Genomic DNA, 60,948 nt, shown 5'->3' on the forward strand with positions numbered 1-60,948 from the left:
CAGAGTAAAGTTATACAGGTCAGCAACTTCAATCTTGGAAGCTGAAAGGGTTAATAAACACCTAGAAAGTTGATAAATATTTAAAAAACAAAACCGCAGACTTCTTCCAAGTTCAGAGCTCAAAAAAGGATATTTGACTCAAAGCATGAAGAAACTAACCACAACCAAGAACTTTCTGAAAGGTAGTTTTTCCTTTTCATTTTTTTCAAGTACATTAAAAAAAAAACGAAACCAATTTAAATAAGAAAGAATTTTAGCTAACAAATTCACTTAGACAAGAATTATATTCAAACTTCCTTACCAGCTCCTCGGGCAGGAGAGAAAGTATCCCGCAGTGCACGGACTGTAAAAGCATTAATCAAAACTCTCTTCCTTGTCTGCATTGAACATTCAAACACATCAGTTGATGCTTCAATGAAAGAACAAATATAATCAATCTGTTAATTAATAAAAATAAATAAACCATGGTACTAAATACTAACCGCCTCCAATAAAAAATAGAAGTTCAAGATGCTTGAAAAGAAAAAAATGAAAGAGAAAAAGAAGCCACTTGCAGCACTTACCCCTTCATTCAGGTGGCTTGCAATATTCCCCAGTAATATGGTAGTATTAGTTCTGATTGCAGGCTCCTCATCAACCTGTAAAACTTAAAAATGTTTAAAATTATAAATATGAAAAAAGAAGTAAATAATTAATTTCAGTTGATAAAGAAAACTAATTTCTAAGTCTAAGAATGTCGGATGATTTCAGGACATCCCCAAAAAAATAAAAAATAAAAGGAATATCTGATTTTCATTAGAAACCAAATCCAATAGATTTCAATTCTATCAACAAAGTACCTGCAGCTTTGAAAGATATTTCAACAAAGACCCCGATATGGTACGTTGAGAAAGCTGCAAAATGTCACAGGAAGACAACATTAGAAAGGACACAGAAACCACAGTTCGTTATCCACCATTACAATTAACTACAGAAAGAAACCTTAAGCCTAAAGATGAAATAACCACAAGATAGACTAGATGAATGACCCACAATGTAACACGAGATGGAGAAGCATCAAGCATGTCTGACCCATTATAAAAGTAGCGCTACATTACAATGTTAATTTCAGGAAGACATCAACTTAACAGAACCAAGATTAACATTTGCTCCTTATGAGGCCAATTATTAAGTTTATGTTTTGCCATTTATCAATTTAGGGCCATGTCCTCCGAATATCAGCGGCATCGCAAAATTACAGTACCACCTCATCCTTATTTTCTTTATATATACTTGATCTATTGCCGCAAAGGCCTCTACTTACTGCTTTGCAAGACCAACCATCTTAGACAGCATTCTATTATCCACACTTCACAATGAGCACCACACCTGGAATTGCTTAAGTATCTCTTCATATTGTCAATTCTTATATAAGCACTCATCGACTATCCTCATTTTAGCAATAGTCATTGTCACGTCCCCACAAAGCATGACAAGTATTGTTTTCATCTCCACGCCTTTTCGAATAAATAGATAAGTTATTAAGGATTAGTAAATTAACAATCAAAATAAGCTTACATCGAAAGGCGATACTGGATTACAATACAAGCAAAAACTAGGAGAAGATGATTAAGAAATATAATTACCAATGTCTAACTTTAAATGTCAGTGTAAGTTCTCAACATTGACCAGGAAGTCATAATATTTTTGCAACATAAATTTCAACATAACCATTATGCACTTTTTTACATAAAAATGTTTGGTTTTCCTCGTCAAGTAATAAAGACACTGCTGCCAATAAACTAAGAGACACATACCTTTGGAGCCAGAACAAGCATGGATTTAAGAGTCATTTCACGAAGAAAAGCAGATGTATCAGCGAACCCAGTAGCAACATGAGGGTACACCTAGTGGAAAATATTCCAAAGTGGAGTTAAGAATTTGTCATCTAGGCATTCATACAAACACTAGTACCATCTAGCATTTGCAAGAATCAAGCAGACATAAAAATCATTCTACTATTAGCAACATACTTGCTCATCAACAACTTGCGCAGAAAATGACTCTCCATATTGATCAATATGTTGCAAGAGAGCAACTCGAATCGCTCGGTCATTGGAGGCAAATAGTTTGATAATAGTTGGCAGTACCTGCAAAATACAAAAAGAAAATAACCCTAGTCAAACAGGAACTGTAAAATAAATGAATTGAGAATGAAAAAAAAAAGGGGGGATCAAAGACCACAAAAAAGCTGAAGGAGTTTAACCTTGACACTAAATTCTTCAGTCGAAAGCCAAGAACCCATTTTCAACAGTGCAGTCAGTGCAGGGGCAGCAGCTGAACCAAATTCAAGGGCAGAAGCTAATAAAGGAAGCAACTGTAAACCAGAAGACAAAATCATGACTAGCATGGAAAAGAACCTGTTAAAAATGAAGAAGCAAATAACATTGGAATTTTAAAACCAAACCTTCTTCAGCACAATCTGGCGAGGGAGTTGCTCTGCTAAATTTGGAAGTTTCCGAAAGAAGGTATCCTTCTCAACGCTGTCTTTCAAATTCAGAATTTCCATAAAATGTATTGTGTCCACCAACTTATTTTGAAAATATTCTGTCATCCAGAAGTCCCCAACTTTATTAGCACGTAATGAGAAGAATGGCAGAGCAAAATAAGTTTTAGAAACAAATGCAACAATAGTAGAAATCCAAAAGACCAAAAGGAGTCATAACAACCTAGAATTTGCTCAATGATAACATTGAGCAATCCGAATATGTCCAAACAATGTAGATAATCTAATGGGATAAGTCTCTCATAAAGCAATCTGCATACAGTACTCCTAGAAATGCAACACTTTTCAAAGCAACAAGCCAAATATAACCCAGAGTTAAAAGGAAAAACTCACCACTATTTTCAATAAGCTTGGATGAATTCAACCTGCGAGAAGGCATAGAACTCAAGAGCCGCTGATAATCTGGAAGCAGAGACTGTGAGACAAGAAATGGGCAGATCACAAATGAAAATGTATATTCAAATTAATCAATATCTAAACAACCAAGAAATTGTGTGCACAGAAGCACATTCATGAGGAAAAGACACACACAAGAGAAATCAATCATTTTAAATATACTTTAAGTAGAAAAAGAGAAAGAACTCCGAGATCATACAATCAGTCATAATGGAGTCACCCCAAACAATAAAAGCCAAACCTTTGGAATGGAAGCGGTATTTCGCAGCTCCTCCGTTTTGCTCAACCTCATACCAGAGAAGAGTTCATAGATAAGGCAGCCTATCAACTAAAACAAGTTAGTCATACAAATGATAATATGAAACAAGAGAGCGATCTGAATAGAAAGCTAGCATATTTAAGCACAAGCATGTGAAAATCGTCTACACATAAACAGAAGCAGTTTAAAGTGGAATTGCATCATGCACATAACCTCCAAACAATGAATTTTCAGTAAACATCAATCTCTTGCATAAAGAAAACCATTTCTTAGGAGAGCATATTTTCCCTTTAAAATGTAATATCCTTCTCACAAAACCTTAAGTGAGGAAATATGTTCAAATTGAACGTAACATCATCAAATGTGAACCATCCCAGTTAGAAAGGTGATAAGGAAAAAAGGAGAAACAGAAAATGCAGTGGAGCATAAAGATACATTGTTATGTTCAAATTGCAAAAGTAGTGATAGAGACTCACCCAAGCCCCAAGAATCAATGGACCAAGGGGGGGATTTTCTAACTGCAGTCCAATCTGACTTTGCCAACTCCACAGGTTTATATTGAGCTCCAACAAGCCATGCATATTGCTGAATGGAAGGGAAAAAGACATTAACTTATGTGAGACACCAAACCCAGCTTTAACTATGGGAAGAACCAGTATGGAATAGAAATCCAGTCAAAATATAAAAGACCTATAAGAGAAAGCTATAATCGATTTTTTTAAAAGAAAACATGATTAGACAAAGAGCTATTGTTGAGAAGAATAAGTTAAACATTTGATTTCAAAAGGCTCCATAGAGTAATATAATTTAGTTCCTTTATTAGTTATTTGACCTTCTTAGCAAATTCTGGCAATTACATATAAACCTCTTTCTTTCCTTTAGAACTTATAAACTCAATCAGCATATGAAATGCACGAAAAACCAATTTTTCAATCAAATACAAAAGCTACCAGCATTGGTCCATTGGCAGCTTCATTGTTCCCATCAAATTCTGACAAAACATCAAAAGCATGCAGCTTCCAGTCCAAAGTTTGTGTGACAACAACACTGGACAGGCAAACATTACCATGAACCTGTAGAACCAACATAGTCAAAAAGTGAAATGGCAAACTAAGGAAAGAGAAAAGAAGGGAGGGGTAGGCAGGGAGAAGCTCATAATTAATGTCACATGAGAACTTCCCACAAGTTTTAGCCAGATCCATTATGCAAGAGTGAAAAAAAAAAAATCACTACTACAATGATTCATTGATAATGCAAATTCACAAGAACAAAGTGAATAATTTCTGTAATAGAATTATCCCACTGTGTACTTGCATAGCATATTCCAATAAACAGCACATATAATGAAAATGAATCTCAGCCCTTTCCTTTCTGAAGTTAAATAATAATTCAAAAAAATACATAAATTAAAACTCTAATAAATATTAATGGACGATACTTACAAGTTTACAATCATTATTCAGGAAGCTCACAGCTTTAGCTATCTGGTTCAGCCCCCATGCATAATACTCATCTCTGCCACATGTCACAAGTCAAAACAAACCAAATATCACAAACTCATTGACACACGGACATTTTGAATGGCCAACACTATCCCACACCCCATGTAAATTGTCACATACATCCATAACAGCAGACACAGTGTGTCCAAGACCAAACCAAAAATCCATTAAAAGAAAGAGATGAAGAAAATGAAATCAACAAGAAGAAAAAGTGAGTGTTTACAAAGTACTCAAACTGTTGTGCTTTCGAAATTAAGCAAAGTTACAAACATGTCCAGAGTAAATTTAAGTTGCAAATGAAGTGAGATGTAAAATAGTGTCAAAACAAATAATATTGAGCGACAGAGCCCCTAAAATGAGTTTGAACCCTAATAACCTTATATGCATGAGTACGTGCCAACACAAGTGCTTAACACGCTGATTCTACACTAAAGGATGCAATGTAGCATTATTGGAGAATCAAAACTGAGCAAAAAGATCACAAGACTAGGGCTTTGTACCTTTGCGAACCTTCAAGACCTAATTCCTTGATCTTTTCGGACAAAGGCATAACAGGCTCAGTAACAATATAGATAGTGATCTTCGTACTCGTAGCGTCAATATTTTCAACCTCAGTACTGTGAAGAAACGCCAGAATATTCGGATGCCTAACCTGAAAATAAATTCAATCCAATTCGAATAACTGCTTAATTCTCACAAACTAAATACACACACTAATGAACAAAGTTTCCATACAGTGCGTAGACGCTTGACGCCATTCCGTGCAGCTGCCAAGTGTCCATCCTGAGCGTTGGTTCCAGAGATGGAAAATATAGAGACTGGAGATCCATCATCCTAATTGATCGATTGATTGAGAGTGAATTAGATAGAATTTTGATGAATCGTGACTGATTGATTTGACTGATGAAGTCGAAGTGAAATATAATTAAAATTAAATGAAAATGAAAATTGAATTACCTTGGAGGTGCCTTGGAAGTGGGACCAGGAGCCCCAAGCGGAGGGGTAAGGGTCGCCGATGTTGTAAGGCAGATCCTTGACGCCCGCACCAGATCCGCCCACCACTCCTTTCAAGAATTTGAACATTTTCCTTTTATTTTTATTTTTGGTTTGATCGTTTTGTAATCAAATTACAAAACAAAAACAGAAAAAAGAGACGATCTGGATAGAGAGATGGAGGGAAAAAGAGATATGAGATCTGTGTAAGACAGTAGGAGACCGAAATTGAAAACGAAGAGTAAATTGCCAATGGGGTGGGTTTCATCCTGTGCTACGCAGACGGCGAAAGTTTGTTGTTCTTCGAATCATCAAAGCCTTTAGCTGAGAGTTCGTTAAGCTGGATTTTGGCCCGTACGCTTTGTCTGAATGTACTTAGTGCACCGCGTCTGATTAAGAGCCCATATATCTTTAATTGATAATCTAACTGTATACACCCCTGCAAATCAAAGTACACCGACATCAAGAATTCGAGAGATGCTAAGAGTATCCAAAAGGGGTAATTTTTAAAAACCTCCCCTGAGGCTTGGGTTTGTTGCAAATAGATGGCGAGAATTGGTTTATTTGTAAAAAATCTCCTACCATCAGTTAATTTTAACATTGACCGTTAGTTGACCATGCAAAGATAATATTACCCTTAACAATAGTTTGTAAACGAAAATAATTAAAAAAAACCAAAATTATTGGTGCGAAAAGCACAAATCCTATTTTTTGACAATTTTATCCTTGTCAATTCCAAAAATTTACAATATCATAGGTAAAGATTATGACTATTTCATTTTTAAATTTTTAATTTTATCTTTCTTGTAGGAATTTTAAGGAAATATCAATAATTTAAAGATGATTTTTTAATTTTTTAATTTTAATTTTTTTATAGGAACTTTAAGAAAATATCAATAATTTAAAAAGGGTAAAATAGCTAATAATTTTGGTTTTTTTTAGTTATTTTCGTTTATAAACTATTGTTAAGGGTAATATTGTCTTTGCACGGTCAACTAACGGTCAATGTTAAAATTAACTGACGGTAGAGGGTTTTTTACAAATAAATCAATTATCGCCATCTACTTGCAACAAGCCCAAATCTCAGGGGAGGTTTTTAAAAATTACCCTATCCAAAAGACTCTTCAAATAAAATTTTACTTTTTATTTGAAGAATCATATTAATATTAAATATTCTAAAAGATACATAATTTAGATTCTTTAAATAAGATTTATTTCTAATTCTTTAATATTATCAAGTGAGTTTTTTCCTCTTTTATTAATATTTTATTATTATTTATTGAAAAAATAAGACTGCAATAATTATTATTTATATTTTCTTTCAAAAATATGACAACAATTCAAATTGATAGTAGAAAAGATTTTATTAAAATAATATTAATTTATTCTAATTTGATAAATTTCTTTAAAAAAATTATATTCTTTTATTTATTTATTTGCCACCTTAAGAAGTAAATTAATTTTTAAAGAATAAAATTTTAAAAGACTTTTAAAGATGCTCTAAGCGACACTTTTTATTTTATTTATTTAATTGTTTTGGTCACGACTCATGTGGGAAATCATTTTTTTCGACTTTTGACTCTTTTCGATGGCCCCCATCAAAACTTTGTTCGAGATGGTGGTCTTTTACATGTGACACACTACTAGTACGATGTTGACAAAATTCACATATTTTTAATTTTTTTAATCATATTTTAAATTTTGAGTGATATGAAATAATAAAGGCTCAATAACTATTTACTGTATGACTATAAAAAAAAATAATTATTATCATATCGTCCTATGAGATAATATAACATCATCTACCATATTGGTTAAAATATAAATTTTATATCTCAACTTTTCATGCCTAACATTCTTTTTAAAGTTTTGTTCTCAATATGGTAATTGTTTTATTTTTAAGTAAAATGCAGTCGTCTAAGTATAGTTACTACCATAATTAGTACAATTTCAATCAAAATGTATCTGATGAGATTTTAGTTAATTGGTATGATTGTGATGTTTCCCTCAAATTGAACAGGCCTATTCTAGTTCTATTAAGGGAAAAAAATGCAATAGAAAAAATCTAAATGAAGGGTAAAAAGATGGGTAAATTTCAACTCAATTTTTTTACCCTTGTCTCCCTAAAATTTAAACTGAAAGAGCTAACTACTCAATAAATATAAAGCAGAAATGAAATTGCATTAAAACCTTAAAACCAATAATTTAAAAATTAAAAAAAAAAAAAAAGAGAGAGAGAGACCATAATATGGTGCGTTATAGTCTCAAGCGTACATACAATTTGGGGCGAATGGAATCTCGACCAAGATGTGACACAGTCATGACCCATGACGTAGGGTTGAAGGGCTAAAAGTCCCTGCTACCAAGTGATGGATCATATTTTGGTAATTAAACAAAAATAATAATATTGATTAAGTTTAAAAATTTTTCAAAGGGAAGTCTAGAAGAAGAAATTTTCATACTGTTGTTAGCGGGTCATAGCTTCAAAGCATGGAAAATTCTTCAAGGTTCAAATCAAGAATTGGCAAGTCTTCCTCTAGACTAAGAAAAATAGTTGACTTTTAAAGGAGACCGCGACCTGGTCGTGTTTTCATGTTTCATGGGTTCTTTCTCTTTGTATACCGTGTAGAAGAGACACATGTTACTTTGAATATACAAGTATTTTTTTTTTTTATAACTACCATTTACTTGGAAGCATACTGATCAGGCAAAGATTTGGAAACCCGGCCGCCGTTTAAATTAATTTTCTCCATTACAAGCCAAATTAGCAAAGTGAGCAAAAAAAAAAAAAAAAATTAACTAGAAAGCCAGGCCATGGAGGAGATCTTTTCTTTGATCCTTAATGGATGCAAGTTAGCTAAAGACCTTGAAGCTAACCTACCAAACATTGCAAATCAACCTGAAACGATTTCAAGATCATGTGATGAAATCATTAAGAGCTTCTGTGCAGCTAAGGAAAGGTTGAATGCTGCTCATCATCATCAAGCTCCTGCAGCTTTGTTTTATCCGCCCGCCGCGGCCGCTGAGACATTATTTCATGAGCAGCAGCAGCAGCAGATCATTGATGCAAGTTTGCAGGAATGGCTAAGGTCTAGTGTGACGCAAACAATGAGCTTAATGCAAACGCAGCACTTCGTTGGGAGAACCCCATTTCATATCGGTGAAATGGGTGCAAAAGAAATGGAAGGAACTTCAACGACAAGATTGAGAAGCTTTGGAGGAGATCATCATCATCATAACGTTCAGCCAATGGATGTTTCAGATTCTGGCAGAGCTTCATCATCTTCGCAGCCGAGGCATCGAAGAAGGTACATATATATTGACATTAACACGTATTTATGCTTCTTCATCTGAGATTAATTAATGTATCCATTAGCCCACGAGCGCGCAGTATAGGGTTCGAGCTCCCATATCATAGGCACCTGTCCCATGAATGGGGATAGATATACTTATATTTATGCCCAGTCATGGCCTCAAAATGAGCCTAAAACATGCTCAGATTACCGTTTCATTAAGCCTTTGATTGATGTCAATTAGTGTGATATGTGATGAAACTTATTGGATCATTGCATCGATCAAATTCTGATGTAACCTAAATTTTTAGGTGACTTGTGCTTTACTCACAATGACTTGGATCCATCGGCAAACCCTACAGCAATTTCATGGGAATTGCTATTGCCGAAAGGGAAATGCTTGTAAAAGATACAAAAAGCATTTCCATGCTATTTCTTAGAAAATACTATTACATAGTGCTATGTCTCATGATGTTACCATATTTATTATTATTATAATTGTTATTGTTATTTTGGCAGCATATGAGCAACAAATATATTCTCCAGGTTGTATGATATGTAATGTCCAATTTGGTTGTTTATGTATAGTGGGAACGCGAGAACGACGACAGTACCGGCGCCGCAGATCGGAAATACAGAAATTCCGCCGGAGGATGGCTACACTTGGAGAAAATATGGCCAGAAAGAGATTCTGAATTCAAAGTATCCGAGGTACGAAATTAGTCAGAGCTAGAAAGCTAGTCCATGCACTATGAATTTTGAACAATGATTAATGAAATATTATTTGACACATTCAATGTTCAAAGCACATGAAGAAAGATTGCGCAGCAGTTTAAAAAAGATCCAACGACTTTGATTGAAACCGCTCTATTTATTATCAACTTCTCCTTTTTGTTTTTCAAAATGTTTGATCATAATAATCATGCTCAAATTTGACTGAGTATGCATGCGGGTAATCGAGATTGACCAGTTAATTAATTATTTACTTTTGATCCTGCGGTAAACTATGAAGACTCCTTGATTATTAATTAACTAGTCGTTTACCCCACCAAAAATTAACATCTAAGAATGTTTGAAAAATCAAATACCTAAATTAATTAAAATTAATTTAGTCATAACAAGGAGACTAACCATTATTGTTAATCATTACTTTAATTTTCAGGAGTTATTACAGGTGCACGCACCAGAAGTTGTACAAATGCCCAGCAAAGAAGCAAGTGCAGCGGCTGGATGATGACCCCTCCACATTTGAAGTAGCGTACTATGGAGACCACACGTGTCACATGTCGGCAACGGCGCCGTCGATGGTGCCCGCGTCATCATCAGCAGAAATCACACAAGGGATGACGACACAGCAGAGTGTCACCGTGCAACAACCTTCATCAACAAGCAACATTGGCCGATGGCTCACAATGGACGTAGCTGCCGGAGGTTCAAGCACCGGTGCCGGTCCCTCGACCGTTCGATACGAAAGAGAGGTTCCCGGAGATTACTTGGTGGCAAATATGGCTGATGCGATGTTTAATTCCGGTAGCAGCAGCAGCAACAGCATGGAATTTCTCTTCTCTTCTTCCAACGTAGAAGAGAAAGGGCACCCTGAAGACAAGAAAGAGTAACAACCTAATTTACACAATTGATTTCCTTAACCTTTCGTCTTTTTGATTGCTAGCTAATAGCTATAGGGCTAACTAGTTAATTTAATTTGCACCATTTATGATATCTTGAAAAATGGCACCCTCGAGTTGCCACGCATGTTGCTTTTATTCATTCCCGTTAACACGAATTTTGATTTTAAGTCTTGAGTTAGCTTAAATGAGAATCACACTTGTCTTTTAAAACTATTCAGCTGCCTGCTATAACTTCAACACTCTTTTAAGATATGTATCTTATTGTCTTCAGGGAGCTTTCTGTTGCTAATAGAAAAACTAGATAAAACTTTAATGGTGCGCACAAGTTTCATCAATGATAAGATGATTATGATTCATGATTATGGGATCCAGAACACAATTGTGACTAGATGCTTTAAAGACACTAAACCCCACAGCACGAGTGTACCATCAATTAAATTTTTGTCAATTTCTGGACAATGTCCAAGTTGTGGGACGTAATCCGATCCAACAGAAGATATATTAAATTTGGAATCAATCTCTAATAATTTTCTCCCACTTTACCTTTCGAACACGCTGCTGGTTCCCCGGGAAAACGTTAATTCGCTTACCCTTTTAAACACGGTTGCTGCATGCGACAGACAGCATAGGAATCGCCCATCAGCACTTTCTGTCAATTCATGTCTCGGTATTGACACAGAAAGTTAATCGTGCGAGCAAGTTGATAAATCCGGGGAGAACGATATTAGCGGCGCTGAAAAACATGGGAGAAAATTCGACTAACGATTCCTTAATCTTGAAAGCGCAATTAATTTGTTCTAATGGTTCCAACATGATACGAACATTTTGGTTTCATTAATGCCTGAACGATGAGCACATATGTAAAATATTATTTACTCAATCAGATCCGCTAATTAAGGCTTGCTATATTCGACACTTAAACTTTTTCCACTCCTTTTCTTGTATCCCTCTCAAAAGCGAAACCACCACCACCACCACTACCACCACGTTGTCATTATCATAATAATAATACTTAATAAATTAATTTCAAACTAAATATATATAATATGTCCCTGATTTTTTTTATTGTACATTCATATTCATCCATCATTATTGTTTTCTTTACGCTTTTTAATTTCATATGAGAAGCTATTATTATATTCTATTTGCTATTATGATGAGTTGCCATATAAACATAATACAGCCATACAATCCAGTTAAAGGATTATCAAGTGACTAATTCACTCAACAGTATTAAATTAACAAAATTATTAAATGCACATTTTGTCTGTATGTTGGCAACCAAACTTATTTGGTTCCTCATTGGAAACCCAAAACAGTAACAGATCCAGTAACCAACCAATTTCTGACAAACAATCTGATACCATTCACAGGACATTTGTGGATCATTGTGATTGGTCTAGAAAGGAAATCCGCTACAGTATTGGATTCTCCTTTGAGGTGTGGCGCCCCCTTGAGAAGGCCAAGAAGTGCCGTGTTTTAGGGCTTATCACCCGTCCCCAAATATCTGTGAGTTTCACGATCACTATTGTAGAGTGGGTGATGTGATAACCGTTGATGAGTTTTAGTGTGAGGACATCTTTACACATCAAACAGGGATTCATCATTCCTCAGCCACATATTGCTGTCTCTGTACTTCATAAAAATTCATATCATGAACATGGTATTATCTTTATAAATTAATAATTATTAATTTATCGATAAATTAATAAATTAAATCAATATTCACTAAATTAATATATTTTTAACTTATTAATATTCAGTAAACTATTTTTTTAAAAAAAATCGAACCTAATTCTGCTTAGTCAGTGTAAAATCGTGGCTTCATATTGAATGCCGTTTACTTTGACATATGATGCATCAAGCAAGTTCCAACTTGCAAACTGATTGAAAATAATCAAATTAATTTAAAGTTAATCGCGTCCACTAATATCATACGTTCCATCAATTAAATATCAACAAAGCAATTAACAAAACAACTTGCATGTTTAATCCCTGTCAAAATCACAACATATTTTGTACAGATTTTTCCACAATAAATTCCAGAAGAGATTATTATAATCCACAGAAGCCACCTACGACGCTTTTGCTACTATTTTAGTCCCCAGTTATAATTTTTCAAAATAATGATTGTTATTTGTGCTTGATGATCACTTATTTGATAAATCTAGTATTTCAGAATAAAATAATTACTCAAAATCAGAAAAACTAGCTAGTACTTTCCCTGCTTTGAGTACATATATATATATATATACTTCCCCTGAGGTTTGAGCATATTTAACTTAACACAATTCAGAAGCTAACCACAAGATGCCTAACAAAATCTCATCTCACAGAGTTTGCTTTGTGGGCAGATTATAATTTTCATGCTGCAGTGTGATGGATCACATATTAAGAGAAGTATGTGAAAAATACTCTATTTTAACGTTAAAAAAAAAAGTGTCTTATTGTTATTATTATTATTTTGAGATCAGAGTAAAAGAAATGATTGATCATTTTCGAATACACTCACTTTCATGTTCTCCATAGAGTTATTAAATAATCCCAAAGCTTATTTAATTAATTAACCTCCAAAATTACATTCAAAGTGGAGTAGCATTCATGACATTGGAGATAAAATAAAATTATTTTTTTAATTTTAAAAAATTGTCCAGTCGCCTTAAGTTACTTCGCAGTTTTTCTTTTCTTTTTCGTTTTTTTTTTTTCTGTAGTAAAATTTGGAGGCTAATCATAATTAATGTATGGAAATTCAAGAAAAGCAAAAAGGATGGAGTTTTGTTATTCCACAAAAGTAATTATACTAGTGTACAAGGAATGGCCAGTGGGTTAACTGTGCTTAATTGAACTTTACAAGAATCCTAAAAGATTCCGCTGTCATCAAAATGAAACCCATGCTCAAAATCATTGTACATGTCCAAGCTATGAGAAGAGATCATCTTGTTATTGTTACATGAAAACACCATGGCTGCTGCTTCTGGCTCATCAGATGATTGAAAAGAAACAAAATCTTCCCACGCAATTGAATCCAGAGAGGACAAATCTTGATGATCTGTGCTTGTTGTCTCTTCCTTGCATTCTTGTTTGATTTCTTCTGTCGGGATGCTAGACGAGGAACTCACTACAAAAGAACCACCAGTGCTAATAGTACTACCCCAATTAGGCTCAGAACTTTCAGCCACAATTTGTGGGAAGCTGATGATATCTCTGCAGGTATGATGGCCTATGTATGTTGTATCATACATTTGTGGATCATCGTCTCTTCTTTGAACTTGTTTCGTTGCCCGGCAGCCCTGCACATACTTATGCGTACACCTGAAGTAGCTCCTGTAATCAATAACAATAAAGATCTATTCATAGTTAGCCATCAATAGTTAATAACATTCACAAGGCGCTGCTATATACAGAATTACACAAGATAAAAAAATACTCCTCTATCATCAAAAAAAAAAAAAAAAATTACACATAAAATTTATAGCGACTCATTTTTTAATGTGGGAGCATTAGGTTCACTTTCAGTCGCTCACTAGATCATTTCTAATCACCTTGGATGTTTAGTATTGAGGATCTCCTTTTGGCCATATTTTCTCCATGCATGACCATCATTACTGGTTGAAGAAACTACTGTCCATGTTTGCGAATTTTTCCTGCAAACCAAATAATTTTAGTAAGTTTTGTTATTGCAGAAGCCAAATCACGGACCCAACTGCTCAAAATAACAGATCATTGAATAATCAAATAAGTTTACAGCTCATATGAGATTAGGCACTATTTTAGTTACCCACAACCACAAGTAAGTTAATAAAAGAAACAACTTTAATAAAAAGTTAATCTTACTTTCTCTTGTAGCATCCTCTCTTACTGACACTGTCCTTCGCCGCCGGCCTCTTCTTACTCTCCCCGGAATCTTCCGATCTCCGGCGATAGTCATCGGAATTAACATTACAAGAATTCGCCTGCTGCTGCTGATACTTCTCATGATCATCATCACAAGAAGTAGTAACAGTAGTACCGAGCACAGAAAGAGTCTGAGTGAAAGATCTCAAGATCTTCACAACAAGATCCTCAGCCGAAACCAACCCATCTTCTTCAAAGGGCTTTTGAAGGAGAACCTGAAGCTGGTGGGCAAATTTCTTACCCTTCACAAGCTCCTTCGCCATCTTTTCCCTAGATGTTTTCTCTGAACAAAGAGTGCCCATCTTGCTACCTCACCTTTATTTTTTATTTTTTTTTATTATCTTTTTTAACAGTTTCTCTTTTGGGCTTTTTGTGCGTGTAATGGGGATGAATTGATCGATATATATATATGAGTAAGTGGTTTAGATATATGATGCGGTTTTTGTTAAAGATAAAGGTGATGAGGAAAGAGAGAAGCAATAAAGAGGAAGATGTAAGGAAGGAAAAGAAAAGAAAAAAATTCATCCCACATTCATCCTATTGCTTACTAAGCTGTGCTTGCGTTTGCTTGCTGATGCATTGATGATGTTAATTTTGTCCAATTATACGTATAATCGAATATAGATAATATCATTTGGGTCCTTGATTTTTTTTTATAATTTCTCAATTAGAAAGATGAAGACTAAAGAGAAACTCGACCATCCCTATTGAAAGGACTGAAATATCCTCATCGTTTGGTTATATTTATTACTTCTATCATGATGGTTAAGTCCACTAATCCAGTTTTTGATACTTTAAATCAAATCATTTTGAACCTACCGATAGGTAGAATCTTGGCTTTGAGACACATTTGCAGCATATGGAATTTAAACAAAATCTTTGTTTGTAAAAATGTAACTTAGGGAATATGATGTTATTATCCCAATTTATTACTACGTTTGGATAATTTTTGGTGGTGCGCTATGAGTTTGTCTTGTTTTGATATAGGGAGCCTCTAAGTTACATGTATTGTAATTTACACTCATTTTCCTAAACAGTAGGTAGTATGGGGTTCACTCACTATTCATATGAGTGGTATAAATTACAATACACGTAACTTAGCACTTACTTTTGATATAAACTATATAAACGTATACGATTCTCAATTTTAATGCCAATAATCATTTTCATCAAATTAATGGAACAATCGATTTCATAATTTTCATTCTAACAAAATCAAATTGGGAGCTACTTTGAATTGCAACATAGGCTTTTGGAAAATCCAAACAATTTTAATCTCAATAACCGGTTATGTTCATTTAATCGAAATTCAAACATTACGATGGTGATGATGAAAAGGTTTTAAATTAAACTGTTTTTGGTCTAACAATAATATCCTGATGTCCCCATAATCCCAAATACATTCTTATTTATTGGCCAAGTGTGGTGTACTTCTAGAGACTTAACAATTAGACAAAATGAGTATTATTTTCTTTTCTAAATTCAAACTTTATTATAAAATTTTCCAATTGTGTCTTTCTAACGTTATCAAGCGAGATTACAAAATTCAAAGTCAAGCTAAATAAGATGTCCGCAATGCTGATAACAGCAAGATAAGATCTGATATTTTTTTTAAAAAAATTAAATTTTTTTTTTCCTTGCAGCACCAATTCACTTTTCCACACTTTTCATGACCCATTAAAATTTTATTGACGGCAAGAAGCTAAAATTGTCAAAAAGCTAAGAGTAGTGATGATAGGCACCCCTACAAAAAGGCGAAACGGCAGCTGAAATTTGCGTTTTGGACTTTGTAAAAAGCAAACCCAAAACGACTCAATTTTTTTGTCGTTTCAACCGTACACCCAAAAGCCAAAATAATTCAGACCACACAGCTATTAACAATCTCAGCTACCACGAGCAGAGAGCCATATCCACCGTCGCAATCAGCCAACACCGGCGAAAAAACGAGTGCGACCACTGCGGCGGCTTCCTTGCCGGAACAAGCAGCCGCTTCACCGGTGGAGCGAGGAATGGCGGAACATGATTTTTTTTTGGGATTTTTTAAGAGAAAATTGAAACAGTGATTCACTTTGTAAATTTTGAATTGTTACTTAAAAAAAACGTTTTTTTTTTCTTTTTTTGGTATTTTGACAGTGGATAATTAATTTCCCATAGAAAATAGACACAACTTGGACAACGACCGAGGATCTGGCCATGTTTTCCCCGAAGAATTGAAGTATCGTGTCCTAAATCAGGTTCAATGAATCACAACTATCAATGTAAAAATTTGAGTATAATCTAATGCAACTTTAGTTTTAGATTAACTAAATCTAATCCCATTTGGCCTGCTACTTAATCATAATCAAATGTGACATTATTGGAGGTTTACATTATATTAATTTATATGGCCCTGTAGACCAAACTCAACAAACCGAATCTGCAATGTCGTTTTCTTTACAAAATTTTTGAACTACGGAAATGCCACGGTAAAATATATTAACGCTGAGAATCAGAGAGTAATTTTGGTGGAGGGATAAAAAAAAAAATTGAAAAAGAAGTTGGGATTGGATTACTTTTATTACTCAATTTTAATTTGGTATAAATAAAATGAATTTATTTAGCTAGCTTTTCATTTAATGAGATAAAAACTAGAATTTTATCTCAAGTGATTTTAGTAAGTATAAATCTTCCTTTCCGAAAAGTCATACTAAATAACTAATTTAAATGACATCTCATACCGTGTCCTTAATATGTTCCGCCACGTCAGCAATGTGAATAACCTAGAAATGGTACACAGTAAAAACGTCTTCCATGTGTTGAATGTGGAAAGAGCATGTCATATCTATGATCTAACATGTAAACGACAGCATATAGTTTCAACTCCGGAGTAAAATTATTACAATATGTCGGATATAATATGAACGTGTAAATAACTTTTCATACACATTCCATAGGCCTTTATGACATATCATTTATATAACTTTAAATCCTTAATTAACATTGTTCGAGTGAGTCCAATTGATAAAAAATTAAGTTATAATTTTTTTTTTTTTGGATAGAAAAGTCATGCTTTCATTGATTTAAAGTGAAAATAAACACATAACTTTTGATGGCACGTTATTCATCCATACGACAGGTTCTTTGCATCCTACAGCCCGTTTAGCTAAGGAATGGGCATTAGTATTACATATTCTAGAAGTGTGTTGAATCTGAACCTTTTGAAAATCTTTCCTCCTATCTTGAATGCCGGATGCCATCCAACTTCTTCTTGGCAATCTGTTTAAAAAATAACATATGATAAGTCTGCTTCCTTTGCTATTTGCATTCCTCATTCAATGGCTTTAGCTTCTGCAAATGTCATATTATCATAATACTTGGAGCTTTTCGTATAAACTACCACAATCTTACCTCCGGAATCTCTAATTACTGTTCCTAGTCCCGCTCTCTGATTTTCCACATCAATAGCAGGATCTACATTGGCCTTAAATTACCCACAAGGTGGGGGTCTCCACTGATTTTTATTAGAAGGTTTCTCAATTTCTGTGCTTGATCTTCAGTTTAACTCTCTTGAAGGAGTCTATTATTGCTTCTGTTTCGGCCAAGGACAGAAGAGGATTTGACCTTTTTCTTTCAAAAAGAAAACGAGCTATTGCATTCCACGCATGACGCAACCCACTAAATACATACCTGCAATTCTTTATCTGTCTTCCTCAGATTCTACAATGTATTTAAAACAAAACTCATCCTATCTTTGTCCTGAAAAACTGACATGTATTGATCATCAAAATGAGCAAGCGTCCAGATTTTATGAGCTGCCTTACAATCAAATAAGGCATGTGGTATGTTTTCCATACCTTTTCTACATATTTGGCACATGAGTGTTTGTAATTAGGGATGACAATTTGACTCAGCCTGAATTTTGGCTCGATTAACCAATCCAAAATTTTTGGACTTTTTTTGGACTTTGACCCGAATTTTTGGGTCCCATGTTGAGATTGGGGCAAAAATTAAGGTTTGATCAATTTTGGGGTAGGGTTCAAGCCCTAACCGAACTAACTTGACCAAACCTGACCCTAAATTAAAAAAAAATTATGGATTTTTAGGTTTTTGGAGGAAATATATATTTTTTCTTGGTGCAATGCATTATTTATATAGGGAATTTTTTTTTTTGTTGAGTGGTGGAATTGTGTGTTTTTATTTGTATAAGATATTAGTTTTTTTCCCTTTTTTTATGAAAAATTATGGACATATAATGGTTTTAGAACAAAACAATTTTGTTTTTACATCATTGACAAACAATGCAAAATCGGACAAAGCAAAATGAAATTGGACAAATAAAGTAAAATATTTAAGGTAGGGAGAAAGCACTCTGTGGTATTTTTTTTGTGTCGGGCCTTCAATTTCAGTAATCGGGTCAAGCTCGAGCTTGGCTAAACCTGAGCCCAACCCGACCAATTGCCATCCTTATTTGTAATATCTTTTTTCTCCAAATATTTTCAGCAGTAGGTAACATATTTTTTACTACTCTCCACAAAAAAAAATCTTTATCATTTATGGCAATAAGAGGTTTCAAATTATCTTCTACTAACTGAAATACTAACTAGGCAACCCAAGAGGGGGGGTGAATTGGATTTTTAAAAATTATCCTAGGCAAACTACACAACAATTTAATCTAATGCCTTAATAAATTCGAAAATAATAAATTCAATAAAAGCACAATAATAAATGAGTAAGGGAAGAGAAAGCAAACTCAAGGATTTTTACGTGGTTCGGCAATCCCCGCTTACGTCCACGCCTCCAAGCACACCGGGCTTGAGGATTTCACTAAGCTAGCCTCCCAATACTTCAAACGCTTATAATTGACTTCCAAGGTGTCAATGGACTTTTACAACAAGAGATTATCCCCAATCTCTTAACCCAAGTGTATCCCAACACTTACAATCTTTTAACTTGATTTTACAAAAAAGATTACAAATGAATCTCTCTCACACAATGTGTTTGATCTCAAGTGAAAGCTCAATGTGTGAATGAATGAGATGAATACAAAGATTTAAAGCTCAATGAAAGTTGTATTCTTAATATTTTGCTCAATGATGATCGTTGGAAAACTTCTTGTTTGAATTGGATTGAGCTTATTTATAGTTGGAGCTGAAAAACTAGCCGTTATAGACTGTCTGCTAGAAAACGGTTCGCTGTTAACCATTAATGGTTAACCGTTTAGGCTGGTCAAAGTTACCGTTGGGCTAATTTTCAAATAAACGGTTTACTGTTTAGGATTACCCTTTCGCAGTTAAATTCCAGAGACCTGCAAAACAAATTTATTCTAACCGTTCTTACTAAACGGTTCAAGGTTAGCAATCTGGAAATAATCAGTTAACCGTTTTCAGTAAACGGTTCACCGTTATGTTCCAGTAGCATCATTTTAACAATACTATGCAGAACATGCTTTCTGAAAATTATCGGTTAGCCGTTTTAAATAAATGGTTAGCCGTTTGCTACAGTGATTGCTACAATGACATATTTTCTAAATTTACAGTTTGACCCCAAAATTTTATAAAACTATATTATGGCCCAAAACGTTATGAAAGTTTGCAAATAGGTCTGATTTCAGAATTTCTAAGTAATGCTTTGTTAATCCCAAAATTTTCTGAAATTATGGTATAGCCCAAAATGCTATGATACTTTTCAAATAAGTCCTTTACCAAGATTTCAAGCAATACTTGTTTATTTCAAAGTTTTCAAAATTCTTTCAATTAAACCATAAACTTTGAAAAACAACCAATTTCATAAAATCATTTTTCCATTAAATATGAAACATTTATAATGTGAAAATAATGATTTATTTAAAAAGAATAAAAACAATCAATTTCATAAAATCATTTTTCCATTAAATATGAAACATTTATAATGTGAAAATAATGATTTATTTAAAAAGAATGTGAAAATAATGATTTATTTAAAAAGAATATTAAATAATTTGAGCTTAAAAGATTAATCATTCTTAATCTTGTTTGTTATCATCAAAATCAATATTATGGAAACATATGTGTTAACACTAACTACAACAAGTTATTGAACAACAAAGAGTATTTAGAAACTTGATTTTAAGGGTTATTTGGTATCCACTCTTTACAAAGTGTTGACCCTTTTGTATCGTAATGCTACCATATCTCATCTTGGTTTTTGTTCCTCGGAAGTAGTATTTTCGAAGTAGCTTCAGTATCTTTTTTAGAAAAGTGTTGTTTGACCAAGTGTACATTCTATTGATTTTCAAAATTAATCATATCTGCAACAACATCTTTAGGCATCGTCACAACTAAAATAAGCTTAAATTAATCAGGCCTTGGTATCCACCTATCTTTGTAAACCTGAATCTTTCTTCCATTTCCTATCCTCCATCTTGCACCTTGTTGGATAACTTATTTACTCCACAAAGTACTCTTTCACATATAAGATATATTAAATCCAACTGTTGCACCCAAAAAATTAGTTTGTTTAAAGTATCTTGCTTTTACAATCTTGGCTACGAGCGATTCAGGGAACTGCAATAATCTCCACCCTTGCTTGGCCATCACTATTTGATTGAAGCTAGAAAAGTTTCTAAACCCCATGCCTCATTTGCTCTTAGAATAACTTATTCTTTCCCAATGGATACCATTTTATCCTCTTTAAAACCCTACCAAAATCCGGCAACAACTTTCTGAGTATCATTACAAAGGCCCATTGGAAGCTTAAACACACTCATTGCAAATGTTGGTACTGCTTGTGCAACTACCTTAATTAACACTTCTTTACCCCCACTAGAAAAGAGTTTATTATGATAGGTAGAGATCTTGTTTAACACATTCAACTTGACATCATCAAATAAATGCATCTCCTTTCTTCCTATCGTAAAGGGTAGTCCCAAGTGTTTCTCATGCTTGGATATTACTTTTAATTGAAAAAGTGTCTTAATTGTTACCGTTTGACCTTCTGGAACTCTCGCACTAGAGAACATTGAAGACTTTTCAAGGTTAAAAATATGTCCTAAAACTTGAGCATAACGATCAAATAAAACTTTCAATTGCTTGCATTCTTCAATAGATGCTCTTGTAAAAGTCAAACTATAATCTACAAAAGTAAATGGGATATTGTTGTATCTTTGCCAAATCTCAGCCAATGAATCATATTTTTTTTCTCTCAGCCTTCACTAAAGACTATAAAAAGCTTTTTTTTTTTTTGATAAGAAGACTAGAAAAAGCTTTAGCGCATGATAGAAATAGGTATGTAAATTAAGTTATAACTTTATCATGTAGCATATAAAAATTTGTATTCTTTTTTTAACTTTTAGCTTGTTTTTTACTTTCATATAAGGGTTCTTTTAGTATAAAATTACTATATATACATGTAAAGTGAGTTTTCAATCATGGATTTCTAACCATATTAAAATCGGGAATAAGTAAAAAGATAAAAATAAAAAAAATAAAGATTTTAATACACTACATGATAAAATATATTGTATTGGAGTTTGTATTTTGTTATCTTTTAGTTTGTCCCTAACTTTAATATAGTTAAAAACCCCTACTTGCAACTTTTATATATCTGATGATGGTTTCTGCACTTCATTAAAGTGTAGGAATGCTACTCTCTCTCTCATATGTAGACCGTCTCAAGTGCGAATTTTGCACAAATATGTTATGATACCATATGGTGTTATAATATTTCTATTTAATTAATTATTACACCATATAGTGTAATAATAAATCCTTACTCTATATATATATATATATTCTGAATTGATAAATCACTAATAAGAAAAAGTATTTAATATATTAAAAATCTGTATATGAAAATAAAGTAGCTAAATTAATGCAAATGGAGAAACTACATCCTTTTATGAGAATGTTAAGTAGTTGAGGACACAAGTATATAATTATCCAAACAAATTATATTGGTGTGGACCATCCATACCGTAAAGTACCGCTCCGGTGATACAAATTACAAAACTTGGCCTTGATGATCAGGTACAGGTCGCCTCCATTACTGGCGCTGAGAATGCTATCATCTTGCACTTCACATCCAAAACCTAACCCTAACCCTAGATTACACTTTACTCTGAAACCCACCTCACAGAATTCGCAAACCTCTCAATTAATCTCAAACCCTATTAGGATTTCTCAAGCCATGCAAGTTTCTACCAGTTGCTTCACTGGGTCCACTGACCCGACTACCATTTCGGGAAGACCCGTATTAACAAATTCGGTTCCCGAATCGGGCGACCCGAACTCTTCTTCCCTCGTGGTGATCTCATTCTACAAGTTTGCGGATTTTCCTGACCACGCTAATTTGCGAAAGCCATTGAAGCGGCTTTGCGAGGAGCTGGTACTTGTCTAATTTTATTATTTCTTTTTGTTGCATGTTTTTTGTTCGAATGCTGGAGTTCATAATTATGTATTGAATTATACTGTTTTAAGTTGGGGGAAAAAAAGTAAAGGAAGCATCTTAAGTGTACTGAATTAATTGGAATTGGTTGATTTGTTCATATGATCGAATCCAACTATTGCAAGCAAGAATTTATTCTGTCAATTGGTTAAAACAATAGCTTTGTCGAATCAAATTTGGCAAAAGAGTTTAATTTGTCGCTTGATCTTATTATGATTTCATTCTCATTTGGTTTGTACATTGTGAGCTACTGAATTATTTATTGTGCATTATTCTCATACATACCTTACCAAGCTGATACTCCTCAGCGTGTTTCAGGGGGCATCATTCTTGCACCGGAAGGAATCAATGGAAGCATTTGTGGTACCAGGGAGTCGGTGGAAAGAGTTCTTGGGTTCATTCAAAGTGATGAACATTTAAAGGGGCTAAGACAAATAGAGTCTCCTGTCAGTCCTGAGGAGGAGGCTATACATCATGGACACACCAGCAATTCTCCTCTTGCAGCTGGGGAAGATGCTCCCTTCCGATGGGATCATGTGAGGGTTAAGTTGAAGAAAGAGGTATTTCTTAGTTGGCCGATGCCTTGTGGTTTAAAGTAGTGACTTATATCATGGTAACAGAATGTATCAAACTTGTTTTGATGCATTCTATTTTCATTCTCTTCTGTTTATGCAGATTGTTACTCTTGGAATGCCAACTGTAGCACCTATTGAAAGGGTTGGGAAGTACGTGAAGCCCAGAGAATGGAATGCTTTGATTAGTGATCCCGATACAGTGAGTCACTGAAATGCTGTTGTGGCATTTTATTCTTCTCTGTTTCAGTTAATTAGCTTACTCAGCTTTTATTTTTAAAATGAAAGCTAGTTGTTGTTGATATTGAATTTTACAGACACACATAGTTTCCAAGGCCTATTAAAATAGTCTGAGGAGTATTATATAGTCTACTAGTTTTTTTGCAATGGCAATATTCTGAAGTTGCATTTTCTTAATTGTTTCTTTATGCATATATCTTGGCAAAAGTACTTCAAAATAGAACAGGAATTCACTATGAAAGCAGATCTAGAATTTGCAATCTACTTGCAAATGCAACTTGAGTGAATTAAAAATTTCAGGACTTTATCCATACACATAAATATTTGGAAAGGGGTTGGACTATATATTTTTCTTCAAAGTAGGTTGGCTTAGTTATTGACCCGGCAAAAAAACTCCAAAATTAAAAAAAAAAAAAAGATTATATATCTGGGCATAAGAGCTTTTTTTTTTAAAAAAAAAAATTACATGCACCTAATCAGTTCCTGGTGCGATGTTACATGTATTTAGGTGGTGATCGATGTGCGCAATGACTATGAAACTAGAATTGGGAAGTTTAAAGGGGCAGTTGATCCAGTAACCACAGCATTCCGTGAGTTCCCTTCTTGGGTGGAGGATCAGTTCCAGAATGATAAAACTACTCATAAGGAGTCAAAGGTGGAGATAACAGATGAAATCACTGATAAAGAAGTTGGCTCTCCAAAAAAGAGGATGCCCAAGCGGGTTGCAATGTACTGCACAGGAGGAATTCGATGTGAGAAAGCTTCAAGTTTCCTCCTCAGCAAGGGCTTCGAAGAGGTGGATTGTCTATAGAACTACTCCTAATAAAATTATTTTTTGGGACATATTATTAAGGTCGATGATGTGCATCGTGGTTTGATCTTTCAGGTTTATCATTTGGAAGGTGGGATTCTGAAATACCTGGAGGAAGTTCCAAAGAAAGAGAGCCTCTGGGAGGGTGAGTGCTTTGTGTTTGACAAACGAGTATCTGTTAAGCATGGTTTGGTGCAGGGAACTTTCAAGCTTTGCTATGGATGCAAGCAACCGGTGAGTGATGCCGACATGGAATCCCCACTGTGGGAGTATGGAGTTACTTGTCCATACTGTTACTCATCAAAATCTGAAGAAGAGAAAGAGAGGGCTAGAGCACGACAAAGACAATTCGAGACTTGGGGCATTATTGGTGGTCCCGACAAAGGTCGTCGACCAAGATCAAAGCCTGATGGTATAAATAAAAGCTTTACTAAGCTTTCGAATTCATATTAGCTCATCAAATGGTTGAGATATAAGAAAATCAATTTTGATGGATCATTGAGTTTTGAGAATCTCTATATTTCAAATGTTCATTTGATATGTTTACCCTTACTAGGAATTGCATACCTTTTGTGTTTTAGTAAGTTAATGTGCATCTTTGTTGCATTAAACTTCTACAGAGAAATTTTGATGTATGGAAGCAAGAGAGAAATTAGCAGCAAAAGTGGAGCACTAGTAAATTATCGGACATAGTTACACTTTGGATAGCAAAAATATTATCCCTAATATAAATAGTCTCTTTATTTGCGCAAAGTTAAATAAAAGCAAAAACAGCTACTCGGCAGTCTTCTGTTTCTTCCATTTGTAAGCGACTTCAAGTATCTTCGAATTTGTTGCATGCGATTGTGCCTCCTCTGGGAATATGTAGTCAATGTACTCCTCATAGGCAGCTGCCTCCGGACGGACCGGACCAATCTCGAAAATCGGCCTTCTTTTTTTCAGTGTCTTTGGCCATTTAGCCTGAACTAAGCTAACATCACCAAGCTCACTACCAAAACTCTTCTCAATCTTCAACCAACCCTCCAACAACAAGGCCCTTTCTTCTCTTAGATTAGCCCCTGTTGTTCTGAAGTACTCAAGTGCTCTCTCAAAAACCCTTCTTGCTCTCGCAACACATAGCTTCTTTTGCTGAATGCAATCCTCGTCCTCTTCTTTTCCTCCTCCTCCTCCTTCTTCTTCCTTAGATACAAGAGAAGCCTCAAATTGTGCATATCTAATCCACACCCTCAAGTGCTGCGTCCGCTCCAAAAGTCTCTCGTAGAGTGCTCTTACTCTCTCATATTCACCTTGTGATGTTTCAAACTCAATATAAGCCCTCCACAAATCCTCAGGCACGTCCAAAACTTTCTGTCCAATCCCAAGCTCGAAAACAGCTCTGGCCCGCTGAGTTTGACAAACATGTTGCTCGAACTCTGCATATTTCTTCCACGCAAAGCTGCTATCAGGTGCCCACTCCAAGTACTTGTCATAAAGCTTTCGACAACGATCAAGATTCCCCATCCTCATCTCCATCTCAATGTACTTCACAAACACCTTCCCCTTAGGTGCCATCCCAATTGCATTCCCCAAAATCTTCCTGGCACCATTCAAATTCATCTGCCTCAGTTCGAAATTCGCTACCATAATCCATATCTTGCCGAATGAAAACCTCTTGTGAGAGATCAACTTAAGACACCGGCGATAAACCTCCCTCGTCGTCTCCATATCCCTAGCTTCAAGCTCCTCATACAGCGCGTACTCAATCCATAAGTATAAATACCTCGCCCAGTACCTCTTCTCATCCGCTGGCGGCACATTCGCAATGGCGCGCTCGTAAACGTCCCTCACTCTCTCCTTGTTATCCTTAACGCTCTCTTCCAACCGAATGTAATCAAACCACGCATCGTAGCTCATCGGATTCTTCCTCACTTCATCCTCGTACTCGAACCTCTTCTTCGCCGCGATCACGTCTCCAATCTCTTCCCCTCCCCCGCACCGCTTCTCAAACGCCGTGAACTTCCTGTACAACTCTTCAGCTCTTCCTTTCGGGATATGATTCAGTGCGTACTCATATATTGTACACCTCGCCCGCTCTGTCTCCTCTCACCTCTCTTCAAACTCCGCAAACGCAACGAACAGCTTATCAGCCTCTTCGTCCTCGGACAGCTTCTCCACAGCGCGTTCGTACACGCTCCTCTCTTGATTGATTTGTTTGTTTGTCATCTCAAATTCGGCGTATTTAAGCCAGGCTGTTACCGTAGGGTGGCACTGAACGAACCGCTCGTAGATTTGCCTCGCTTGGTTGGTTTCCTTGTACTTGTGCTCGAAGGTGATGTAAGAGAGCCAGATGCTCTCGTCCGGGGCCCACTTCATCCACCGTTCGTATATCTGTCTGGCTGCGGCGACGTTTCCGAGCATATGCTCCATGTGGATGTACTTGTACCAGAGCTGGTCTACACGTGGCAGGAGCTGGACGGCCCAGTCCCACACGTTCCTGGCGTGGTCTATGAACTTGTTCCTCATCTCAAACTCGGCGTAACCAACCCACAGGGAGTGGTCTCTGCAGTCCACCTGGAGCGCGCGTTCCCACACTCTCCTTGCGCGGACGAAGTCATTCTGGGACTCTTCCCACCTCGCGTACTTCTTCCACTCGCCGAGGTCGTCTCGGGCCCGTCCGATTTTGTCTTCGAATCCCTCGCGTGTGCGGAGGCGGTACTCGCCGAGTTCGTCTTCGTCGTTGATTCTCTGCTTCGGCCGACGGATTACTTCTAACACGTGGCGGTCACGTGCTTCTCGGAAGAGCTGCTCGGCTGTAGTCCAAATTGGGTTCGGGGCCTTGTTTTTAACCGGGACTACACGCGGGAGTTGCACTTCGGAGTTCGACGCCATCTATGGCGGGTTCTTGAACGTGCGACGGAGTCTTATTGACAGAGAGAGAAAGTGGAAACAGAGCTCTATATATGTATGTAGGGACTCGTGTGCGGCTCTTTCTGAATCGTCTAATGATTCCTGAAGCCAGGCTGGTTGGTTTATGAGAGAATCCGACACTTAATGGGAAAAGAAATCTCAAAATCCGGTGTTTGATTCCTCGTGGAGAATTGTTTCCTACTTTAAACTGGTTTACTTGATCGACGTGAATTCTTGTCGTTAATATTTTGTTAAATTTATTATTTAAAATTTATATTTATTATATATTATTAATTTTTATTTTATAATTATAAATTTTTTTGAAGTAAGTATTAGTTAAAAGTCCTAAGTGCGTTGGTGGGAAAACTGTTGGGAACGATAGCTTTACCATTTAAACGGGATCCACTTATTTTGTTTTTGTAGATTTATTTTTCAAAAACAAAAAAGTTGGTTGGTCTCATAACGAGATCCACCGGAACTGGTTCGCATGTATGTACATGTCTTTCTCAACTGCCTGTTGGACATAAAGCAATTAGAAAATAGTGAGTTCATTAATTGCTTTTAATTTTGACTATTTCCATAAATTTTCCATTAAAATTTTATGGGCCATCAAAAATTGAATGTCCAGGATGCCATTTGAGCCCATAACAAGGGTGGCCCAAAATTTAGTTTGGTCCAGAACAACATACAGGGTCGGTCCAACCCAAAATGATTCCTGATCTCCACCGTTCCATAAAAAACTAATCCAACGGTGTAAATTGCATCGGAAATTCTTATAAGGCTGCCGAGCATCTCTGTAGAGGAAGAAGGAAAAACGTTGGATTGGTGGTCATTGACATTGGCATTCGACGAACAAAGATTTGGTGCATTAAAAAGCTTGGTTAGGGTTTATAGATCCAAGAAGAAATGGCAGGCGAAGCTTCGATGTTGAAGTTTCTGAAGCCGAAGTCGCGTCTGCAACCCGTAGACGTACAGGCCGCCGCCTTCTGGGGTGTTGCTGCTGTGTCCGGTGCTCTTTACCTCATCCAAGTATTTTCCTTTTCTTTTGTTCATTTCGTTTTACCATTAAATCTTGATTTATTATATTTGTGCTCTTCTTTTTTTCCTCTTTTTCTGACGATTGTAGAGAAGCTATTGATTAAAAATCCGAACTTTATGTCTCTGATCTTATCTTCTGCTGCTTTCACGACACAAAAAGAATTGGTCTTTTCTACTTTGATCCGAATTTTGTTTGGAATTTATATTCTTTTTTTTTTGGAAATTGCTAGTTATATGTTCAGGCTTCCTGTATATGCTTATGAATGATGGTATACATGTAAGCCCTTTTTCTTCTTCTTTTTTTTTTTTTTTTGGTTATTGAATAACGATTAGGATTTGAGCCAATTTTTTACTGCTGTGTCTAATAACTAATCTGGAGAGACTTGCTGTAAGAAATGAGATGGGAAATGCGGGGACTGTTGAATTTGTTGTCATAGTGTCATTGAGCTTCTTTTACCTTTAGAAGTCATTTATTCTCCCTATGGTGATTGGTTCCTTTTTGCAAGAAAATATGTGCTCTATAATAACAGTGGAACTAAGGTAAAAGATGTATTTGTTCCTTCTAAATTAGTAGAAAGCATATAAAAAGTTCGCCGAGGATGTCTTTTTTGTGTTTTGTCTTTTTCACCAGCATAGGAGCACATATGTTATGAGGCATAACTGAAAATAAGAAATTCGAATTAGGGTAGGCATTAAACAAACTGATATCAAATGAATAATTGGAAATTTGGGGATATTACATCGATAATTAAATGGTTTGGCAGCTTGTGTTCACACCAAATTGGTAGAGAGGCAGAGCCAAGTCAGTTATATGCAAACATGTTTCTAATTGCCCTATAGAAATGATGAATGTTTTTAATACATATGTCATGTTTTTGTGTTCATGGATTCTTATGCTATGTTATAGGTTATTTTATGCTTCTTTATTCCTTATACCTTTTTTTGACTGATTTTGTTGATTTTCTTCGTTGAGGTCTTTATATATTTCTAATGATGTCCGCGGTTCTAGTTACATATTGGTGTCTAATCATGTTTTGGAGATTGTTGGTTCAAGTGTTTTAAAATCACTTATGATTTGTTTAGTTTTTTGAAGTTGTTCTTTCCGGTCATTTGGACTTCTTCTTTTGTCTTTTCTTTTTCAAGCAAACATACTTTATGTAATTGGTTGGTTAGTGGTGATATTCTGAAAATGGCTGTTTTGTATTTTGAGAACTTTTGTTTCTGTTGCACAGTTTGGGGAATTTTAGAGGGTTTTCATATCAAAATGCACCCTTTTATTGTCTCTTACAATTGATTAGGTTGACTGGAAATTATGCTAAACATTATGTTTTCTCCTCCCCAGCCATTTGATTGGTTGAAGAAGACCTTTTTGGAGAAGTCTGAAGAAAAATAAAATTGACGTTGACGATCCGGTGAAGCTTTTTGATGTCTGCTTTTGGGTTGTGGATGAGAAGAACATGGACATATTTGTTCTGAAATAATGTAGTTTCATTTTCTACTTCATGTCCTAAGGCCTTTTGGCATTTAACTTTTGAGAATATTTGATTTGCTCAGACCCGCAAGTTTGTGTTAATTTTCATTGAAATTTCTTCGTGAGCATTCTCGCGCCCTTTCTCCTTAAAAAGGAAGTGATAAAATTCTTTTTCTTTCATTGAAATTTTATCCTCCACAATTTATTTATATTTATCCATGCATGGTTTCAATTGTGTTGATTGCGATGCTTTCTCATACAGAGATAATGAAGAACTGACCTTGCCTTAAAGGGGCAGGTTAAATTTTTCACTTACTATTGCCCTGCAATAACTTGGGGAAACTAATTTTGATGAATGTGATTTAAAGTTTGGTTTGGGTATTTTAATTTATGACTCTTTCCGATTGTGTTCATCTGGTTTTTACCTTGCCCGGCAGGGGGTCATTGAATATTCTCATATTCTCAGGCTACGATTTGCTGCTGCTTCTCCAAATTGAGCAAGGAGAAAACGTTTGTTATATACAGAATCTTAGTGTTGTTTTAATGAACTTTGGGCATAATACTGTTTTCTCGTGCGCGTGAAAATGAGAATGCATGATATAGTGGAAAACAGAAAACCATGAATGAAAGAAAAAAAATAGAACACAACCAGAATCACTGAACCAGATGTTTTCATTGTTTATTATCAACATAATTATTTCTGCCACATACAGTTTTATCTTGACTGATAAAAAAATGGCCATGGTGTGTGGGTGGTAACAGTACGACGACCAAATCAAAGTCAAGAAGATTAATGGGATGAGCTGCTAATGCTACGCTCCTTCAGAGCCTGGAAAACTCTGGAACTCTTGTCAAAAATCTGGGCTCTTCTGTTGTAATCAGTAGGTTCTTTTCCTTCGTCATCGCCCATGATAGCTTCTGTTTCCAGGCACTCCAACAATTCCACCATGCCTGTCCTGTCCTTGCATTTTCCTCTCGAAATTTCCATTTTTAGCCACTCTTCCTCTTCCGACTTCATCTCAGCTTCCAGTCGCTTCTCCAATTCCGACACTGACAAAGCCACACACCCAGCGGCCTGCCTATTCTTGCTCTTACATTGCTGCCCAAATTTCAAGCTTCCAGAGGGGTTTCCACACTGTTTCGAAAAGTGTTTGGTCTTGTTCCTAACGAGATTTCGTACATTCGAATAACAAAGAGACGTTGCTTCCATATTCGCCTAGTGGTGTGCTGCTTCTGGCTTTGGTGGGCTTCATATGGAAGCCATTTGGGGGCTCAAAACTTTAACAGCCTTTCATCGGGACACGTGTCACCAGGTTGGTGGACTGACGGATGACATGCAAGAGTGCGAGGAACGTGTAAAACGAAGGTGGACTTTTCTAGATTGAGGAACCAGAGAACAAGGCATGCGCTCCAAAGTGTGGTAGCCACGTCCTTGTCAAATTCTTATTTCTAAGACGAAAAGTAAAACTTATCCTGCTGAATGGGAGTTTATAACTTCTGCGACTAAAAAGTCTGAGGTGGTTGCAAATTTCGTTTGGGTAATTCTTTGAATGTGCTGACATTCACATTATATGGTCCATGCACAGCGTGCAAGTGTTCCGACTTAAAAATACAACTAAATCCTCAATAAAGATGCTAGCCATTCATGAAACTCAATCCCATGTGGGAAGATTATCAAGTTTTGGGAGCAAGAAATGAGATTTTCGAATTTGTTCCACAACGGAAGAAAACAAAATACTTGTTTATTTGCCGAAACAAATAAAGTATTTGCATTTTAATTTGCTCTGCTAATTTTCAGGCAGTGTGTTCAACAACTGAGTGAATTAGTTGGACGGAAAGCTAGGCTAAACTCGTTGCGTACAGATACCGAACTCTTTTAAGGGGGGAAAAAGAAAAGAAAAGAAAGAATGTAAATTTTATATAATGTGGCTGTTTCGCCATCAAATTTGAGTATTCCCAGCTTGCTTTTGATGCTTCAGCTTTGCTTCCCTATTTTCACTCCCGAAATTGGGATGGGATGGCATTCTTCTGTTAAGTGCCATTCACACTGGTCAAGGTAGCGACAGCCTGCTGGAGTTGATACCAGAATGCTTGAATTCCTGGGCTTATGAGAAAATGATGGTACAAATATCATTCATTGTGCTTGCTCTCTATGTTCCTTGAATCTTTTCTCAGCTGCTATAGCAGCAGCAACGGAAGGAGGCAAATGCCGCAGACTTTCAGTATCAGTTGGCTTTTCATCACTTTCTGGTATTGTGGAAGGGCCTGATGCGAATAGTGATTCAATATCTTTCAGCCTCAAAAGAGGCTGATCTTGGTTTTTCGTGTTCCCGCTAATAAATGAACTCGTGTTCCTGCCTCTGTTTAGTTTGTATATGCTTTCTTCAACTGTATTTTTAACCTAACATGATAAAGTAAACAAGAGACAATGAATTACGTGGTACAATAATCCATGTATAATCCAATACATTCTCGTTTAAAAATGAAAATAAATTATATGAAAGAAAAAAGGTATGTAGAAAGATGAACATACAATAAATCGATGAACAAGTGTTCTATTCTCCTGCCCAATTCGGTGCACCCGGCTGATTGCTTGAGCTTCTGCTGCTGGGTTGAGTAGTGGCTCAACAAGAACAACATGTTGTGCTTCTAAAAGATTAAGGCCATTGGCTCCATGTTGGATCAAGAGTAATAACACTTGAATAGGCTTTGGCTCTGGCTGCTGGGCATGTGTCTTGTCAGTTCTTTCTGCAGAGCGTTTCTGTGCTGTAAATTTGCTGATGGCAACTTGTGATTTTCTGCACTTGCAAAGCCATAATCATACACAAGAGCATATGTTGAAGCACAGCAAACAGCTTAATCTATATCAAAAAATTCTCCAATGACTGATTTTTCCTTCGTTTTTTGCTGCAATGTCATTAAAAGTTCAAGACTTGTCATAGATAAGAGATGATTAGATTACTTGTCTCTCCCTCTCTCTGCACTTCTCATCCTCCCTCTCTCTTTACAAGTTCTAATACAGGATTAAGCAAATGACAACTATTTTGAAGAAATGAGAAAGCTGTTACTAATAAAAGAGAAAAATGAGAAAAAAGTGACCGGAAGTGCACTATCAAATCACAAAGGAAGAAATAAGAAATAGACACCACATTTGATGCTATTGTTTTTTATGTTCAGTCATCTAAACATTCATCTTTTCTCAGCCCCTATAAATGTGCAAAATATTCATATTATCAACGTAATCTTCTTGCTGTGTATGGAAATTGTTCTGTTACCATTCTGGAGTCTTCGAATGATTCACTCACTTTTTCAAATTAGTTACCAATACATTATACAGAGTGCCTTTGCGCAGCTAAGTCCACAGAATCAGCATAAATCATAATAAACTTTCTAATAGATCATCTTACCTGCCTCCTTTCATCTTGATGCAGGTGATATTGTTAGCGATGAAGGCATGCTCTAACACATCAAGGACATCATTCCAACTTGAGAAAACAAGAATTTTTGCTTTTGGATTGGTAGATTTGATCCACAAAATTCTTCTAGTAACTGCTTCAATCTTCATAATACCACACAAGACTTAGCAAGTTAGTCATACAAACTTCAATCTTCATAACACCCCACATCAGCGCTACACACATTAGGTTCTTCTTTCTAGTTTCCCTCCCCAAACACTTTTCTCAATCTTATTAGGTGGGTGTTTGATAATTTCCAATAAATTTATGATGTAACAATGAGAAGTTTACCTTTGTTCCATAGGAACCTTGGACAGTGAAAGATTCTTCACCCTTTTCACAATCTTGAACTCCATGCGGCATATCAGAATTACAAGATTTGTCTTGTCTGTCATCAGCATAAGCAATATTACCAATATCTGTACGCTGCCGACATGTTGGACACATTACCCATTCATTTTTAACTTTATTATCATGAATTAGTCTCTGCTCAGTCATTGCAAAAAAACCTGGGGAAAGAAAAATTCGAATAAAAAGTCCATCAGTGGCACTATCAGGTAAAGAGAAAATCCTTCAGAAAGTTGAGAAACTGAGACAGTCTAAAGGTCACACACCAATAAAGAAAGAGGAGCAGGGGTAAGTAGCAAAAGATTTAACCCTATGGCCTTCGTTTACTCAATTACAGGATTCCACAAGTAGAAAATAACGGGAATGATTAATGGCATGTTCATCCAATTAAACTGTTTAGGCAAGATCATACATGTGAATTGATGAAGATGCTCATAAAAGCAACTGATCTTTTTGTTTCCAGAAGAATATCATTTCATTCGACATTATGATTGATAATTTTTCATGATAATTTTTCATTACATAGCCTCCTCGCTGAGTTCCATACGCTAATTTATACAATTATACTAGCTATCCGAGGATGTTTCTCAAAAGATTCATCCCATAGAACTCACCATGTGAATTGCAATAAATTTATTTTAATAATTATGAGACATTCATTAATCAATTGATGAGTGCCACATCACGTATCATCTCATTTAGGATGAATCTTTTGAGCTAAGTTTTGTAATATGCAGAATTATTCTTGTAAGGCATTAGCAAAACCATCCTTTGATTGCATAAAACTTACATTTACAACATGTAAAATGCCCGCATTGAAAAACCATCTTTTGGTTGCCTAGTTTCTCTTGACATATTGGGCATGTTTCCTCGTCAGCTTTGGATAGGGATTCAATTCTATGTTTCGTAGAATTTGAAATGGTAACCACCTCTTCAGTCATCGAGGAAATATTTGAACTTTCTTCTAAAGGTAATTCTTCTTTGGATTTTGCCAAACCCTGAAAGGCAAAAGAGTATATTAATTTTTAAGTTAAGAAAGAAGCAAGTACTTTAAAAAAAAAAAAAAAGGTTCCATGAAAATGAATAAGTAGGTCTACCAGGTTCTACTTACTCATATAAGAAAGATAAATAAGAAACCAAAATTCAAACTACTTGCTTTCCTCTATAATCCTCCAGTTCATTTTCTAAATAGAATCATCCGGCATACCCTACAAGGGAGTTCCCTCTCCCTCTATAATGATTAGTATTGGGGAGTATATATAGTGGGAAAAAAATAAGGGATAGATCCATACACAGAACAAGAGAAACTATCACAATTCTATTTTGTTAAATTTCTTATCGCCCCCTGTAAGTAGGGTACAAAAGAAAATATTTAACATCAGGCGACATTTACATATGCTGACAGACGCATGCCCATTAGCACAAACTCATGCATATCATCAAGTAATATTGGTGTTAGATGATAGCTTTTGCATTATCAATGTAGCTAGGTAACACTCCTAAGTTGAGTATTAGACACAATAATGGATGAATCTTCTTTCTTTCAAATAAGTGACCCAAACTAAAAACTATCTGATCATTAACTCTGGGTCCCATGCTCCCATGTTCCTATTTAAGCTACCATTATTCAGCGACAAAAGAGAGAAATTTATTTTGGATGTAAAAGATTCAAAAACACTCTGTGCTTACCTTCAAATACCGGAGCTTGCCCTTAACTTGTGACAGCAAGGTCATAGATATGAACTTTTCACTAGAGTTGGTCACGCTAGCTGATGCTAGTTCGTCTGGACTTAAAGCATCAACAGATGTATCGTTATCATCTTCTTTTAGATGCAGCCGTGTTGTTGCCATCCTAATTTCATCATGAGCACGGAGAAACTGAGCTTGAGCAGTCGCCAAGGACCTTGCATTGGCATACTCCTTTCGCATGGCCTTATTTAAATGAAAAAGCAAAAGAGGGGAAAAAAAAATCAGATTTTGAAAAAAAACCCAGAATGCTTGCATGCAACAGTATCAACAAGTCCTCCATACCAGAGCAGAAAACTAGAACCGGTAATTATTACAATCTCCTTCAATAATTCAATGATAGAAAAACTATCAGAGAATGTCTCATAGTCACTAACAGCATGAAAGAATCCACCAGGCTATACCTCCAGTATGTGTAGTTGTTTGCTGGATGCTGAGATAGCCTCCCTTCCCAATTGAGTCTTACAATAATTCTTTATAACTCCAAGAATAACCTCCAATTCAGAAGGAGATTTGGAAACCTATCAAGTCAACATATTCAGTAGCAAATAGGTAAAGTAAATTCTATGCATTATTAAAGCAAGGTTATTTTGCTCATCATGAAATGGAAGAAATTTTATTTCCCAAACCATTGCATCAACAAACAAACAATAGGTTCAGAGTGTTGCACCAGTTTCGCAAAAATGAAAAGAGTATTGCACCCCCAAAGCAATCAAATAATGAAACTCAAAAAGTTGGGAATACTTATGGATTATAATTTAACAACTACCCGTCTAATAGCAAGAGAGTTTTGTTGGGAAGGGGATTGTGATTAGTTGCATCATGCAAACAAAACACAATAAACCAAGTTTCCCCGTTGCTGATTGTCAACGGTGGAAACATAACTAGTGAGACACATCTAGCTTTAAATTTCCAACATGTTCTAGCTCAGACCTCACAAAATATAAATCTAGAAATCAAGAAGAATACCAAAAAAATGTAAATAAAGACTGAACGAGAGATGAAAAGAAGATAACAGAGGGCAGAAAAAAAATATGTAATGAAAGAATGCCGGGGAAATACAGTGCACATTTTATCTCAATTAATTACAGAAGGATAAAATTAATTCATTTACCATAGATCTGTGGGCCAGAGAAGCCTAGATAGCCTAAAAGACTAGTAGCAGGCTACCCAAGAAGATAATTCCTTTCTTTGACTTCCTTAACTCTCCTATTCTAAATGAAAGTAGCAAGCTATTTGAAAGCCGGTACTTATAAAAGTGATCTTTTCTGTAAATGAATAATCAACCAGTTTTGTTCAATCATATTTCAGGCAATATTAATTAAAGAATAGGTAAGCAACCTACCTATTTGTAGCACTCATGCTATATTTTGTATTAATAGCCAGTATTGAAAAGAAATTTTCCTTAAAGGGTTTATATTGAAAAGATACTCTGAATTTTGTCAAAGCATAAACAAACTATGGGTAAGCCAACAGAAAACTTCAACACAGAGAAGTGGAAAAGAAAAAGTAACTGACCACTACTGTCTCTCTAACATCTCTCCTTTTTATTTCTTCATTACCAACACTTGATGAAGTTGAATTTTTATTTGGCTGTGATAAGTACCAATAAAATTGATTAAGTGAAGAATTCTTTTTCTGTAAATCTACAGCCTCTTCAGCAGATGCAATGTCTCCTTGTGATTTCTTGAGACGAAACAGCCTTGCCTCATAATCCTGTGGAAATGACTCATCTATAAGTTTACAATAAGTTTAAACATACAATAAGTTTACAGCAAGTTTGAATACCAAACCTGAAATGACTCATCTAGTTCACAATGAACACAAATGGGGCCATCACCAACACCATAGCAAATTCGGCAATGCCTCATGCGATCCATGTCCTCTTCTTTTGGTTTCTCCATTGTCTGATCAATTTCTAAAAGCCGATCAAGCAATGTTTTCCTAGAGGCTTCCAATTGATCCAAACTAGACTGGATATGATACGTCAAGCCACTTATGCTTCGGTACCTAGATTAGAAGCAATACAAATTAATTAATTCCCACACAAAATAATCATGAGCCAAGGTTATATTAAAAATACACATATTCTAGTCCTCATCTCTTGGTAGTTGCCCAAACTGCTGGCATCAGGACTTCCTTCAGATTACTTTAAGACAATCAGAAGAAAAGCATCTTCCCTCAACAAGAGTATGAGCATCAACCTTGAGATAGAGATGTACTACCAAAAAATGACACAATTTCAAATAAAAACAAGAAGCAGAAGCAAAAAATGATTGTGCATATGCACCCCAAAAGAGATATAACATTTCAAAGACTCACTAACCGGGATGCGGTTCTCAATGCCCTTGATTTGTTTAGACTTCCTGAGATTGCTTCTTCAATTTTTCTGATCAACTCTGCTGAGAAATCTTTGTTTCCCTCAGCATGATGAAGGGCTTCCAACCACCAAGCACTGTATTGCTTTTCTCTGTCATCCAATGCATTGCAAACCTTCAAAAAGAAAACACAATACTTAGGTCCTTTCCTAGGAATTTAAGTAATTGGGATTAATGGTTACCGAACATGGTATTAGAACGATGTTAACAAGAGGTATCTATTTGAATCCCGCATTCTATTACTGTGTTTGGATCCATGTGTCATGCATGAGGTCATTTGTGCTAAAATTCACAAGAAAATCTGTTAATTATATTCAGCTATGCACATCGAGAGATTAATGGTTCCAAGGAATATTTATACGCCAATGCGCACGGATTTACATGTGGTCAGTAGAGAGACTTTGGATCCTATCACGAGTCCAACACATTAAAGATGGATTTGGTTGAAGGAAATGAACCTGCATGTATGATTTTCTAAACTCTTGTTGAGCCACTGATAGCTTTACGCTAAATCCAGACAAGTATTTTTGCTTCAAGTTCTCGCACACTGTAATCAAAGATGCATCATCAAAGGATGAGGATGACACACAGCAATCAGATTTTCTGTCACCATTGAAGCCATTTTCTGATAGGTCAGAAAGGTGACCAGATGGATCCTCAGCATCAGTAAAATCCGAATTCTCTTCCCTGCTCACTCTTTGACACTTCCGAGCATTTTCATCGCATGTTTCAATGCTGTGTATCTTAAAGGCCTTCTCAGAGCATCCAGGGAAATGTTGTTCGTTTTGGGAGAGTTCTGTTGCGCAGTTTGCAACCATTGGAAGAATCTCTGTAAGATTGTGATGAAGGTGAATATTCAATAAAGGGTCCAGGCGGAAGTCTTCAGAATGTTCTTCAACTACAGCCATTGCTTCCTTGTACAAAGATACAGCTTGAGAGAGATTTTTCTCAATCAATGCTATTCCTGCAAGACCATTTAAGGCCATAACCAACTTCCTGAGGGCTTCCTCCCCTTCAATCTTGGTCTTACCAATAAGAACCTACAAACAGACATTCCTTGAAAGATTGAGATCCACTTGTTTTTTTTTTTTTTTTTCAAATTCCTTTGTGTGGGGGAAGAAAAAAGGGAAAGAAAAAGAAAACTAGAATGACTTAATTAGTCAGCAAAACCCACCATTAGTATTTCATCCATTGACAAAGGGGATTGTTGCAAAGAACGCAGTCCAGAGCTTCCCACTTGAGGATGGCAGCAGGCCTGGCGAAGTTTCAAGAGTGAGTACAGAAGCTTTGCAGCCTCCGCATGCGTAATTATAGGGTTGTCCAAAGCATCAGAAGATGCATGACCTGTCAGAAAACAGCATGAAGATATAGCAAGTCAAAGAAGTGGACTACTTCCAATCAAAGATTGGTACATTGCATTAACTAAAATCTAATGAAGTTGCAGGACTTCCATTAAAAACCTGGGACATTTCTTTTGAGAATATCGTCTTTCAAACGTTGAATAACTTCACGAGCATACCCAACACATTTCTCGTGTTGGCTCTGATAGAAGTGCTCTTCAATTGGTGAAAAGGTAAGCCAAGATACACACTCCTCCTGAGGGGGAAGCTGCAGCTCATCTGAAACATGTACTTTGGAAGAACGCCACATGATCTCCTTAAAGAACTTATGAGTAAACTCCATTGCTCCTACAACTCCGTTCTGCCAAGCAAGGAGCAAAAGAACAAGCAAATCATAATTCAAACAGCTAATTGAACAGAATGGAAGCAAGTAAGACGTTTGCATGATAAGGTCAATACAAGGAACTAAAAAATACAGAAGAAAGCATTTGTGAGTATTGAAAGCTGCATTGACATAGCAAATAATAATGATGGAGTGTGTCTGATACAACCTTAAGTTCCATGGTCAAACTACTAGTTAAGCAGCTGAAAGTATTACGAGACGATGGTAAGGAAAATGAGATAGGATCAGCTAAAGAAACTTATAAAGAAAAAGAAGCAACATTAATTGAGGTTATGCAAAATGAACATTCCTATTGTATGTAGCTTTAGCAACCCAAAAGTCACCTGGAAAATTCCTGATCAGTAGAAACATAATAAATGTACTGAACTTCATACCTCATATGGATCTCTTATAACTTCAATCCACCACCTAGAGTTATTGAACGGGCTTGATTTAAGAAATCGTAGAAGTCCATACAAGTCATCAAGTTTACGTTGTATAGGAGTCCCTGTAATACACCATCGATGCTTAGCATATAACCGTAGAGCCATTTCTGTGGCAGCAGCAGCATTACTCTCCACCATTTGAGCTTCATCCAAACAAATTCTCCACCAAAATATTCTGGTCAGAAGAGTTGGAATAACAGGGTACCTGCAGAAAGTGACCAGGACATATATTTTAAAAATTCAGTTCAGAAAGCTCTTCATAGAAAAAGTCAGTAGAATTTCAAAGACAAGATAGTTGAGGAAATAATAAAATATATGACAGTACGATTGCAGAATTCATTTAAAACACATAGTTATGGTGTTTACTTTTGTTAGAAAATCAGATAACATCGAAGCCAACTGTAATTCCTAATTAATCTACCAAAGACGAAAGAAAATAAAATGAGCTGAAGTCAACTATAATAATCATAATTAAAATTATAAAATGAGCTGAAGACAATTCATTCAAAATTACTCAGCTACATGCATATTTGTTGAAATGGTATCTGGAATTTAACCATCTTAGAACCTTTTTTTCCTTTTTAAGATTACAGACCATCTTAGAACCTGAATTCTTGTACTTGGATCCAATTGGAATCTTAGACAACCAGACGAACGTCACAAATATTGTGTTTAGGGTAATCCCTTATACATGAATCATATGTGAAGACCAGCATTGTCTCTACTGATTCCTAGAAAAAGAAGAAATAAAGGCAGAGAGAGCTATAGAGTGTGTAAATTATGAGTCAAACGGATTATGTGTATGAGTGTGATTGACATCAGAGTTTTGTAAATCTCCTGTTAACTGTAAATTGCAGTCAAAATCCTTTAGTAGGAATTTTGCAAAAGCTACTAACTTATGCTCTACATTATCTAGAAGCTCAAGTTACACTTACAAAATAAGATCCCAATTTTTATCAGCCACAGATGTTAGTTGTAAAAACAATTACAAATCACAAGTTATGAAGAAACCTCTTTTGAAATCTCATGAAGCGCCGATCACCTTCATGTCTATCAGAATCATGCGACAGATCCTCCTTAAGCACATCATAAGTAGTTAAGACAATGTCTGCACCGACAAGTTCACTAATGTCCATTATGGATGTATCTGAAAGAGAAGAATTTCTTGCGCCTTCATAGATACAAGTTTTCAAGGAACCTGGACGTGTGTGACTAACAAAGTAAATAACAATTAAAAGGTCAGTTAGTACCACAAGCAATGCATCAAAAGAATTGAATTATCAAGTGAATTTTGCTTTAAATAAAACGAAAACTTATTATAAAAAAATTCACTCAAAAGAAGTGAGAGGAATCAGCAGTTATGGAAGCCAGAGCACATGACTTGAAAGTCAATAATGAAATAAAAAGTTACTTAGAAACATGAAGTGGGTTTGATTCATATTTTGCAACTTCATTTTCAAAATTTAAGAAGAATTCTCTCCTTTTTTTTGCACCACTCTGCACCCTAACAGATTCAAGAAATTGTAAGTTCCCAGAGACAAATCAAGCAAGAGGTATACCGTGTTATTTCAGCATCCCATTGGGCCAATATAGGTGCTGGACAGACTATCAGAGTGGCACCTGTAGCAACAGGAGAATCAGTAGCTTCAATCAGTTCGTCACACCACTGGCAAATGTGTTCTCCATCTCGTACAACTATATTGGTCATGTCTTTTTTTCTTGTGTGCTTTTTTAACTCAAATGTTGACCTTCTCTTTTTGCCCCTTGGGGAATAACCAACACAATCGGCATGTTGCCAAGCATCACAGATGTCACACTGTACCCATAATCCCTTGTATTTCCGGCTTTCACTCACAGCTCCACATATGCACTCAACACGCTCTCTTTTCAATCGTCTTAGATTAACTTTCTGGTCATCAGTAACTTGCACAGCAGTATCAATAAATATACTATCATCAGATGCTGGCTTCCGATGAGCAAAGATGCAAGCAAGAAGCTCTACTGTTTTTCCCAAGCCCATCTCATCTATTACAGTCACAAGAGTCCATAGCCAATGCAAGTAAAACCATATCAGAAATGAGTACACTTGTAACTGCTAAAGAATTAAAAGTTATTTGAAAATAAAGCCACAAATTTAAGACAATGTATATCAGTTCTCTAGCGATTCAATGAAACTTTCACATCTAATATAGTCCAGGGGCAGAATAAGAAAAATGGGTGTATATGTACTCAATCGAAGAATATAATCTTAAGCAAATTCCTTCATCAACACTCCTCCCAAGAGACACAGAGAGCTTTAATTGGCATGCATGGACAGAGGAACATGGAGGCATTTTCTTATAGGAGCCAGTTTCATGACTAAACACCCCTCACAACTCATGCATACATGTTCAGGTTACTTTTTTAGCTAAGGTATGCACTATGGCAAATCTAAGCACTGAAATCCAAAGTGATCCTTGATGCTTGGGCATCCAACCAAGTCCTCTCACATAGCAGACAGATTGAAGACAGAGGTAGAGACAGAATAGTAAGTTGTTTAATAATTTTATATCTGACATTGTTTGGTGTGCGGAAGTGGAACTCTTTAGGAAACAACAATGGTCATCAGTTAGACTCACCCAGGGCCTTTGACAACTAGGTTCTAACAAATATTCAATAAAGGAAAACATCAAATTTCAGTTGAAAAAATCAGTCTTTTGAGAATATTAATGGGCCATTGTACAAAATACTTCATATCCCACAACATATAATCAAATTGCAGAAGCACAATAACTTACCAGCAAGAATACCACCAAAGACATAGGATGAAGTGTAATCTGGGGATAATGACAGACTTCCACTGAAGATAATATGCAAGAAAGAATTAGGATGTAGACAGAGACAACTAGGACTCACATATAGTAAAAGCAATATAGACAATGATATGATTATTTTCTTTTGAGACACCCCCCCCCCCCCCCCCAAACCACACCAAATCATTAGAAAAAGAAAAAGGATACCTGAATGGATTATAAAACAGTGTTGAATAAGTGTCAAGAAAATCCATGGGCATACATAGAGGAGAAAAGAACTGACTTCTTTCCCTTTCACTTGAACTTGCTGAATCTCCTTTCTCTCTCTGTACCATCCAGTATGCTGCACGACGCTGGTATGGCCTCAGCAAAGGAAGCAAGTCAGGTAAATCTTCTTCAAGCATAGGTTCTGCTCTGTACAGAGTTGAACCAAAAAGTGTTAGGAGTTCATAAGATACAACTTTTGCTATTATAACCAATCGAAGGATAAACAATTGTGATCATGGATGAAATGCTGAGACTCACTTTGATCGCTTAATGGCTTCATAAAACCTTGCCACATCAAAACTAGCATGCTTCTGCGATGCAGAAACATCATTTTTTGTCCTTGTCATCAACTCGACATCCATTTCCATTGATTTACTAACTCCATACCTAGCCTCCGAAGTCAAAACTTCTGGACGGAGCCAAGACATGACATTAATCATACTCTTTTTCCATGTCTTCCTGCTATTTTCTAGAAGTGACTCACAAGCATCAAACGCACTCTTAAGTATCTCCACTCTCACCCTGAGCGATGACATGTCCTCTGAAAATGTAATGCCTAGAGTCGGCCTCAATGTCAAAAACTCCATGCTTGCCAGATGGACAAGACCAGTAATACCCTCATCCGGTGCATCAAAACTCCCAGATAACATAATCTTACATGTTTCCATTTCTTCCTCCATGCATTTTTCAACAAATTCCAAGGTTACATCATTCGAGGACAACAAAGGCCAATGACCCAACTTAATGCGCCCAATAAACTCATTTACATGGCACACATGAAGCCTTAAGGTATATCTGGACACCTGATAAAAATCCTCACTAATTATAAAACCAGAAAATTCTTCTCGTAACTTCAAATCTGTTAGGACAATTTCAGAAATATCAAGGTGCTCATCCAAAAGCCAACAAGTCCTATTAACTTCCACAAAAAATGGATGATCAACATCAGCAAGTTCCTCTTTTTCTGGTTGCTCACTTCCATGTGGTTTCTGCTTATTCGATTCTGATTCAGTTGTATTATTGTTTTCTAGGGTCACACCACCTGATCGATGTGGACGGGATTGCTTCCTTCTACCCATCACTACTGAGCAAAATAGGAAGTAATGAATACCATATATAAGAACGTAAAATTACTTAAAAAAGCTCAATTCTCAAATATTATAGAAACAACCAAGAGAAGAACAAACTTCATTAATAAGATGCCAACAATTAAAAACGAATTTTGAGCAACAATTTAAGTTAAGCTATAACTGCAAACTGAAACTAAACAATGAACACAAAAGCATAAGGAAAAGTTAGGAAAAAAATATATAAATGACGCAAACAATTGCATTCACTGCATAGTTAGTGATATTAAATCAAAATAAATGCAATACAGCCTGATTATTTGACCAAAAAGATTGCAATTTTGCTTGATAGATATCAAGAATTACCATGTTCTATAATACATAAAATTATTACTAAAAGTTATACATAAGTAAATAAATAAATAAATAATAAACTTTTTTTTTCCATGCAAACCTATGAATTATATGGGAAAGCTGAGGCCTGGGTGCAGAATGCGCATGTATGTGAGAGAGGAGTTGGCCGGTCGGAGAATGGAAAACACGCGCGAGTTGTGCGAGTATCGTAGATTTTTTATACAATAAGCAGATGGACTTCTATTAAGGGCGACACTAAACCGACAGCAACTGCCAACTTCAGAATAAAACCGGTCCGGCCCGCATCCGTAAGGATCGGAAAGATCCGGATCGAATCCGGAGCTGAATGTAAACGCACCCGAGAACAGAATATCCGGATCCGATTAATTTATATTAAATTAAAATATATATATTAACTTAAATTAAAAACAAAACCTAAGTCTCTAACTCTAATGTCAATATCGTATTCACACAAACACTCGCGGTACTTCACCGGCAACCGCAACCCACAAATTCGTAACGCCCAAATCCCCCAAATCCATAAGGACTATAACACCGTCAGCCTGTCACCATCTGCCTTGCCTAGGCCTAGTGTCGAAGCCTCGCCTGGGCCCGCTGCTGTCGCTGTACGCTACACGCCTCGCCGTCGTCGAAGCCTAGCCTGAACACGCTGCTGTAGCTGCCCGCGTCGCCGTCGTCCAGGCCTTGCCTGATTGGACCGTTCTTGCCAGTGATTTTGTCTTTTGTTTCTATTTTTCTGGTATTATTAATTACATGGCATTTTTATTCTGGTTAATGATTTGGTATTTGGTTGATTGTTTTATTGTATTTAACAAGTTCAATCTAACGTAAAATGTTTAAATTTTAAAATTTTACTGGCATTTAGTTTTCTTTGCTGAATTCAATTTAATTTAATTTTGAGTATTTTTATTTATTAATTTATTTAATTACTTTAATTAAATGCATCAATTTTTAATATAATGTAAATACTTAATTTTTTTTTTCACATACTGTAACCCACTTTATAAATTACTTTAATTAGATTTTGAGATTCGGTTTTAATTTATAAATTGATGAATTTTTAAAATTATATTTTAAATTGTTAAATTTACTTTTCGGATCTACATATTGCGGGCGACTCTGTGGATCCGAATATAAAAATGTCAATCCGAATCTGAATCCAGATGTAAGTACATCTGGATCTAGATCCGAATTTTGACATCCTTAGTCCGACTGTCATCTAATTAAGTGACAGTAACAAATTTTATGAGGGCAATTTCGTATTTTCATTGTATTATTTGGAATAGAAACGTATAGTTCTGTAAAAACGGGCTTAGACTTGGAAATAGCAGTTTTGTAAGCACATTTGGAGTAAAATTCCTCTTCGCGCAAAACCCTAATTTTTGCAAATTTAGGGATTTTAAGTACCTAACTGGTGATTGTTTGATTGTACTCGAAATTAGGGAGAAACCTATGAAAGGAGGAAGAAAGAATTTGAAGAGGGCAGCGGAAGAGCAAAGCTTAACACTTCAAGATGGTCAAAGTATCATGCAAGTGGTGTCTCTTAGAGGTTCTAATCTAATTGAGGTATTCATTAATCCAGAAGTTTACATTTTTATTTAGTTTTGAAATTTTAATTTTGTTTTATTCATTGATCTGTAATAGTGTATGTGGGTTGTTAATATTAAGTTCACTTTAGCTTGTGGTTTAATTTATTAATGTATGCATTTTACCATAATGCTAGCCATTTTATGCTTCTTAATTGCTTAATATCGTTAATTTTATTCAAACATTAGCTCTTAGCATTTGAGTCATTAATTTTAGGCAGCCTTTCAAATAGCTGGTGTTCAATTTTTGTAGGGATCATCTCAGTTCAGTCCATTTTGTTCAAAGATTAATTTTGCTAATAGTTCGATGTGTTATTAATTGAGAGGATATCTTCAATATTCAATTAATTCATCAAATTTTGACCTCCCCAACTCTCTCTGGAATATAGAAATGCTCTTAGTTGTCATATATGGATACGGCAGTATTGCTACAAATAAAATGGATGACTAGATTAATGGCAATTTTTTTCCTCACACTTGTTGTGAATTTTCTTTACCCTGCATAACAATGAGGTTGTTTCTGTGTTTGCTGAATACGCTTCTAAGGTTCCATTGTATTTCTTCTATATTTGGCTCTGTCTTTAGGTATTGGATGCAAAAGGTGAGAAATCACTAGCTCTCTTTCCAGCAAAGTTTCAGAAGAGCATGTGGATAAAACGAGGTTCGTTTCAAATAAGTTCAAATCGAGTCTTCGTTCAAATACTTGAGATTCTAAATCTGCCTATGGATTTGATTTTCGTAATGTGCACTCATTAGTATCATATTTGTTATTTGCTTCCTCGGACATTCTACTGTTGGCTTATATTACTTCTCACCTTAAATGTTATATTCTCTGAACAGTCATACATTAGTTTTCTCATTTTCCAATACCATCAATATATATAGCGGACTTTGGGAAAAACCGTAAACAGTTGTTTGGAAAGTAGTGGAGGCAGGGGAAGTATCAACTTTGTGAACATTCTGGCTTTCATATGCATTCCAGTGGCTGACATTATCTGATATGCTGGAAAATGAGATTAAGTTGGTCTTCAATTGCGCAGGGAGTTTTGTTGTGGTTGACGAAAGTGGAAAGGAGAAGGCAATCAAAGATGGCAGCAAGGTGGCTTGTATTGTAACCAAAGTTCTCTTTTATGAACAAGTTCGTGCACTTCAGAAATCTACAGAATGGTGTGTTCTCTTCACATCTTAGATGTAGCAAATGATCAAATAATTTTCCATATTGCTAGGTCAACTTTCATGTTATTACTCAGGGTAACTAGCAAGTTAAAACCTAGTTCAGCTGTTTAGTAAAAAATAAACATGAATAAAGCTTCATTAACAAAGTAAATAATGAAATGGAGGTTTTGTATGGTTATAATGTAACCATAAACATATGGTTATAATGTAACCATAAAGTTTCAACCATTCAATGGGGCAATTGTACACAATTATAGCTTCCAGATTTGGCCTTTTTTGACTACTTAGCCAATCTACAAAATCAATCCTTGCATCTTTTCTTTCGGGCTGATTTTTTGTTGGTTAAACTTTGCTTCTACTACTTCACCCAGGCCAGAGATTTTCAAGTCTACCAATTCAGATGATGCTAATGGAAGTTTGGAAAGACAAGCCTGCAACCATGAAGAGAATGATCAATCTGAATCCGATGATGATGATGGACTTCCCCCATTGGAAGCCAACACCAATAGAATGAAGCCGATGGAGTTGCAGACACAATCAGAATCTGATTCGGAATCAGACACAGATTCATAAACTATCAATAACTTCGTGTTCAGTTTTGAAGATGTAATTTTTTGCACCCCACCAACATAAAGAATGAAACACGGCTACCATTAATTGTTCGTTCATTTGGTTTTAAGTTTCTGATATGAACCGCCTTTTTTAGTGTCAAATGTCGACAACATAGCACCTATTACCAATTTAAAAGAGCAAATCGAACGACTTGTCGTTACATAACAAGTTACGAGGCACTGTATCATCTACGACATGTCTGCCAAGTCAAACTAGACTGAACTTTGAACAAAATAATTAGGAAATATCCGACAGGAAATCTAAAACTGAGAGTCCGGTCGTGGCGGGAAGCGGGTCGTTAAAAACCATGCCACGTGGTATCATTCCTTCCACGTGTTGATATCAGAACTTCCGAAAAGCCGCCAATAACGAAACGACAACGTTTCGCACCAGATAGTAAACAACATATAAGCGAGCAACTGTTTTGTTTTGTTGTTAACGCTAGTCTACCAGCTGTTGTCAAGAAAAAGCGGAACGAGAAAATGGCAATTTCAGCATTCAGAGGCACTCGCTTGCCGTTATTGCATCCTCCTCAGGTTGCCTTTCTTACATGTTTCTTAAAATTTTCTCTTCAACTCATCCATTTATAAAATAAATAATAATAAATTAAAATTTATTATTAAATTTTTTTTTTTTGGGGATGAATTACAGTTGCCGGCAGTTAGAGGCGTACCATCTGGATTGAGGAAGTTCAATTACCGGTCAAAGAGATTCACTTTACTTGCTCAGTACTCACAAACACAGGATCTCTTCTCTTCTCGCCTTCAAAGTTCAGTTTTTTTATTTTCATTTTTCTAGTCAAATTTCACTAATTATTCTGAAATTATTGGAGTTTTATCAACTGTCATTATATATTTAATTGCAGATAGTATTGAGAACTTGCCCAAATTGGTGGAGGATATAGTTCAGACATCTATAAACACGGGCCCACGTGGCGCTATACGACTAGCTCAAGGGATACAAGCATTTGTTGGGGTTGGTAGCGAGTGGCTAACTGATGTATCAAAGGTTTTTTGTTTATGTTTGGTTACTTTTAAATTCTGATTATTTTATCTGTTAATAGTTACAAATTCTGATGTGGGTCTGTTTTCAGCTAGAGTTTTGTTCGGAATTTTTATATTTTGAGAATGTTGTGAAAATCCTTTAAATTGCAGTCAAGAAGTTCAACCAGTGGATTACCAACTGAACTGCAGCTGGGATTGTTGTCCCCTCTGTATTTGCGGAGATTATTTGAACGCATGGGAGCAACTTATATTAAATTGGGCCAGGTGAGGGTCGTAAGTTAGTTATTCATTCTTTCTTATGTAGAGTATTATGTATAGTGTTTAATCTGGATTCTATTTTGCTAGTTTATAGCATCTTCTCCCACCTTATTCCCTCCAGAATATGTTGAGGAATTTCAGAACTGTTTTGATAGAACTCCTGCAGTTCCATTTGGAGAGATAAAAAGGACTTTGCTTGAGGATTTAGGAAGGCCAATAGAAAGTGTTTATGAATATGTTGACCCAACACCGATTGCCTCAGCCTCCGTAGCACAGGTTATTGTTTGTCCCTTCTCCCACCATTTCTGCCTTAGTTGTTTTTAATATTTCAAGGATACTGATATGGAAATGTTCAATATTCGACTTAGGTTCATGGTGCAAGGCTCCGAGGTTCCCAAGATGATGTAGTCATCAAGGTCTTGAAACCTGGGATAGAGGATGTATTAGTGGCAGATTTGAACTTTGTTTATGTTGTTGCTCGCATATTGGAGTTCTTGAATCCTGAACTGAGCCGTACATCAATGGTAAATTTTGCTCGTTTCCTAGGACCAGAGCGTATGGCTATATAACATATAATTGAGTAGTAAATAAGCCATTAATATGGTTCATTTTATTCCCTTGATTTTGTGTTTACTTTTTGTCGGTTTCTCCTCATGTGATCTTTATTTTGACTGACATAGTATTTCTCTTCATCCACGCATTTCCTTTACTCAACTGACCACTTTTCTTATTGAAACAATTAACTCTTGTACTTGAGATTTAATCTTTCATCCTTTAGTAGGTTGGTATTGTCAAAGACATACGGGAATCGATGCTTGAAGAAGTCGACTTTAAGAAGGAGGCTGCAAACATTGAGTCCTTTAGGAGATATCTAGAAGCCATGGGACTCACAAGGCAAGCTACAGCTCCAAAAGTTTATCAACACTGCAGCACCCGTCGTGTTCTGACAATGGAGAGGCTATATGGAGTTCCTCTTACCGACCTTGACTCTATAAGCTCCCTTGTTTCTAGTCCAGAGAACAGTCTCATAACTGCCCTAAATGTGTGGTATGAACAGGAATTTCACTTGCTTGAAAAATTTTATGGTCTTAGTGGACATGGCCAATGTTAAAAAAATTGAACATGTAAATGATATCAACCTGCAGGTTTGGTAGCCTGCTCGCCTGCGAAACATTCCATGCAGATGTTCATGCTGGCAATTTATGGTTGTTGCGTGATGGTCGGATTGGTTTTCTTGATTTTGGTATTTATTCATCTGTTTCTTCTCACATATGATTGGCTTATAACTCTGGTCTCTTCCTAGATTCTGCAGTTTTTATCATGAGTTCTTACTAAATGCTTCATTATTGTTTTGATGATCTGTATGAAACTTGAACTCATCATCGGATGAGGTCTTGATTGTTAAATATTTGTTTAGTGCATAATCTGTAGTCTGAGATCTCTCAGTACTAAAAATTTGTCTAAGCTTCATTTTGAGAATATCCAACTGTTCATGCTTGATTAATAATGAGTGTTTCAAGGAGCCTGTATGTGATCATTATAGGCTAGGGGCTATGAGGGTTTATAGTCATTCCATTAAAGTTACCATTTACTTTCATGCAGTAACACAATCTCAACTTATTTTACAGGAATTGTTGGACGTATATCCCCAAAAACATGGGCTGCTATGGATTTGTTTTTGGCATCAATTGCAACCGAAGAATACGAGTCAATGGCTTCAGCCCTGATTGAAATGGGAGCTACAGACAAGGATATTGACGCTAAGGCCTTTGCTAGAGATTTGGAAAAGATATTTTCATCTATACAGGCAAGTATTAAACTACTAAATGCATGCTTTTTATTGTTCTTAAATTTGTTTGTGCCACCTCATTATCAAATTCAATTTGAGCAACCATCTGCTGGGCAATGAACCAGATTGTGACTAGCTAAGCTTGCTTAACTGACAATGTTGTTTATTCTTACTTGTCTTTCTGACTATTTGTATCCATGATCCTTATATTCTAGTCAACTGTGTTTTGAATGTATGCAGGAACTGGATACAGAATTAGTTGTTGCAACAGCCAGAGGAACAACTACAAATACTACTGCTGTGTCTGCAAATATAGTGGTTGATGAGAGACAGATGAATGCTCTTTTCCTTGATCTTGTAAGCTGATCTGTTTAAATTTTTTCCATGACTGCATAAGCTTCAATACGGCTACATATAATGCGTACACCATTTAAATTTCCTCGAGCTCATCAGTCGTTCTTGATCTCCTAATTACCAAATGTTACTGCTGTGGCCTTAGGTGACACTTTTGCAGCCTTTGAATATCCAGAAAGAAAGTCATGAATCGTTTTCACTTTTACCTCTAATTCACAGCTATGAATTATGTATTAGAAAAATAAATTTGTGTGTATGGACATAGAGTGTGAAAAAGGGTAATCATCACATGTCAATTTTTTGGGGTATAGAGGGTGAGAAATGAGCAAGGATTCGGAATATGCAGAAGTCAGACCAGGAAAGCATGCAAACAATTCTGGAAAGGGATTATAAGATTTTGTTGAAATAGATTTAGTTGTTAAATCTGATTAATCTTTGCTCTACATGGTTTCAATTCCTTGTGCCTAATGTTTGTTTTATTTTTATGACAGCTTCGGGTTAGCGAGTCCTATGGACTGAAATTCCCTAGAGAGTTTGCACTTCTCTTGAAGCAGCTTCTGTATTTTGATCGGTATACGCGATTGTTGGCCCCCAACATGAACATGCTTCAGGACCAGAGAATTTCCATAGTCTCAAATCGAAGAAACAGATATAGAGACAGTTTCAAATGAACCTATCAAGTAAATGTATTGTTTATAAGGATTTCACATACAAGAAAAAGCTGCTTGGAGCACAATTTGAGTTAGTCACACATTCCCCGGGCAAAAGCTGAGATTTTCAGTGAATGAAAGTATTGTAGTAGCTTTGTGTATTGCTTAAGTGAGTATGTTATTAGTAACTAACTACATTATTGAAGGACTGAAATCAAAACCAAAAGAAAAGTAAAATTTTGAAAATCATCCTCAAAAATGGTGCAGCTTCACCGATAAGGAACAAACCTGATCAAAGTCTTCACTTTATATGAATTGCATGCATGCAGTAACAGGTGGCGGCAAGAGATGGATGATTCATATTTCACACGCCTTACCCGCGCCGATAGTAACATATTTGCCACTCAAGTTGGTCTATTAGTGGACTCTCATACATGTACGTTCATATGAGTTGAAATCTCTGTACTCTCAGAAATGCACGCCCTGCATTTGAATATTGCCTGCGAGCGGGTGCATAATAGTTGCCCTACAGTCATGCTGATTTATCGTTTGTCATTGTTTCAACTTATGATTATGTTCTCTGATGAATGTTGGGGGGATGTCTGATAAAGAATGATAGGTGATTAAGTGTTTATGGTGCCACGATTTGCAATCTTTGTTTTTTTTGGTTTCCGGCGATGGTTAGATAATAAAGTGCAAGATTCAAATAAATTTTCTACACTTTTTTGGTCTAGGGTTTTCATTCCAACGCAGCTGCAATATAGGAAGATTATCTGAATTTTAAGTACAAAACTAATGCAGTTATTGTAATTGGAAATTGGGAGAAAAAAAAAAAAAAGGAAGAAACTATACTAACTGAATCCAAATTTCCGGTGAGAATGGCATCTGCACTCTTTAATTATGCCCATGTCAACATTCTCTCAATTTGTATACAGTTCTGTACTAGTTTAGAATGTATCAGAGTTCACTGCTCGTAACAAAACTGAATGAACAAAAATCTGAATATTTATTCTACATGATCAAAGGGTCCACTGTACATTACAAAACTGAACAAATAAGATAGAATTTTTTTCCAGTTTCTATCATGCAAAAATGAAAACCTTATTTTATACTTCTAATATATACTTCAGAACAATGAATTCAATTCTATGCCAATTATATAAATATAAAGAACCTATATGTATTGAGAAAAACCTCAAAAAATTATCGGGTGAGCAACAAGTAACGAACCACTGCTTTTCTCACCTTCCACGTCCATATGTTGCATTGTTTCGAGCAAACTCTTTTTGTTTTGTGACCTCAGGTTTCTTTATATGTAGTGTGAGCTTGTCCCAGAGCTAGATGGACCAGACCCTTTTAGCACTTGGCTAGGAGAAGAATATCCCATCAGCTGGTGAAGAGGGGAACCTTTTGCTGGCAACTCCTCAATTTCTGAAGATATTTTCCCTGGTCTGGATTTATTCAAGGAAGGCTCTGGTGATGCTTGTGTTTCCACAGGATTCTTATTTTTGTTTCCAGGCTGTTTTCTAACAAACTGTGGCCTCTCTTTCATTGACTCAGAAGAATCATATGAAAAATTTCTGCCACCTGTGATTCCCTGGCCATTGCGAAATGGTGCAATGATAACAGGATCTCCATCAGTAGAGCAACTTTTACAATGTGATAGTCCATAATCATCTGAGCAGGAGACAGGGTCAGCAGGTGAACAACCGTTGCCACGAGAAGAAGAAACTGAATTTCTTCTATTAATAGCATCATTGTAGTCAACAAGCTGACTAGGTGAAGGGGTTGCAGCCTCTGGTGTATATGGAACTATGTGAGTTCTTCTTTTAAGTGAGAACTTAAGAACCTTAGAACAAGCACCACACCTTAGCAGATGGAACCTCCTTTTGAAGACAAGAAAATCTGCTGGGAGCTGCAGTGGATACAAGCAACTGTAACAAGTTATGAAAGGGGCGCCTCCAGCTGTGGGACGGAGATGTCTCTTTGCCACGAAATGTTTCTCCTTCAAACAATGATCTTCGTGCCTTTGATAATCAGACTTGGTTTCACAGTGCCATAGGGGGAATTTGGAGTCTGCAAATTGTTGGGGGCTTGAGGGACAAGGGCCATTGGAATTGTAACAACTGGCACCAGAGTGGACGGGGAAGCTACGGAGTCCTTTATTATGAGAAAGGAAGGGTGGAGGCAATGGCACTGAGCACTGCAAGTCTTGCGAATAGCAATGCATATAGGAGCAGCTCATATGCTGTCTATTGGCTGTTGCTTCCCCTGAGAAGGGTATGTGTGGGAGTTTATGCTGGTGAGGCCAGTTGCTCACCGGCATCCTTCTTTCAGCACACCTATAATAGTCATGTAAAAATTCATCTTCGGGTATCTCACTACTGTTCTGGGCAGGATTATACTTCTCCATACTAGCAATGCCTGCGGAAACCCTTCTATTTGCCTTTTCATTTACATGGCAAGTTTTGTTAATTCGATCCTGCAGTTCATAAACCATTTTCAGCAGTTTGATCTTTTCCTGTTCACCTGGGCTGTGATGGAACTCATCTTGCAATGGACTGGATGTGCTAACACTTTCATAGCCAGCTGGAAAACGTCTTTGATAGAAAGGCAATGGAGATGCAAATTCATCATCCTGTAATCTTGTCACATTGCTTACTGGAAGGCCATGTCCTGTGGATCCTAGCAACTCATCCCCACTCCACTTCCTGTAATCTGTGATATAAGGCCTTGTATCAGGCGAAGCTGATGAATGATTCCTGGGATGTTGCATTTTGGAATTACCATTCATAATGCTATTCCCCAGTATCAACTTGTCCCTTCTGCACCGTTTTTCAGATGTAACGGAGTTCGCAACCTGGAAAGTATTTTCATGTAAATTCACATGCTGGTGAGGGACTTGGTCATCCGCTCCATCATATGACGAGACACTGCCATCATACTCATAAGAGTTTCTGAATCTGGGGGATTTAGCCTTGAAGTATTCAGCTTTGCTGCTGACGTCAGATTGGGGGCTGAAAAAATCTCTGCGTTCATAACTGAGGTTGACATTCATCTGACGCTGCTTTGGCTGTTCATCGGGGGAAGATAAAAGAACATCCGATGAAAAGCTTTCTGCTGCCAGCTTATGAGAAGTAACAGTAGAATTGTTTTCCTTTCCTGCCATGTTGTCAGTAGTTGAGCTTCTCACAGTTGTATTACTCTGACTATTAACGTCCTCTGCCAATTTTGCTCCGGCATGCGGTGAGCTCATCTCATTTAACTCCACTTCTGAATTTGCTCTCGCCAATTGAGACAGATCTTCATTTTCATGATTAGCATCCTCAAATGATGAACAAACTTTAATGGAAACTCCAGGCTGTTTGATGTTGCAATCCTGAGACTCATAGTGATCACTTTTGTTGTTTTGATCTTCATCTGATGAATTTAACTCTTCAGAATTTGCAACACTGCAATCTCTGGATAGTTGTTTATCCAAAGAACATTCACCTGATGAAGGAAGAATTGCTTTTTGACTAGAGCTGCTAGATTCCCCACTCTCAGAAACATGATCTCTCGATATTTTTTGGTCCCCTCCATAGTTTTGGTCCAAAGAACATTCACCTGAGGAAGGAAGAATTGCATTTTGGCTAGAGCTGCTAGATTCTCCATCTTTGGAGACATGATCTGTGGATATTTTTTGGTCCCCTCCACTGTTTTGGTCCAAAGAACATTCACCTGAGGAAGGAAGAATTGAATTTTGGCTAGAGCTGCTAGATTCTCCATCTTCAGAGACATGATCTGTGGATATTTTTTGGTCCCCTCCACTGTTTTGGTCCAAAGAACATTCACCTGAGGAAGGAAGAATTTGTTTTTGACTAGAGCTGCAAGCTTCTCCATCTTCAGAGATATGATCTCCGGATTGTTTTTGATCCCCTTCCCCATTTTGGTCCAAGGAACGTCCAGCCGAGGAAGGAAGATTTTCTTGTTGACTGGAGTTGCTACATTCTCCAACCTCAAAGACATGATATCTGAACATTTTTTGATCTCCTCCCTGGTTTTGATCCGAACAACATTCGGCTGAAGAAGGAAGAATTGCTTTTTGCTTAGAGCTGCCAGGTTCTCCAACCTCAGAGACATGATTCGACTCATTCATCTGAGCAGTTTCTGTCTCATGTGAGACAGAAGTAGTGCCATTGGCATTTTTCTTTCGATTTTTTACTGCAGGCAGGAAGAAAATTGGTAGAAGTTAGTTAACAAACTTAATCCATCAAAGAAATCTTAGTAGAAGGAATTCATGGCATTGAAATTACATGTATCAAGGATGGCTTAGCAATATAAGAACTTATATCAATTAGCAAACACTCCGTACAATGGAGAGTACCACTATTCAAAATCTTACACTAAAAGACTATGTCAATCTAACAAGAGTAATTACATCCTTAATTTCAGTCAAATAGAGAAAAATTTTAGAGTAGACCGATAAATTGGAGAACCAAATCATCCTAAGCACACTCCTCAACAGTTTAGAATTTCTAATCTCACATGACAAGAATGATATACCATAGTTTCTTACTGAGTAGTCTCTTAAGTAGTTACCTTGCAGAACAGTGCCACATCCACCACACTTGTATACTGGAATATTTGGTGGCTCTGGAAGCAGCATTCGACATCTTGGGCATCTAACCACTCGAACACTATGAGTTGGTCCACTCTCCATATTCCTCAAGATGTATGCTTTATGCAGTCAATTAGATTCCAACACTAACTTCAACACAGTACAGAGTTCATAATTAAACCCAGATTCAACCATGAACGAAGCGGCTTGTTGTAAGATTATACAGTCCCATGCCTGCAAAATTGGCATCGTTACAGAAGTTAAAGTTTAAAGTAGAAAGAGAAACTTAAGAAACTGTCATCATAAAGCAAGTGAACAAAGTTGTTAAAGTAGTAATAAGGTATCAATCTTTTTAACACTTTGGCAGCCAGACGGAGAGATTCTTAAATTTCAGCTCAAAAGAAATACAAATGTAAAACAACCCATTGAAATAATTTCATCTCTTTAAACAGATATGTTGTCTAAAACAAGCTTTGTATTTTCCCTTGATCAAATCAAGAATGAATCAAGCAGCAATCCGAGATCTACTAAACTGGGAAAAACACACTAATTAAGGGCATCAAAATATCTAATTTTAATCAATAACCTATCAACAAGCCACTGCTAGCAAATTAACTAACAGAATAGAATTATGCAACGGTCAACATCAGACGTATGCAGACATATATATATATATATATATATATATAGACAGACACGCATATATAAGTAAACGATGATGAGCAATGAAATCTAGTAAAGATTGCTGGAATACACAAGGAAATTAAACTAAACAGCTTTGATCATCAGATCAAATGACAGCATCTTAATGTTAATTTGGAGAAAGAGAAAAAAAAAACATACATGCACACACATACCTGTAATAGCAATAACTAAAATTTACAAGATCTGGGGATATTGAGTTAAAACAAGAAAAAAAGTTAATGTTAAACGAATTTTCAAACACATATATTTATAGAAGGGAATTAAAGGTGAAAACGGATAGACATGGGTAAAAAGTCAGAGACTAACGAACCTTACTGGAAATTGGAAAAGCACCGGAAGAAAGATTCTTGACGTGGAGGCGAAGTTGCTGCTGAATGTCGATGATGATGATGATGATGATGTGATGCTGCTTTTGAGACGCTGCAATTTCTACGCATACATGTATAGATAAAGATTGTATATAGACTTGTATGTACGCAAGTATCAAAACACGTGAAAGTCTTTCTTTCTTCTTTCTGGAGTCAGTCTCTTTTTCGGTACGTGCTTCAGAAGCTTCTTTGAGGACTTTTTAAAAGTCAAGCTCAGCTGCTCCACAACTTGTTCTTCTTGTTCTTGGTGTTGTTTTGATTCCTAAATTTGTGTGTTTTTTCGTTGTGTTGGGTGCTGGTGTTGGTTTTAAAAGATAAAAGGTGGTGGGGGAGGCTTAGCGTTGACGTCGGTGCCGATTGTATTTAAGACACACCTGCTAGCGCTGCCTCTCTCTCTCACACATCAACTCTCATAAGCTGTCCACTTACTTCTTCATTTTTCTTTTTTCTTTTTAATATTACGCAGATTTTTACACGTTTTAAAATACGCAATATACTATAATTATCAATTAAATTAAAATTTATATTTTTAAAATATAATATAATATTTTTTAAGTAGTAGTTTATTTCTGATAAGTAAACGTCACTAACGAAATGAAAAAAGTGTATTATTACAGTGATCTTATTGTATGATTAGTGGTAAGTTTATGAAATTTTTTTTTTGACATTTACCAAGTCATACCCTAATTTTGTTCTTTAATAATATATTATCCATTCTCTCAATCTATCAGTTCTTCCTTACTAGTTGGGTGACTTTTTTACTAAAAAACAAAATAAAATTATTTTTGGCCTTTTGTTATATTAAGTGAATAATTAAAATAATAAGTTGACTTAGATGAGTTTAGAAGTTAAGTTATTTGGTAGGTTTGGCCAATTATCTTAAATAATAACAAAACTCCACTATGTTCTGCCGTTTATAATAATCAAACTACTATTTGCATCATTACAATTTATGTATTTCACCTTACCTAAATCAATGAGAATTAATGATTGCCATGTATGTCAATCAAGAGAAGGGACATTAATACGTAAAGTTTAATTAAATTCTATCTAGGGTAAAGAAATGTGTTCCCGATATACAAAGAGAAAACTCTACAATTAAATTTTTTATCACTTTAGAGGAGTACACTCTCATAAATACATAGGCTGCCCAAAATCAATCATTTGTATGCGTAAATACATTAATAGTAACTCGTTAACATATAAAAATCAGTGTGGATATGAATTTAAATATAATCTATTTGGATATAGGTCTTGTACGGAATCTTAAATCACACTCATTATTTTATCATTTTTAAATACTGATTGCGGCTGTATTGTAGTCATTCTTACCTAAGTGAGTATTACTCAATATAAGATTTTACATACAAAATACATTAACTAACAATGAACATATAAAAGGTCAATATTGGATGTATTGATAAATACAAGTGGGTCAACGGTGGAATTGGTTGGAAAAGTCATCGGGGGAGACTAGAAGTGGCCCAAAGTCTCCACGTGGCACTCTTTTTATCCAGGCGACAGACATACAAAAACCTGAGCTGTAAAGATCAAAGTAATTTCTCTGAATTTAAGGAAGTCTAAAGTGGGTACCACATCTTACCATCGACGACCGGCGGGACTCCATCGTTAATTAGGAAATCCAATCGAATTACGCCACCTGGCGTCGCTGTCAGTTGCCTTCACTGTCAAAACAGCCTGGCTCTGCTCAAATTCCCGTTTGGTGTTTAAGACCAAACTTGGAGGACTGGCCTTGTTTCCCACTGATTCAGTTTTTAATTCTTCATTAAGTTTCTTAATGCTTTGCTTGAGTTTTGACTGTAAGAAACCTTACATTGAAAAAAAAAAATTTTTTTAAGTCAAACGATTTATGAAATGGAATTGGCAAGAATCAATCTAGGGATGACAAAATCCTCGGGTTTGGGGTCCCATGGAGCCCCACCCCAAATAAGAAAAATTTTTAATAATTTTTGGGGAATGGAGTGGGGAAAGGGAGAAAAGTAATCCTCAAATTATTAACGAGGTGGGGTTTGGTATTGCACTTCCCACCTCAATCCCCATTATATATAAATATGTTTTTAATTCTTATTTAATAATTTTTATTTTATCAACTATAATGTCAATTAATAATTTTTTTAATTTTTATGTAATATAAATAGAATATGAATAAAAGAAAACCCTACAATATTTTTCAACTTTAAAACATTATTATATTTTTTTTCTCTTTTAAGGATATGTTCTCTTTAAATATTTTTCACTTTTAATATCATTTTAAGATATTGTTTCAAATTTTTAGAGATTTTTTTTAAAAAATTCAATACTTTATAATATGGTAATGATTTTATTTTAAGTCTCTAATTTTTGATTTACTGAAATTATATTTTTATATCTATTATAAAATAAGTAAATGGGGAATGGGGTGGAGATGAGGGAATCATTCTCCACGTGGGGATTCCCCATCCCCAACCCACTAAATTTATTGGGGAATAGGGTAGGGAATAGAGTCAAAAATTTTTAATGGGGTGGGGAATGGAGTAGACATCCCCATCCCCACCCCCACCCCGCCCCATTGCCATCCCTAAATCAATCTGCTAATTTAAAAAGGGCAAAAAAAAAAATTGGACGAAACATTCAAACATTCAATTCAATCAATACCATTCTCTGCTTTAAAATGGAAAGCAATGGTGTCCCCAAGTTAATGCAAAAACTTGGTCAGAGTCAAAGAGTTCAAAGAAGAATGGAATAAATTATAGGGTTAATTTTGTCCAGCACCCAACTGTTTCAACATTTATCGCCACGCACCCATATATTTTGAAAATACTCATTCCACACCCAATTCCGTTAATTTAACCGTTTATTCTAACGGTCAAAGGGCAAATTTGAAAATTTATATCCTAAATATTATTTGATGATGATAAATTAAATTTATTTGATAATTTAATTAATGAAATTATTATTAATTACCTTTAAATAAAATTTTTTAATGTAAACATTAATTATTAAATTAACATTTTATCTCATTTTATTTTTCTCTAATTCAAGATAAGGGGTATTTCGGATATTTACTTAAATTTCAAATAGCTCCGTTAAACATAACGGTCAAATTAACGGAATTGGGTGTGGAATGAGTATTTTCAAAACATATGGGTGCGTGACAAAAAATATTGAAACAGTTGGGGGTAGGACAAAATTAACCCTAAATTATAATGACGTCAAATATAATATAACGTGTGCATATAAAGAAGTCACGATTCAAATGTCCGGGCAGAGACCGCTTGAAATTTGTTGTGTTCATTTTGTACACGGACCATTTGAAAGCGCC

At 35.9% G+C, this 60,948-nt stretch overlaps 9 protein-coding genes, 1 long non-coding RNA gene and 1 pseudogene across 13 annotated transcripts in view; 5 read left to right on the plus strand and 6 right to left on the minus strand.

Annotated features, from left to right (window-relative positions):
• LOC18043886 (N-terminal kinase-like protein) overlaps positions 1 to 6,076 on the minus strand; it is an 8,513-nt gene extending 2,437 nt beyond the window's left edge. The window contains exons 1-15 of the mRNA XM_006435878.2: positions 5,660 to 6,076; positions 5,438 to 5,536; positions 5,203 to 5,354; positions 4,643 to 4,715; positions 4,151 to 4,273; positions 3,677 to 3,785; positions 3,183 to 3,262; positions 2,879 to 2,960; positions 2,447 to 2,586; positions 2,246 to 2,356; positions 2,013 to 2,129; positions 1,797 to 1,886; positions 840 to 893; positions 564 to 638; positions 302 to 377 (exon numbers count right to left, since the gene is read on the minus strand). Coding sequence (XP_006435941.1) covers positions 302 to 377; positions 564 to 638; positions 840 to 893; positions 1,797 to 1,886; positions 2,013 to 2,129; positions 2,246 to 2,356; positions 2,447 to 2,586; positions 2,879 to 2,960; positions 3,183 to 3,262; positions 3,677 to 3,785; positions 4,151 to 4,273; positions 4,643 to 4,715; positions 5,203 to 5,354; positions 5,438 to 5,536; positions 5,660 to 5,785 — 1,507 coding nt within the window. The 5' untranslated portion in view covers positions 5,786 to 6,076. The remainder of the gene's footprint in view (positions 1 to 301; positions 378 to 563; positions 639 to 839; positions 894 to 1,796; positions 1,887 to 2,012; positions 2,130 to 2,245; positions 2,357 to 2,446; positions 2,587 to 2,878; positions 2,961 to 3,182; positions 3,263 to 3,676; positions 3,786 to 4,150; positions 4,274 to 4,642; positions 4,716 to 5,202; positions 5,355 to 5,437; positions 5,537 to 5,659) is intronic.
• Positions 6,077 to 8,509: 2,433 nt separating this feature from the next.
• LOC18043887 (WRKY transcription factor 55) lies at positions 8,510 to 10,715 on the plus strand. Its single transcript, XM_006435879.2, has 3 exons — positions 8,510 to 9,003; positions 9,577 to 9,699; positions 10,151 to 10,715. The coding sequence occupies exons 1-3, from the start codon at positions 8,510 to 8,512 to the stop codon at positions 10,602 to 10,604; spliced, it is 1,071 nt and encodes a 356-aa protein (XP_006435942.1). The 3' UTR covers positions 10,605 to 10,715.
• Positions 10,716 to 13,349: 2,634 nt separating this feature from the next.
• LOC18043604 (probable WRKY transcription factor 70) lies at positions 13,350 to 15,020 on the minus strand. Its single transcript, XM_006435880.2, has 3 exons — positions 14,451 to 15,020; positions 14,159 to 14,260; positions 13,350 to 13,940 (listed from the first exon to the last, which is right to left on the minus strand). The coding sequence occupies exons 1-3, from the start codon at positions 14,810 to 14,812 to the stop codon at positions 13,475 to 13,477; spliced, it is 930 nt and encodes a 309-aa protein (XP_006435943.1). The 5' UTR covers positions 14,813 to 15,020; the 3' UTR covers positions 13,350 to 13,474.
• A 7,377-nt stretch (positions 15,021 to 22,397) lies between these two features.
• LOC18043605 (rhodanese-like domain-containing protein 7) lies at positions 22,398 to 25,209 on the plus strand. The gene is made up of 5 exons (XM_006435881.2): positions 22,398 to 22,850; positions 23,219 to 23,470; positions 23,586 to 23,684; positions 24,231 to 24,518; positions 24,609 to 25,209. The coding sequence occupies exons 1-5, from the start codon at positions 22,485 to 22,487 to the stop codon at positions 24,984 to 24,986; spliced, it is 1,383 nt and encodes a 460-aa protein (XP_006435944.1). The 5' UTR covers positions 22,398 to 22,484; the 3' UTR covers positions 24,987 to 25,209.
• Positions 25,210 to 25,276: 67 nt separating this feature from the next.
• LOC18043606 lies at positions 25,277 to 27,650 on the minus strand (annotated as a pseudogene).
• A 559-nt stretch (positions 27,651 to 28,209) lies between these two features.
• Positions 28,210 to 30,106, plus strand: LOC112098847. The gene is made up of 2 exons (XR_002905897.1): positions 28,210 to 28,448; positions 29,800 to 30,106. It is a non-coding gene; the product is annotated as an uncharacterized LOC112098847 (long non-coding RNA).
• A 476-nt stretch (positions 30,107 to 30,582) lies between these two features.
• LOC18043608 lies at positions 30,583 to 31,245 on the minus strand. The gene has a single exon (XM_006435884.2). It carries the CDS (start codon positions 31,136 to 31,138, stop codon positions 30,719 to 30,721), a length of 420 nt encoding a protein of 139 aa, XP_006435947.1. The 5' UTR covers positions 31,139 to 31,245; the 3' UTR covers positions 30,583 to 30,718.
• Positions 31,246 to 31,464: 219 nt separating this feature from the next.
• On the minus strand, positions 31,465 to 44,875 carry LOC18043609 (E3 ubiquitin-protein ligase SHPRH). Of its 2 annotated transcripts, none has more exons than XM_006435885.2 (20): positions 44,604 to 44,875; positions 43,341 to 44,163; positions 43,023 to 43,229; positions 42,801 to 42,862; positions 41,583 to 42,048; positions 41,035 to 41,235; positions 39,973 to 40,228; positions 39,316 to 39,556; positions 39,030 to 39,199; positions 38,314 to 38,895; positions 37,804 to 37,970; positions 37,271 to 37,487; positions 36,996 to 37,193; positions 35,882 to 35,998; positions 35,421 to 35,663; positions 34,522 to 34,729; positions 33,675 to 33,892; positions 33,336 to 33,487; positions 32,462 to 32,726; positions 31,465 to 32,329 (listed from the first exon to the last, which is right to left on the minus strand). In XM_006435885.2, exons 2-20 carry the CDS (start codon positions 44,159 to 44,161, stop codon positions 32,063 to 32,065), a joined length of 5,058 nt encoding a protein of 1,685 aa, XP_006435948.1. In that variant the 5' UTR covers positions 44,162 to 44,163; positions 44,604 to 44,875; the 3' UTR covers positions 31,465 to 32,062. The 2 variants fall into 2 exon arrangements, with proteins under 2 accessions (XP_006435948.1, XP_024042151.1); XM_024186383.1 differs by having other exon boundaries at positions 43,341 to 44,166.
• Positions 44,876 to 44,945: 70 nt separating this feature from the next.
• On the plus strand, positions 44,946 to 47,954 carry LOC18043610 (probable RNA-binding protein EIF1AD). Of its 2 annotated transcripts, none has more exons than XM_024186384.1 (5): positions 44,946 to 45,263; positions 45,967 to 46,090; positions 46,696 to 46,771; positions 47,151 to 47,277; positions 47,658 to 47,954. In XM_024186384.1, exons 2-5 carry the CDS (start codon positions 45,977 to 45,979, stop codon positions 47,857 to 47,859), a joined length of 519 nt encoding a protein of 172 aa, XP_024042152.1. In that variant the 5' UTR covers positions 44,946 to 45,263; positions 45,967 to 45,976; the 3' UTR covers positions 47,860 to 47,954. The 2 variants fall into 2 exon arrangements, with proteins under 2 accessions (XP_024042152.1, XP_024042153.1); XM_024186385.1 differs by lacking the exon at positions 44,946 to 45,263 and adding an exon at positions 45,845 to 45,874.
• A 395-nt stretch (positions 47,955 to 48,349) lies between these two features.
• On the plus strand, positions 48,350 to 52,582 carry LOC18043611 (uncharacterized aarF domain-containing protein kinase At5g05200, chloroplastic). 2 transcript variants are annotated; one of them, XR_002906105.1, is made up of 12 exons: positions 48,350 to 48,434; positions 48,550 to 48,667; positions 48,764 to 48,906; positions 49,053 to 49,166; positions 49,248 to 49,436; positions 49,529 to 49,684; positions 49,942 to 50,207; positions 50,306 to 50,403; positions 50,789 to 50,967; positions 51,190 to 51,306; positions 51,795 to 52,122; positions 52,283 to 52,576. XR_002906105.1 is itself a non-coding variant. In XM_006435889.2 (11 exons), exons 1-11 carry the CDS (start codon positions 48,381 to 48,383, stop codon positions 51,972 to 51,974), a joined length of 1,614 nt encoding a protein of 537 aa, XP_006435952.1. In that variant the 5' UTR covers positions 48,350 to 48,380; the 3' UTR covers positions 51,975 to 52,582. The 2 variants fall into 2 exon arrangements, 1 of the variants encoding a protein (XP_006435952.1); XM_006435889.2 differs by having other exon boundaries at positions 51,795 to 52,582.
• Positions 52,583 to 52,987: 405 nt separating this feature from the next.
• On the minus strand, positions 52,988 to 57,903 carry LOC18043612. Its single transcript, XM_006435890.2, has 3 exons — positions 57,569 to 57,903; positions 56,535 to 56,787; positions 52,988 to 56,156 (listed from the first exon to the last, which is right to left on the minus strand). The coding sequence occupies exons 2-3, from the start codon at positions 56,653 to 56,655 to the stop codon at positions 53,263 to 53,265; spliced, it is 3,015 nt and encodes a 1,004-aa protein (XP_006435953.1). The 5' UTR covers positions 56,656 to 56,787; positions 57,569 to 57,903; the 3' UTR covers positions 52,988 to 53,262.
• Positions 57,904 to 60,948: the final 3,045 nt, after the last annotated feature.

The sequence above is a fragment of the Citrus clementina genome, unplaced genomic scaffold, assembly GCF_000493195.1.
Source record: "Citrus clementina cultivar Clemenules unplaced genomic scaffold, Citrus_clementina_v1.0 scaffold_4, whole genome shotgun sequence".
NCBI lineage: Eukaryota > Viridiplantae > Streptophyta > Magnoliopsida > Sapindales > Rutaceae > Citrus > Citrus x clementina.

What these genes read in the sequence shown, in the direction of transcription:
- LOC18043612 (XM_006435890.2), bottom strand. Translation starts at nt 56,655, where the DNA reads ATGGAGAGTGGACCAACTCATAGTGTTCGAGTGGTTAGATGCCCAAGA. An exon ending in ATGTGGCACTGTTCTGCAAG is followed by an intron (nt 56,157 to 56,534) that starts GTAACTACTTAA and finishes TCCTGCCTGCAG; the next exon opens with TAAAAAATCGAAAGAAAAAT.
- LOC18043609 (XM_006435885.2), bottom strand. Translation starts at nt 44,161, where the DNA reads ATGGGTAGAAGGAAGCAATCCCGTCCACATCGATCAGGTGGTGTGACC. An exon ending in CTGTTTTATAATCCATTCAG is followed by an intron (nt 42,863 to 43,022) that starts GTATCCTTTTTC and finishes TATTATCTTCAG; the next exon opens with TGGAAGTCTGTCATTATCCC. An exon ending in TGGGATGCTGAAATAACACG is followed by an intron (nt 41,236 to 41,582) that starts GTATACCTCTTG and finishes TTACTTTGTTAG; the next exon opens with TCACACACGTCCAGGTTCCT.
- LOC18043610 (XM_024186384.1), top strand. Translation starts at nt 45,977, where the DNA reads ATGAAAGGAGGAAGAAAGAATTTGAAGAGGGCAGCGGAAGAGCAAAGC. An exon ending in GAGGTTCTAATCTAATTGAG is followed by an intron (nt 46,091 to 46,695) that starts GTATTCATTAAT and finishes CTCTGTCTTTAG; the next exon opens with GTATTGGATGCAAAAGGTGA. An exon ending in CTTCAGAAATCTACAGAATG is followed by an intron (nt 47,278 to 47,657) that starts GTGTGTTCTCTT and finishes TACTTCACCCAG; the next exon opens with GCCAGAGATTTTCAAGTCTA.
- LOC18043611 (XM_006435889.2), top strand. Translation starts at nt 48,381, where the DNA reads ATGGCAATTTCAGCATTCAGAGGCACTCGCTTGCCGTTATTGCATCCT. An exon ending in CCTCAGCCTCCGTAGCACAG is followed by an intron (nt 49,437 to 49,528) that starts GTTATTGTTTGT and finishes TATTCGACTTAG; the next exon opens with GTTCATGGTGCAAGGCTCCG. An exon ending in ATAACTGCCCTAAATGTGTG is followed by an intron (nt 50,208 to 50,305) that starts GTATGAACAGGA and finishes ATCAACCTGCAG; the next exon opens with GTTTGGTAGCCTGCTCGCCT.
- LOC18043604 (XM_006435880.2), bottom strand. Translation starts at nt 14,812, where the DNA reads ATGGGCACTCTTTGTTCAGAGAAAACATCTAGGGAAAAGATGGCGAAG. An exon ending in AGAGGATGCTACAAGAGAAA is followed by an intron (nt 14,261 to 14,450) that starts GTAAGATTAACT and finishes TTTGGTTTGCAG; the next exon opens with GAAAAATTCGCAAACATGGA. An exon ending in CTCAATACTAAACATCCAAG is followed by an intron (nt 13,941 to 14,158) that starts GTGATTAGAAAT and finishes TATTGATTACAG; the next exon opens with GAGCTACTTCAGGTGTACGC.
- LOC18043887 (XM_006435879.2), top strand. Translation starts at nt 8,510, where the DNA reads ATGGAGGAGATCTTTTCTTTGATCCTTAATGGATGCAAGTTAGCTAAA. An exon ending in CAGCCGAGGCATCGAAGAAG is followed by an intron (nt 9,004 to 9,576) that starts GTACATATATAT and finishes GTTTATGTATAG; the next exon opens with TGGGAACGCGAGAACGACGA. An exon ending in CTGAATTCAAAGTATCCGAG is followed by an intron (nt 9,700 to 10,150) that starts GTACGAAATTAG and finishes TTTAATTTTCAG; the next exon opens with GAGTTATTACAGGTGCACGC.
- LOC18043608 (XM_006435884.2), bottom strand. Translation starts at nt 31,138, where the DNA reads ATGGAAGCAACGTCTCTTTGTTATTCGAATGTACGAAATCTCGTTAGG.
- LOC18043605 (XM_006435881.2), top strand. Translation starts at nt 22,485, where the DNA reads ATGATCAGGTACAGGTCGCCTCCATTACTGGCGCTGAGAATGCTATCA. An exon ending in AGCGGCTTTGCGAGGAGCTG is followed by an intron (nt 22,851 to 23,218) that starts GTACTTGTCTAA and finishes GATACTCCTCAG; the next exon opens with CGTGTTTCAGGGGGCATCAT. An exon ending in GGGTTAAGTTGAAGAAAGAG is followed by an intron (nt 23,471 to 23,585) that starts GTATTTCTTAGT and finishes CTGTTTATGCAG; the next exon opens with ATTGTTACTCTTGGAATGCC.